The 72,089-nt window shown below is 44.3% G+C and overlaps 1 protein-coding gene across 1 annotated transcript; it reads right to left on the reverse strand.

The window, feature by feature from the left end:
• Positions 1-29,326: 29,326 nt before the first annotated feature.
• LOC129833094 (protein shisa-9B-like) lies at positions 29,327-55,087 on the reverse strand. Its single transcript, XM_055897387.1, has 4 exons — positions 54,091-55,087; positions 51,853-51,968; positions 36,076-36,234; positions 29,327-29,863 (listed from the first exon to the last, which is right to left on the reverse strand). Exons 1-4 carry the CDS (start codon positions 54,609-54,611, stop codon positions 29,445-29,447), a joined length of 1,215 nt encoding a protein of 404 aa, XP_055753362.1. The 5' UTR covers positions 54,612-55,087; the 3' UTR covers positions 29,327-29,444.
• Between the last annotated feature and the right edge of the window lie 17,002 nt (positions 55,088-72,089).

Here is a 72,089-nt window from a genome sequence, read left to right on the forward strand (position 1 = left end):
GGACGCCAGGGAGAGAGTGGCCACTTGGGACCCAGCCAAAGACCAACCCATCCCATAGCTCATCTCTGTCTCTCAGTGTCACTCTATGTCTCTTAGTGTCTCTCTGTGTCACTCATACAAACACAGAGTCCTCCACTAGAGAAACACAGAGTCCTCCACTAGAGAAACACAGAGTCCTCCACTAGAGAAACACAGAGTCCTCCACTAGAGAAACGCAGAGTCTTCCACTAGAGAAACGCAGAGTCCTCCACTAGAGAAGCACAGAGTCCTCCACTAGAGAAACACAGAGTCCTCCACTAGAGAAACACAGAGTCCTCCACTAGAGAAACCCAGACTCCTCCACTAGAGAAACCCAGACTCCTCCACTAGAGAAACACAGACTCCTCCACTAGAGAAACACAGACTCCTCCACTAGAGAAACACAGACTCCTCCACTAGAGAAACACAGAGTCCTCCACTAGAGAAACACAGACTCCTCTCAATCCGTTGTCTCATTTACATTTTCGTCTCACTAGAGCTTTATCAATTCCACCTCTTCATGTGACACAGGGATAATGGGTCTCTGGTGCAGGCTGTGGCCAGGTACGCCTCTATAACTACCCAGGCAGAAAGATAGGAGCTAGCGATGCTATCTGTGGACAACATTAAAAACAAAAGGGTGTTTTAAAGACGCCCAGTGGGAAGTGACATGAACTTGACATGAAGTGGGCTCATCTGATGCAGCCTACAGTCTCCTGTGGATTCTCAAGACAGGCCTGTGAGACAGTGAAAAATGTTCATCGCTACTCTCCAGCCTGGAGTCTACAAATGTAATTCTACTACAGCAGCGATATCAGCCCAGATGCACTCGTTTTTTTGGTCGTTCATCAATCAAATGCCAAGCAGAAAAAATCATCCAGAGACAGTACACTTGAGAAATCTGGCGCTTAGCAACATACAGGACTTGACTGCAAATACCATAATATTTGTGATTTATTCAAAAATGCATTAATGATGCTTCTTCTGAATATGCCATTCTGTCAGTGATATGATTTATCATACACAGTGGGGGCATGGTCATTTACTAAAGTATGACAGAATTAGGTTATTGAGCTGAGTTAATTTCCAGAGGGAACCACCCCCAGTGGGAAAAAAACATGATTTGCCAATTAACAATAATCTCTCCTGTCCTTTTCAGGGACATTACAATAACTGCAATAGCTTTTTAAAGCTAGACGTTTAAATGAAGGCACAAAGCATGTCCATAATCATGAATAAACTCTGTGGAAATTTCAGAAAGTTAGTTGTTATATGCTCATTAGTTTCTCCAGTGTAGTGTTTATGTACAGCTACTGTCTATTTGATAAAGACCACACTAGGTTAACCTTGTCACGCCCTGGCCATAGAGAGGCTTTTATTCTCTATGTTGGTTAGGCCATGGTGTGACTAGGGTGGGCATTCTAGTTTCTTTATTTCTATGTTTTCTATTTCTATGTTTTGGCCGGGTATAGTTCTCAATCAGGGACAGCTGTCTATCGTTGTATCTGATTGGGAATCATACTTAGGCAGCCTGTTTTTCCCACCTTAGTTGTGGGTAGTTGTCTGTGTTAGTGGCCTGTATAGCACTAGTCAGCTTCACGTTCATTTCTGTTGTTGCTTGTTTTTGTTGGTGACATTCATAATAAAAAGTAATGTACACTCACCACGCTGCACCTTGGTCCGGTCATTTCCACCCTGACGACGATCGTGAAAAACCTGTACATACAGTACTTTATGATAAATCACACTAATATCATCAGTTCATAATTTCAATGAAACAGACAAACGAGGATATTACAATAATCAGAATAAGCACTATTTGCTTTGACATCAACCGAATACAGAATATAAGGGAAATTATGAAAATGAATTATTGAACTATCAAGTGCATAATCTGCTAAATTGTAATTACTCGATTTATTGCCTACCTCATGCCTTTTGCACACATTGTATATAGATTCTCTTTTTTTTCCTACCATGTTATTGACTTGTTTATTGTTTACTCCATGTGTAACTCTGTGTTGTTGTCTGTTCACACTGCTATGCTTTATCTTGGCCAGGTCGCAGTTGCAAATGAGAACTTGTTCTCAACTAGCCTACCTGGTTAAATAAAGGTGAAATAAAAAAATTAAATAAAAAATAAAGTGGGCCGTCATTGAAAATAAGAATTTATTCTTAACCGACTTGCCTAGTTAAATAAAGGTTAAATTTAAATATTTAACCCAATTTAAAAAAAATAATAAACGTCTGTATTTAATGCAGAACAGGATGGCTAACAAAGTACATTATTTCCCGGCTGTCAGTAGCGCTAATGATGTGCCATTCAAACCCCTGCAACACAGTGAGGATGCTCTGACAAGTGGAAAATCAGAAAGATGACAAGTCATCTATAAAAATACTTACACTGAAGATAATTAGTCATCTCTGCATATAACCATGAGTGGAATACCAAGTAGCTAGGCCGATAGCAAAATATATTTGAACATCAACTTTATGTGTATATTTTTGTAGTTTGGGGTCATCTTGAAATGGGGGGCCATTTTAATCAGGCAAAGGGAAACTGCTGAAAAAAATATGGTTTGGATTTTGAATGGAGAGCTAATGTATTTTGCTGACACATCTGCCTGGCTCCATCACAGAACTTATGATCTGCAGGTCCCAGCTGTATGCCAGCACAGAGTTCATGCTTTAGTGTGTTAGTGTGAAATTGTTGTGTGTTTGTGTGTGCGTGTGTGCGTGCATGCTCGCATATGTAAATGTGTGTGTATGTGTTTCTTTAAGAGAGAGTAAAACCAAATTGTGTATGTTTTACATGGTTGGGAAATGTGAGGGGGACTTGTGCTTTCATAGCTCCAGTCTTGTCTTGTACATCTCAGTTTTTCAATTGCCTTCTAGTGCTGTAGCAGGGCCCAGAGGGCAGGAAGGTGGATTTGACCTTATCAATGTTCTGAAGAACAACATACAGTACCAGTCAAAGGTTTGGACACACCTACTCATTCAAAGGTTTTTCTTTATTTTTACTATTTTCTACATTGTAGAATAATAGTGAAATCATCAAAACTAAGAAATAACACATTTGGAATCATGCAGTAACCAAAAAAGTGTTAAACAAATCACCATATATTTTATATTTGAGATTCTTCAAAGTAGCCACCCTTCGCCTTGATGACAGCTTTGCACACTCTTGGCATTCTCTCAACCAGCTTCACCTGGAATGCTTTTCCAACAGTCTTCAAGGAGTCCCCACATGTGCTGAGCACTTTTTTTACTGCTTTTCTTTCACTTTGCAGTCCAACTAATCCCAAACCATCTCAATTGGGTTGAAGTCAGGTGATTTGAAGCCAGCTCATCTGATGCAGCATTCCATCACTCTCCATTGACATTTTCGTAAAGTGCAGTCACAAAAAAAACATGAAGTGCTATGATGAAACTGGCTCTCACGAAGATAGCCACAGGAAAGGAAGACTCAGAGTTACCTCTGCTTCAGAGGATAAGTTCATTAGACTAAACTGCACCTCAGATTGCAGCACAAATATATGCTTCACAGAGTTCAAGTAACGGACACATCCCAACATCAACTGTTCAGAGGAGACTGCTTGAATCAGGCCTTCATGGTCGAATTGCTGCAAAGAAACCACTACTATAGGACACCAATAAGAAGAAGAGACTTGCATGGCCAAGAAACACAAGCAATGGACATTAGACTGGTGGAAATCTGTCCTTTGGTCTGATGAGTCCAAATTTGAGATTTTTGGTTCCAAACCGCCATGCCTTTGTGAGACGTAGAGTAGGTGAATGGATAATCTCCTCATGTGTGATGGTTCCCACTGTGACGCATGGAGGAGGAGGTGTGATGGTGTGGGGCTGCTTTGCTGGTGACAGTCTGTGATTTCTTTAGAATTGAAGGCACACTTAACCAGCATGGCTACCACAGCGTGAAGTAAAAGCAGCCAACAATTGCTCAGCATATGTTGGGACTCCTTCAAGACTGTTGGAAAAGCATTCCAGGTGAAGCTGGTTAAGAGAATTCCAAGAGTGTGCAAAGCTGTCATCATGGCGAAGGGTGGCTACTTTGAAGAATCTCAAATATAAAACATACTCTGATTTGTTTAACACTTTTTTGGTTACTACGTGATTCCATATGTGTTGTTTCATAGTTTTGATGTCTTCACTATTATTCTACAATGTAGAAAATAGTAAAAATAAAGAAAAATCCTGGAATGATTGGCTGTGTCCAAACTTTTGACTGGTACTGTACAAAGCGAAAAACTTAGCTTTAATGTTACAAGCTGTATAGCTGAATTTCCCATTCACTTGAAGGGAAAGATTTGTAATACCTCCATATATGATGTACCCATACATGTGTTATTCATATAGTGAGCTTCATTTTCTCTCAGTTAATTGAAAATGCTGTGCTAATTATTGAATGGTATTCCTCAAGAACATCTGACTACTGCAGAGACTACTGATCAAATAGCCAAGGACATTTTGGTTATTTGTACAGCATGTTAGGCAACAGCAAAGAGCATTACAGATTGAAAGGCTTTTGTGAAAGTTAATTTAGGAGCCTTGACCAGTGAAATAGCTGTTTCTCTTCCTTTTTCTGCAACAGTAATTTCTGAGCCTCACTTTGTTCTGTACCTGGACAGAAAGTGCTTATTTCAGGCAGAAAGCCTATTATGTTCTTCGTATCCAACATCCTGATACGGTCTCCTACTGTCAGTGATGGCTTTATCCCGTTCCCCCAAAAGCACATTACCATATGTATATGTTCAATGGAAAATAGAGAGAGTCATTCTATTTGCACAGTCTACCTTGCCGGCATCATTGCTATTGTCCAATCTTTAACTGAGCAAAAAAAATACAAAAATCATGGATCTTGAATTATGTCGTTTTACCACTTTTTTGGGGGAACTTTAACTATTTCTTCTTTCTGGATGTTAGTAAAACCTGTGACTTTCCTAAATAATGTTGCAGCACTCGTTGCATGTCTTTGGGTAGAGTGGAAGATTTATATTAGATCTGACGAATGAGATGCTGAAGTGACCAGCCCTTGTCAATACTGTTTACATGTCTGGACATGCATTCCTCTAATAAAACTGAACATATTCTCTCTGTTTTGTATTTTTTTGAAGTTGTATTGTGCTATCTATTGTTCTGTGACAATATGACCATGGACCAAATCTCCATGGTGACTACCCTTAAATTCACCTGCAGTTGATTCAGTAAAGCAAGGGCTTCGTGTTGTACTATCCCTGATGTGCAGTTTAACTCCCTTTCACTGACCTGCTGTCCCGTGTCTGAGACGACTGGTGAAATGCTGAGTGGTCTGATTGAAGGTCCAGAGAGACCCGCCTGCCCAGATGGAATGAGCTAGCCTGTAATGAATAGGGTGTGGGGAGAAAGGTTACTGTCTCCTGTGAGGTTCTGAATTATGCACTACAACCCAATACTATATATGATTGTGATTGAATACTCAATGTGATTGAATATTAGCAACTGTTGGCCTGGGCGCCTGGGTGTCTGTGTGTGTGTGCTGGAAGTAACAGTTAGCCCCAGATAAGTGTGCTGGAAAGCTGTGGGTAGCCTTGAGCGAGAACAGTGGGCTTTGTATGCAGGTGCGAATAGCTCAGACAATGTTGCAGAGCTGTCTGACCTCAGTCTCTGGGGTGAGGGAGCGTAATCTACACAGCAACAGCGCCGGGACACCAAAGAGCGCAAAGAGGCTAGGACTAGCCTGAGCGCCGGCGATAGGCTGGGTGAGTCTAAACCACGCCCAGTCTCTACTCTGACAGGCCGGCTCGGAAGTGGGAACTATCTCTGTCATGAGTATATTATAATATCTTTGTCAGGAACAAGTCAGTTCCTTGTTCCACCCTGCGGGGTGGTGCAGTGAACCCGTATATACGAAAGCAGCATTTGCCATTTATTACTTAGTTAATAAAAAATACATAGCATACAATTAGTGACTCATTGTCATACTTGTCCTTATACCAGATTGAATTGACGCAACCCTAACACTCCCTTGGGGGGGGGGGGGGGGGGGGGGGGTCAATTAATAATAAGGACTTTGAAAGAATATTCTGACTCCCAGCCTTGCCACGTCTTAACATTTTGTTCACATGTTGTCACCCCATTAGGTAGCAGTAATTTTGGATTTCACAGGGTCTTGCACTGTTATGCATTGGATAACCCCCACCCCCCCATGTTTGTGCTTGCTTTGGCACATAACTAATTCTAATTTGACTGTATTACACTGTCTTTTAGTGGGCAAAGACAAAGTATATTTATATTACAGTGTTAGAAGGGTCAGGTTCGATACCGGGCTGTGTTGCAGCCGGCCGCGACCAGGAGACCCATGAGGCGGCGAACAATTTGCCCGAAATGCCAGAATAATAGTAGAGAGAATGATTTTTTCGGCTTTTATTTCTTTCATCACATTCCTAGTGGGTCAGAAGTTTACATACACTCAATTAGTATTTGGTAGCATAGCCTTTAAATTGTGTAACTTGGGTCAAACGTTTTGGGTAGCCTTCCACAAGTTTCCCACAATAAGCTGGGTGAATATTTGCCCATTCCTCCTGACAGAGCTGATGTAACCGAGTCAGGTTTGTCGGCCTTCTTGCTCGCACACACTTTTTCAGTTCTGTCCACAAATTTTCTATAGGATTGAGGTCAGGGCTATGTGATGGCCACTCCAATACCTTGACTTTGTTGTCCTTAAGCCATTTTCCCTAATGTACATACACATTTTGCCACAACTTTGGAAGTATGCTTTGGGTCATTGTCCATTTGGAAGACCCATTTGCGAGCAAGCTTTAACTTCCTGACTGATGTCTTGAGATGTTGCTTCAATATATCCACATAATATTCCTTCCTCATGATGCCATCTATTTTGTGAAGTGCACCAGTCCCTCCTGCAGCAAAGCACCCCACAACATGATGCTGACACCTCCGTGCTTCATGGTTAGGATGGTATTCTTCGGCTTGCAAGCCTCCCCCTTTTTCCTCCAAACATAACGATGGTCATTATGGCCAAACAGTTTTATTTTTGTTTCATCAGACCAGAGGACTTTTATCCAAAAAGTACGATCTTTGTCCTCATGTGCAGTTGCAAACTGTAGTCTGGCTTTTGTATGGCGGCTTTGGAGCAGTGGCTTCTTCCTTGCTAAGCAGCCTTTCAGGTTATGTCGGTATAGGACTCGTTTTACTGTGGATGTAGATGCTTTGTACCTGTTTCCTCCAGCATCTTCACAAGGTCCTTTGCTGTTGTTCTAGGATTGATTTGCACTTTTCGCACCAAAGTACGTTCATCTCTAGGAGACAGAATGCGTCTCCTTCCTGAGCAGTATGACGGCTGCGTGGTCCAATGGTGTTTATACTTGCGTACTATTGTTTGTACAGATGAACGTGGTACCTTCAGGCATTTGGAAATTGCTCCAAAGGATGAACCAGACTTTTATACAATTTATTTTCTGAGTTTATGGCTGATTTCTTTTGATTTTCCCATGATGTCAAGCAAAGAGACACTGAGTTTGAAGGTAGGCCTTGGAATACATCCACAGGTACACCTCCAATTGACTCAAATCATGTCAATTAGCCTATCAGAGTCTTCTAAAGCCATGACATCATTTTCTGGAATTTTCCAAGCTGTTTAAATGCACAGTCAGCTTAGTGTATGTAAACTTCTGGAATTGTGATACAGTGACTTATAAGTGAAATAATCTGTCTGTAAAAAATTGTTGGAAACATTAATTGTGTTATGCACGAAGTAGATGTCCTAACCGACTTGCCAAAACTATAGTTTGTTAACAAGAAATTTGTGGAGTGGTTGAAAAATGAGTTTTAATGACTCCAACCTAAATGTATGTAAACTTCCGTTTTCAACTGTATGTATATATACTGTATATAAAATAACATATGATGGAAAAGTGATGGAAATGTTTCACATTTTACCAGACACTCTTATCCAGAGCGACATACAGTAGCAATTCAGGGTTAAGTGCCTTGCTCAAGAGCACATGGGCAGGATTTTCACCTAATCGGCTTGGGGATTCGAACCAGCAACCTTTCAGTTACTGGCCCAACTCTTAACCACTAGGCTACCTGCTGTGTGCCTTCACCTTAAGCAATTCTAGCCAATAAAATAAAATATACATGATGACACGTCACACTCAAACACATACACACACAGCTGCACCTGGGCGATAAATGGATATTTGAAGGGCTTTGACCTTTGACCTGACCCTACATAACAACACACTTCACTGCACCTATCCAGTGTATGTGACACTAAAACATATGTTTTTTATTTTTTTTGTATAAAGTGCTGGTTATTTGTGAAATGTGTTTCTGCATGGCTGGGTAGTCAGTGGGCCTGAAAAATGAACAGTGTTCACACTGATGATAGCGCCATTATGGGAACTCCTTGGAGAGGGACAACAAACTCAGGTCTTCCTTGCTGGCTGCAGCTATCTATTACACTCCATCTAAATGGCTCTCTGGGGGAAGAGGATGATGAAGAGTACTAGAGGGGGAAGCAAATATTAAAATACAAAATATAAGACTGTGGGTAGACCTACAAGGCAACGGAACTTGGGATGCCTCAATGAGAGCATTGTCGGGATGGTCTCATCTCAAGTCCATACAGGAATACCTGAAATGACTGTGATAAAATGTCTGTTATGTCTGTTATTATAATGTCCTATTCAATCATACCGCTCTCTCCACCACCAATCTTTAATGAGAACATGGAGCTTATATTCCCCAAAAGTTCTTCAGTCGATGATGAAACTATTTTTCCTAGTAATGGGGGTGAATCCTGAATCCAGAATGTCCAGTCAACAAGTTTCCAAAATAAATGGGAGCCTAGCAAAACATGGCTAAAGGGCTGAGAGCACATTTTTTATTCATTTAACCCAGAAGTAGCAGCTTGTCCTCCCACCCTGCCATCTGTGTGCTGGCCACCGGCCCGCTCCTCCAGGCAGACAGCAGGACCAGGTCGACCAGGCAGGACCACAACACTACACTGTGTTCCTTCTCACAGAAACACTAGCTTTACATTGACGTGAGAGATGAGTGTCATACTGTTCTCTTGATGTCACTGTACAAACAGGCACTCTATGGTGGTGGTGAATTCCCTATGGGTCCTAACTGAGGATGAGGAAACTGTTGCTCCAAGCATTTTTTCAAAATAGATATATATTTTTAATTGAATATTAAAACATACAATCTAATTGCTCAACATTTACATTACATTTAGTCATCTAGCAGACACTCCCATCCAGAGCGACCCACCTCCCAGCTGCCCACTGCACTGAGGCTAGGTAACACGGTCACCACTGATAAATCCATGATAATCGAAAATTTCAATAAGCATTTCTCAACGGCTGGCCATGCCTTCCTCCTGGCTACTCCAACCCTTGCCAACAGCTCCGCCTCCCCCGCAGCTACTCGTCCAAGCCTCCCCAGCTTCTCCTTCACCCAAATCCAGACAGCAGATGTTCTGAAAGAGCTGCAAAACCTGGACCCGTACAAATCAGCTGGGCTAGACAATCTGGACCTTCTCTTTCTAAAACTATCCGCCGCCATTGTTGCAACCCCTATTACCAGCCTGTTCAACCTCTCTTTCGTATCGTCCGAGATCCCTAAAGGTTGGGAAGCTGCCACGGTCATCCCCCTCTTCAAAGAGGGTGACACCCTGACCCAAACTGTTACAGACCTATATCCATCCTGCCCTGCCTATCTAAAGTCTTCGAAAGCCAAGTTAATAAACAGATCACTGACCATTTCGAATCCCACCGTACCTTCTTCGCTGTGCAATCCGGCTTCCGAGCCGGTCACGGGTGCACCTCAGCCACGCTCAAGGTACTAAACGACATCATAACCGCCATCGATAAAAGACAGTACTCTGCAGCCGTATTCATCGACCTGGCCAAGGCTTTCGACTCTGTCAATCACCACATTCTTATCGGCAGACTCAATAGCCTTGGTTTTTCTAATGACTGCCTCGCCTGGTTCACCAACTACTTTGCAGACAGAATTCAGTGTGTCAAATCGGAGGGCCTGTTGTCCGGACCTCTGGCAGTTTCTATGGGGGTGCCACAGGGTTTAATTCGACTCTTTTCTCTGTATATATCAATGATGTCACTCTTGCTGCGAGCGATTCCCTGATCCACCTCTACGCAGACGACACCATTCTGTATACTTCTGGCACTTCCATGGACACTGTGCTAACTAACCTCCAAACGAGCTTCAATGCCATACAACACTCCTTCCGTGACCTCCAACTGCTCTTAAACGCTAGTAAAACCAAATGCATGCTTTTCAACCGTTCGCTCCCCGCACCCGCCCGCCCGACTAGCATCACCACCCTGGACGGTTCCGACCTAGAATATGTGGACAACTATAGATACGTAGGTGTCTGGCTAGACTGTAAACTCTCCTTCCAGACTCATATTAAACATCTCCAATCCAAAATCAAATCTAGAATCGACTTTCTATTTCGCAACAAAGCCTCCTTCACTCACGCCGCCTATCTTACCCTAGTACAACTGACTCTCCTACCCATCCTCGACTTTGGCGATGTCATCTACAAAATAGCTTCCAACACTCTACTCAGCAAACTGGATGCAGTCTATCACAGTGCCATCCATTTTGTTACCAAATCACTTTATACCACCCACCACTGCGACCTGTATGCTCTAGTCGGCTGGCCCTCGCTACATATTCATCGCCAGACCCACTGGCTCCAGGTCATCTATAAGTCTATGCTAGGTTAAGCTCCGCCTTATCTCAGCTCACTGGTCACGATAACAACACCCACCCGTAGCACACGTTCCAGCAGGTATATCTCATTGATCATCCCCAAAGCCAACACCTCATTTTGCCACCTTTCCTTCCAGTTCTCTGCTGCCTGTGACTGGAACGAATTGCAAAAATCGCTGAAGTTGGAGACTTTTATTTCCCTCACCAACTTTAAACATCAACTATCTGAGCAGCTAACCAATCGCTGCAGCTGTACATAGTCCATCTGTAAATAGCCCACCCAATCTACCTACCTGATCCCCATACTGTTTTTATTTTAATTTACTTTTCTGCTCTTTTGCACACCACTATCTCTACTTGCACATCATCTGCTCATTTATCACTCCAGTGTTAATCTGCTAAATTTTAATTATTCGCACACACTGTATATAGACTTTACTTTTTCTACTGTGTCATTGACTTGTTTATTGTGTTATTGGCTTGTTTATTGTTTACTCCATGTGTAACTCTGTGTTGTTGTCTGTGTCACCCTGCTTTGCTTTATCTTGGCCATGTCGCAGTTGCAAATGAGAACTTGTTCTCAACTAGCCTACCTGGTTAAATAAAGGTGAAATAAATAAAAAAAATAAAAAAATGTAAAGGAGCAACCTGGGTCTAGCGCCCCGCCCAAGGGCACATCGACAGATCTCCGACCATGTTAAATCGGGAACCCGAACCAGCAACCTGTTTTTTTACACGCCATATATCTTTCAACTATGATGTGATGTTTAACATACAATTTTAATCTATCTAATCGAATAGAATCCACAGATTGTGAGTTGAAGATAAATACTTTTACTAAGAGTATTAGTATATTAGTAATTGACTGACCAGGTCTCTCCAGATCTGCCAACAATGCTATTTCTAGGGTCAATTTTAGATTAATGTTATGCTTTTTCAGCCATTCCTGAACCTGAGACCAGAAACAGGCTACCTGAGGGCAATACCAGAACAAATGGTCTATTGATTCTGTATCCTCACAACAACATCTGCAGAACTGCGATGATTGTTCAATATTGTTTTGGTGGCAAGAATTCTGGACAATAATTTTTGCTGAAATGCACGAAGTCTTGAATCTTGTGTCATTTTATATATCAGCTCCAACACCCTGTGCCATGGAATCGGTACATCAAAAATCTCTTACCAGCTATTTTGCACAGCTGCACAGGTGTCAACCTCCTGGTCCTTAAATGAAACTGGTATACTTTCCTATTTATGCTATTTCTGTTCCTCTGACAATTTTCTATATTGGGCAGACAGACCAGTTTTCTACCTCCTCCCGCTGCCACCTGCCTCCTCCATTTTTGTGGTAATGCTGTAATCAATTGGTTGTAATATTGGATTGAGTAGACCTTCCCATGCAATTCCAAAAGCACCATAAAGGACAAAACCTTACCATTCCAATTCACAATATAATTTAAAAAGAAAATGCCCTTTTATTTGACATAAATACTGGTCTTTTATCAACCACCACATTTGAGTTCAACCATAATATTTGTTGTAATATATTTTCTGGGGGATGAAATTGCAATTGTAACCAGCTCTGCAATGCTTGTTTGAAAAAGACTGAAAATTAACTGAAAATGAGACATGGAAATCTGCACAAATGAAAAAATGACATTTTTAACAAGGGATGGTCTTTTCTTAGTAATCTGCTTGAGAACCATTTTGGGTTCAAGTAAAACTTTTTTATTCATGAAGCTTTTAGAGAGAGGTTTAGTGCTTTGATATTTAATAATCTCAGTCAAACCAGTTCATATTCATTAAATAGATAGCCACGCTTTATCTTGTCTGGTTTGGCATCCCAGATAAAGCAAAAGGTTTCTAGTTCTATTGGAATTCATTGTGGAGAGCTCATTTATATCTTTTGTGATATGAATAGAAAGTATGTCTACTTCACCGTCAGCCCATTTTATAGGTAAACTGCAGGGTAAAGTAAAAGATATATACGTCACATGGTACACTTATCATATTTTATGTTTTAGTCGAGAGACATTGCATGGATCTAGAGTGCCGACTTAATATAAAACTTGAGTCATTGGCATACATGTACGTGTACTTTGTTTTTAAGCCTTGGATTTGTAATCCTCTAATGTTGTTATTTGATCAAATTTTAATAGCTAGCATTTCGATGGCCATTACGAATAGATATGGTGACAGCGGATACCTTTGTTTAACTCCTCTTGACAGTTCAAAACTCTCTGAGAAGTAGCCGCTATTTACTATTTTACACCTGGGGTTGCTATACATTACTTTTTGCCATTGAATAAGAGACTCATCAAAATGGATTTTTATAAAAAATCCAGTCACTGTATCAAAGGCCTTTTCAAAATCCGCTATGAATAACAGGCCTGGCTTCTTAGATGTTTTGTGTTGTTCTATTCTGTCTGTTTCCTAGTTGTGTTGTAAAGTTTTGACTAACTTAAGAGCAATCAGATCAGAACCAGAATATCAGTTGAATCCAGTGTGTATCGTAACTTCCATTCTTTTGGACAGACTTTCTGTTACTAACTATAACTTTCAAAACATTCCCAACTAAATGTACAAGAGTATAGTTACTCATCTAATGTGTGGCTGAGACATCTTACAAAATGAGAGGGAAAAAATCTTTTCAATAATATATGCGTGGGCCTCCCCAGTGGCGCAGTGGTCTAAGGCACTGCATCGCAGTGCTGGCTGTGCCACCAGAGATTCTGGGTTTGAGCCCAGGCTCTGTCGCAGCCGGCCGTGATCGGGAGGCGCCAAATTGGCCCCGCGTCGTCTGGGTTAGGGAGGGTTTGGCCGGCAGGGATATCCTTGTCTCATCGTGCACTTGCAACTCCTGTGGCGGGCTGGGCGCAGTGCACGCTGACCAGGTCGCTAGGTGTACGGTGTTTCCTCCGACACATTGGTGCGGCTGGCTTCCGGGTTGGATGTGTCAAGAAGCAGTGTGGCTTGGTTGTGTTGTGTTTCGGAAGACGCATGGCCCTCGACCTTCGCCTCTCCCTAGTCCGTATGGGGGTTGCAGCGATGAGACAAGACTGTAACTACTACCAATTGGGGAGAGAAAAGGGGTAAAACAAGTTTAAAAAATATATACTGTATATATAATAATGCATGCGTACTGACATTTCATGAAGGTGCACTTGTATAACGTAAGGTCAGCAAATCCAAGCCCTGATGATCTTCGGTAGGAAACCAATTCCATTGATCCTGAGGTTCAAACTCCACCCACCCTGGAACATTAATGGGTGAGCTCAATCAAGTGCACCTACACATACAATAAGCATTTTGAAGTCACTCAGGTTTAAATTAAAGCACCTGCTGTCAGAGCATTTAGCTTGTGAACACATTGTCCAATGTTAACATAGCAGATATAACTACAACCGCTGCCTCATGCTGACAGATAGACGGCTCACACTCTGATGTTCACTAAGTCCAAAACACCGTTCATTCTCAATGTACATGATTGGACAGAACTAGCTTGCCAGGGGGATCACGCTCTCCATCTGAAAGCAACTCTCCATATAACCTGACCTGCACTCTCCCTCAAAATACCTGTTTGTTCCTCTCAGATACAGTACATCTTCCATTTTACTTCATTAGTCTGGATTTAGCTCTAATTGTGCAACTGCAGAAAATATTGGTTTAAAAATAGACGAATGAAAAGCTGGCTTTCGGAAGGCAGGAAACTGCCAATTTTAGTCAATTTCAGGAAATCCACTTCCACGCAGCTTTTTTCTGTAAATCATCGTGATCCACAGATGAAATTGCTTGTCATTTCAGGGACTAGGATGTTCCAATCAAATGAAATCTCCAAAGGCCCTGTGTGTGAGTGAGACAATAGAAATTATATAATTTCAAAATTGCTCCCCAGTAGAGTTCTTCACGGGTTCGGGTCTGATATTGAAATGTTTCTATTGGGTCCGGATCGGATCTGAATCGAATTATCCTCGGGTCTGTTCGGGTCCTGGTCCAACTTTTTGGACCCGAGAAGTCCTCTACTTCACAGCCCCTCAATGTAAACCGCACAGTACATCCCCCAAGGAGGTGTCACACATTAGTCTGCATCTTTACTCTGCTGCTATTCAACAATATCATATCTCAGTCATCTACATTATAGCACACATCAAATCAAATTGTATTTTTCACATGCGCCGAATACAACAGGTGTAGATCTTACAGTGAAATGTTTACTTACAAGTCCCTAACCAACAATGCAGTTTTAAGAAAATACATTAAAAAAGTGGGAGATAAGAATAACAAATAATTACAGAACAGCAGTAAATAACAATAGCGGGGCTATATAAAGGGGGTACCAGTACAGAGTCAATGTGCGGGGGCACCAGTGTCGAGGTAATTGAGGTAATATGTACATGTATGTAGAGTTATTAAAGTGACTATGCATAGATTATAACAGAGAGTAGCAGCATCTTAGAAGAGGGGGGGGGGGGGGGGGGGCAATGCATATAGTCTGGGTAGCCATTTGATTAGATGTTCAGGAGTCTTATGGCTTGGGGCTAGAAGCTGTTTAGAAGCCTCTTGGACCAAGACTTGGCGCTCTGGTACCGCTTGCCGTGTGGTAGCAGAGAGAACACTCTATGACTAAGGTGGCTGGAGTCTTTGACCATTTTTAGGGCCTTCCTCTGACAACGCCTGGTATGGAGGTCCTGGATGGCAGGAAGCTTGGCCCCTGTGATGTACTGGGCCGTACGCACTACCCTCTGTAGGGCCTTGCGGTCAGAGGCTGAGCAGTTGCCATGCCAAATCTTTTCAGTCTCCTGAGGGGCAATAGGCTTTGTTGTGCCCTCTTCACTACTGTCTTGGTGTGCTTGGACTATTGTAGTTTGTTGGTGATGTGGATGCCAAGGTACTTGAAACTCTCAACCTGCTCCACTACAGCCCCGTCGATGAAAATGGGGGCTTGCTCGGTCCTCCTTTTCCTGTAGTCCACAATTATATCCTTTGTCTTGATCACGTTGAGAGAGAAGTTGTTGTCCTTGCACCACGCGGCCAGGTCTCTGACCTCCTCCCTGTAGGCTGTCTCATCGTTGTCGGTGATCAGGCCTACCACTGTTGTGTCATCAGCAAACTTAATGATGGTCTTGGAGTTGTGCCTGGCCGTGCAGTCATGAGTGAACAGGGAGTACAGGAGTGGACTGAGCACGCACCACTGAGGGGCCCCCGTGTGGAGGTTCAGCGTGGCGGATGTGTTGTTACCTACCCTTACCACCTGGGGGCGGCCCGTCAGGAAGTCCAGGATCCAGTTGCAGAGGGAGGCGTTTAGTCCCAGGTTCCTTAGCTTAGTGTTGAGCTTTGAGGGCACTATGGTGTTGAACGCTGAGCTGTAGTCAATGAATAGCATTCTCACATATGTGTTCCTTTTGTCCAGGTGTGAAAGTGCAGTGTGGAGTGCAATAGAGATTGCATCATCTGTGGATCTGTTGGGGCGGTATGCAAATTGGAGTGGGTCTAGGGTTTCTGGGACAATGATGTTGATGTGAGCCATGACCAGCCTTTCAAAGTATTTTTTATGGCTATAGACGTGAGTGCTACGAGTTGGGCAGGTTACCTTAGTGTTCTTGGGCACAGGGACTATGGTGGTCTGCTTGAAACATGTTGGTATTATAGACTCAGACAGGGAGATATTGAAGATGTCAGTGAAGACACTTGCCAGTTGGTCAGCGCATGCTCGGAGTACACGTCCTGGTAATCTGTCTGGGGTGAATGGCCTTGTGAATGTTGGCCTTTTAAAGGTCTTACTCACATTCTCTGTGGAGAGCGTGATCACACAGTTGTCCGGAACAGCTGATGCTCTCATGTATGTTTCCGTGTTGCTTGCCTCAAAGCGAGCACAGAAGTTATTTAGCTCGTCTGGTAGGCTCATGTCACTGGGCAGCTCTCAGCTGTTCTTCCCTTTGTAGTCTGTAATAGTTTGCAAGTCCTGCCATGTCCGACAAGTGTCGGAACCGGTGTAGTAGTCCTGTATTGACGCTTTGCCTGTTTGATGGTTCGTCGGAGGGCATAGCGGGATTTCTTATAAGCTTCCGGGCGTGAGTCCCACTCCTTGAAAGCGGCAGCTCTACCCTTTAGCTCAGTGTGAATGTTGCCTGTAAACCATGGCTTCTGGTTGGGGTATGTATGTACAGTCACTGTGGGGACAACGTCATTGATGCACTTATTGATGAAGCCAATGACTGATGTAGTGTACTCCACAATGCCATCAGAATAATAACATATTCCTGTCTGTGCAAGCAAAACAGTCCTGTAGTTTAGCATCTGCTTCATCTGACCACTTTTTTATAGACCGAGTCACACTGGTGCTTCCTGCTTTAATTTTCGCTTGTAAGCAGGAATCAGGACGATAGAATTATGGTCAGAATTGCCAAATGGAGAGCGAGGGAGAGCTTTGTTCGCATATCTGTGTGTGGAGTAAAGGTAGTCTAGAGTGTTTTTCCCTCTGGTTGCACATTTAACATGCTGACAGAAATTATGTAAAACTGACTTTAGTTTCCCTGCATTAAAGTCCCCAGCCACTAGGAGAGCCGCCTCTGGTTGAGCATTTTCCTGTTTGCTTATGGCGGTATACAGCTCCTTGAGTGTGGTTTTCGTGCCAGCATCAGTCTGTGGTGGTATATAGACAGCTACGAAAACTACAGATAAAAACTCTCTAGGTAGATAGTGTGGTCTACAACTTATCATGAGATACTCTAACCTCTGGCGAGCAAAACCTTGAGACTTCCTTCGATATCGTGCACCAGCTGTTGTTTACAAATATACATAGGCCCCCGCCCCGTGTCTTACCAGAGGCTGTTGTTCTATCCTGCCGATATAGTGTATAACCCGCCAGCTGTATGTTATTAATGTCGTCGTTCAGCCACGACTCGGTGAAACATAAGATATTACAGTTTTTAATGTCCTGTTGATAAGATATACGTGCTTTCAGTTTGTCCCATTTCTTTTCCAGCTATTGAACATTAGCTAACAGTACGGATGGCACAGGGAGATTAGGCACTCGCCTGATCCTCACAAGGCACCCCGATCTCTTTCCGCCAAATCTCATTTTTTTTCTCCAGTGAATGACGGGGATGAGGGCCTGTTCGTGTGTTTGGAGCGTATCCTTCCCGTCTGACTCATTAAAGAAAAATTATTTGTCCAATTCAAGGTAAGTAATCGCTGTTCTGATGTCCAGAAGCTCTTTTCGGTCATAAGAGACGGTAGCAGTAACTTTATGTACAAAATAAGTTACAAACAACGCAAAAAAACGAACAAAATAGCACGGTTGGTTAAGAACCAATAAAACGGCAGACATCCTCTCCGGCTCCATCTTTGTAAGAGCAAACAGGGACTTGACTTTGAAGTCTGTAGTCTTAAAACGACTCATGATGGAGAATGAGTTGCAGTGTAGCATCCACTTGGAATTTCCCTCTGCGGGTTGGCCAAGTTCTATTTGTACTTTTTGCCATACAAAGGAAATTATGTTAAATGTTGGAAAGTGGAGTAAATTGCTTTTCTTTGACAGCCTCCTGGGAGTGCAAACCTTAGACCGTTAGCTGTTATGAATTACATTGGCCTATTTAAATGAACTTTCTGTTGAATCCATCAGAACTTAGGTGCTTTTGATTGAACAGTTTTCTGTCCAAAATAGTGATTGGCCCACTTCCTCTCACTGAAAGGTTGTACTTTTATTAGACTGGACGTTCGGATATGGAATGCTGCTTAGGCCTACATACAGTACATTCAAGCACACACACACACACACACACGTTTGTGCTGGGTCGCTATATGATTTCAAGAATAGTTTTTCTTGGAAACACATGCCTTTCATCTATGTTCTGTCCCTCTCTCTCTCTCTCTCTGCAGTCAAATGAAACACATGTCAGTCTTTCTTCCACTTCTGACGTGAGATGTCAGGAAGGTTAGCCTGCAACTGCAGAACCTGAGATCAATGAACAAACAAGCATAAAGATGCACTTCCTTTCTTTTTCCAGAACGACATATTTTTATTCTTTGGAGTTGAATACTTTACCAAGATCAATAGTAAGATGTCTGTGCTGTGGTTGTTTTTGGAATGTTATATAGCAAACGATATTTTAAACTCTATGAAGTTTAATCCAAAGTTCAACATCTAGTTTTGATTTACATTTGGTTGAGTTGTCAACTAATGTGAATTCAACGTGAACAGTGGCAGTTGGAACCAGACAAAACAAATGGAACATGAAAAATGGATCGATGATGGCTAGAAGACCGGTGACGTCGACCGCCGAACACCGCCCGAACAAGGAGAGGAACCGACTTCGGCAGAAGTCGTGACAGTACCCCCCTCCCTTGACACACGGCTCCAGCAGCGCGCCGACACTGACCTCGGGGACAACCCAGAGGACGAGGCGCAGGGCGTTCCGGACGGAGGCGGTGGAAATCCCGCAGCATAGAATGGTCCAACACGTCCTCCTCCGGAACCCAGCATCTCTCCTCCGGACCGTACCCCTCCCAGTCCACGAGGTATTGAAGGCCCCTCGCCTGACGTCTCGAATCCAGGATGGATCGAACGGAGTACGCCGGGGCCCCCTCGATGTCCAGAGGGGGCGGAGGAACCTCCCGCACCTCAGCTTCCCGGAGCAGACCAGCCACCAGCGGCCTGAGGAAAGACACATGGAACGAGGGGTTAATGCGGTAATCAGGAAGAAGCTGTAACCTACAACATACCTCATTCACTCTCCTCAGGACTTTAAATGGTCTCACAAACCATGGATCCAGCTTCAAACAAGGCAGGCGGAGGGGCAGTTTCTGGGTCGAGAGCCAGACCCGGTCCCCCGGTGCGAACACCGGGGCCTCACTGCGGTGGCGGTCTGCGCCCACTTTCTGGCGCAGCTTGGCGCGCTGAAGATGAACATGGGCGGCCTCCCATGTCTCCTCCTCTGATGCCAAGGAGCCAGAACCGGCTGATACCCTAACACACACTGAAAGGGAGAGAGGTTAGTGGAGGAGTGGCGGAGCGAGTTCTGGGCAATCTCTGCCCAAGGCACGAACGCTGCCCACTCCCCTGGCCGGTCCTGGCAATAAGACCTCAGAAACCTACCCACATCCTGGTTAACTCTTTCCACCTGCCCGTTACTCTCAGGGTGAAAACCTGAGGTAAGGCTGACCGAGACCCCCAGACATTCCACAAACGCCCTCCAGACCCTCGAAGTGAACTGGGGGCCCCGATCAGACACTATATCCTCAGGCACCCCATAGTGCCGGAAGACGTGAGTAAACAGGGCCTCCGCAGTCTGTAGGGCCGTAGGGAGACCGGGCAAAGGGAGGAGACGTTTTTCTAAGACGACTTAGAAAAACGATCCACAATGACTAGGATCGTGGTGTTTCCCTGTGAAGGTGGAAGATTGGTTATGAAATCCACTGACAGGTGCAACCACGGCCTTGTGGAACGGGTAAGAGCAGGTGTCTAGGAGCCTTACACTGGGCGCACACCGAACAGGAGGAAACATAAACCCTCACATCCTGAGCCAAGGTGGGCCACCAGTACTTCCCACTAAGACATCGCACTGTCTGACCAATCCTAGGATGACCAGAGGAGGGTGACGTGTGAGCCCAATAGATCAACCGGTCGCGGACAGCAGACAGAACGTACAGACGCCCAGCTGGACAGTGAGGGGGAGTGGGCTCTGCACGTAACGCCCGCTCAATGTCCTCGTCCAGCTCCCACACTACCGGCGCCACCAAACAAGAGGCGGGGAATATGGGAGTGAGATCCATGGACCTCTCCTCTATGTCATACTGCCGGGACAGTGCATCTGCCTTAACAATCTGGGACAAGGAGAAAACAAAATGGGTGAAAAACATGGCCCACCTTGCCTGGCGAGGGTTCAGTCTCCTCGCTGACCGGATGTACTCCAGATTCCGGTGGTCAGTCCAGATGAGAAAAGGGTGTTTAGCCCCCTCAAGCCAATGTCTCCACGCCTTCAAAGCCTTGACTACAGCCAACAGCTCCCGGTCCCCCACGTCATAGTTTTGCTCCACCGGGCTGAGTTTCTTTGAGAAGAAGGCACAGGGGTGGAGCTTCGGTGGCGTACCCGAGCGCTGAGAGAGCACCGCTCCTATCCAAGCCTCGGACGCGTCCACCTCCACTATGAACGCCAAAGAGAGATCCGGATGGGCCAGCACGTGAGCCGAGGTAAACAGAGCCCTTAGTTGCCCAAAAGCCCTGTCCACCTCCACTGACCACTGCAGATGTACAGGACCTCCCTTCAGCAGTGAGGTAATGGGAGCAGCCACCCTACCAAAACCCCGGATAAATCTCCGGCAGTAATTGGCAAACCCTAAAAATCGCTGCACCTCCTTTACCGTGGTGGGAGTCGGCCAATTACGCACGGCTGAAATGCGGTCACTCTCCATCTCCACCCCTGATGACGAAATGCGATACCCTAGGAAGGAGACGGCTTGCTGAAAGAACAGGCATTTCTCAGCCTTGACGTACAGGTCATGCTTTAACAGTCGTCCAAGTACCTTGCGCACCAAAGACACATGCTCGGCGCGTGTAGCGGAGTATACCAGAATGTCATCGATATACACCACTACACCCTGCCCGTGCAGGTCCCTGAAAATCTCGTCGACAAAGGATTGGAAGACTGATGGAGCATTCATCAACCCGTACGGCATGACGAGGTACTCATAATGCCCTGAGGTTGTACTAAACGCCGTCTTCCACTCGTCTCCCTCTTGGATACGCACCAGGTGGTATGCGCTCCTGAGATCCAGTTTTGTGAAGAAGCGCACCCCGTGCATTGACTCAATCGCCGTGGCGATAAGAGGTAGCGGGTATCTGTACCTCACCGTAATTTGATTGAGACCTCGATAATCAATGCACGGGCGCAAACCTCCATCCTTCTTCTTCACAAATAATAAACTCGAGGAGACGGGTGAAGTGGATGACTGAATGTACCCCTGACGCGGGGATTCAAAGACATATGTCTCCATAGCCACCGTCTCCGCTTGCGACAGGGGATACATGTGACTCCTGGGAAGTGCAGCGTCTACCAGGAGATTTATCACACAATCCCCCCGTCGATGGGGTAATTGAGTCGCCTTCTTCTTACAGAAGGCGAGAGCCAAATCTGCATATTCTGGAGGGATGTGCACGCTGGAGACCTGGTCTGGACTTTCCACCGTGGTAGCACCAACGGAAACCCCTACACACCTCCCTGAGCACTCTCGTGACCACCCCGTGAGAGCCCTCTGTTGCCATGAAATAGAGGGGTTATGATGAGCTAACCAGGGAAGGCCCAATACCACGGGAAGTGCAGGAGAGTCAATGAGAAAGAGACTGATTCTCTCCTCGTGACTCCCCTGCGTCACCATGGCCAGGGAGATTTAGCCCGGATTTAGCCCGGACACCAATGGTCGACTATCCAGAGCGTGAACTAGGACAGGTCTAGCCACAGGGATAATGGGGATCATAAGACTACGAGCGAGCGCTCTGTCAATAAAATTCCCAGCTGTGTCTGAATCGCCGAGCGCCTTATGCTGGGAATGCGGGGAAATATCAGGAAAACAAACAGGTACAAACAGTTGGACAACAGAGAACTCTGGATGAGAGTGGTGCAGACTCACCTGGGGTGACGCCAGAGTGCCCTGCCTGCTGCCTTGACTCCCAGAGGGACCAACGCGGCACCGACCGGCAGTGTGTCCTCTGCGGCCACAGATGGTGCACGAACTGGAACCCTCTCCGATCTTCCTACACACCCTCCCTTTCAGCTCCATAGGTTCAGGAGAGGGGGTGCAAGGGGATGGAACCACCAGACCCTGATCTGAACGTCCGCGGGTAGCCAGCAGGTTGTCCAGCAGGATGGACAAGTCCACCAGCTGATCCAACGTGAGGGTGGTCTCTCTGCAGGCCAACTCCCGACGGACGTCCTCGCGCAGACTGCAACGATAGTGGTCGATCAGGGCCCTGTCGTTTCATCCCGCGCCGGCAGCCAGAGTCCTAAACTCTAGGGTAATCTCCTGGGCGCTCCTCGTCTCCTGCCTCAGCTGGAAGAGGCGCTTACCCGCCGCTCTATCCTCGGCGGGTGGTCGAAGACCGCCCGGAGACGGCGGGTGAACTCATTGAAGTTCTCCAATGCCGCTTCTCCTTCTCCCCACATGGCGTTGCCCCACTCCAGAGCTCTCCCTGTGAGGCACGAGATGAGGGCGGACACCCTCTCCCTTCCTGAGGGAGCTGGGTAAACGGTGCCCAGGTATAGGTCCAGCTGTAACAGGAAACCCTGGCACTGTGCCGCCGTCCCATCGTACTCCCCGGGAAGGGCTAGACGCATCCCACTTGGACCAGTTGCAGAAGGAGTGAGTAGTGGAGGTTCGGGTTGCGTTGTTGAAAGCGCTGGTGGACCTTCCCGTCTCTCCCAACGGTCCAGGGTCTGGATAACTTGATCCATGATGGCGCCGAGATGGTGGATTATGTTTGATTGCTCCTGGATGCGCTCCTCGATCCCTATACCAGGGGCACCTGCTCCTGCTGACTCCATAGTCGGTCGGGAATTCTGTCATGCGGTGTGTAACTGGTGGCATGGAAGTCAAACGCAGGAGCGCAGAACTTGGTAAATAGCCGGAGCCGTTTAATGTACATAACTACCGGGATACAAAAATAACAAAACACATGGGCAACAAAACCCGCATTGCGCCAGTCACATAAAGCACACATACTTACAATAAACAATTCCCGACAAGGACATGGGGGAAACAGAGGGAACATATACAACATGTAATTAGGGAATTGAAACCAGGTGAGTGCGACAACCAGACAAAACAAATGGAACATGAAAAATGAATCGGCGATGGCTAGAAGACCGGTGACGTCGACCGCCGAACAACGCCCGAACAAAGAGAGGAACCGACTTCGGTAGAAGTCGTGACAGTTATTGTCATTAAAGAGGGTTCGTTTAAAAATGATAACAGGCTGTCACACTGTTGATATACAATGTCTTACTGGGTTTCTAGGTTAATACTCAAGTGTTCTGCAAAATGAAACGAAAATAGCATGGCTTTAGGACAAAAATATCCTTTACATATTGAAAACCATATTTGAGGATAGAGAGTCATCCAGTTCTGTTTCATTTGCTTAGCTTTTGAGCGAGGTCGGTTCGTTGAATGTAGTTCATTCACCTAATAAGAATCAATGACACAGCCTCATTACCCTTTATTACCCTTAACACCTCTCAGCGAATTACACCTGACCTTAGAGTGACGTTTGTCAGCAGCAGACATTTAAACTAAAAGGGATGACAAACAAATGTGCCAAACTCAAAAATTGAGCATAGATGTATGGACATGAGTCATGAATGCCAAAGTAGTTCTGTGAACAGTGAAGTTTCATTGCGACATGATTAATCAGATGAGCAGTCTGTATTAGTCTGAGTCGGGTCTCTGTTGGCAGCATCTGTGGTCTTGCTGAGACCAGATAATGCTTCTTGAGCAGATGTCCTTGTTTCATAAGCACAGATAGCAAAACAAGGTATTCCAGATGGTCTCGGAACACAACCACTCATAGCATTAGAATGGCTGTGCAACCACTTGCTAGTCTCAGCGAGCCTCTTCCAACATATGGGTGTTAAAGGGATATTCCAGCCAAATTATGAAATTTCATATTTGTTTCCTTACTTTGAAAGCAGTCTACGGACAAAGAGGGACTGCAAACGAATCCACGCTATGGGTTTGTTTACCTAGCCACTGCCACCAACTGCTAATAGTTACTGGGAGTCCTGTCCTGCACAATTGTATCCCATTAAAGATAAGACATGGAAAGATGTTCATTGACTAATTTGACTAATTGCTGTCCAGGTGCCGACTACTCAAGTCTGAAGTTCTCTTACGCTAGTCAGTCACACTCGGATCCAGCCATTTAAACAACTACATGGTGATATCCACAGGCTCATTGTCTGCTGGGAGCCACAGGAACGATTCCAGTTCTATATTTATCCAAGCTGAAGCAGGAGATTAGCTTGTACTGACCACTTCACATGAGCGTGACATAGGCACTTCAACAGCTGCCATCTCCATCTGTAATAAAACCGCAGTCAGCACATCAATATTGGCTAATCTCCTATACGACTGGCTGGAAGGTGGAGAATTTAAGAGGCTCCGACAGTTTTAGCCAAAATGGTAATGACTCAGTTTTGAAAATCATCAAACGTCTCAAAATCTCAAAAAAATCTAAACTTTACTCAAACGTATTGTAAAAAGTCTAATTTAATCTGATTAGCTAGATAAATTGGGCTAAAATCGGTAGAAGAAAAAAAATTATCTGCATCTTAACTTACCCCACTCAATGGCCAAATTTCAGATTGAAAAGAATGAAGCTAAGTGTCCCAATAGTACCTCTAAAGTACATGTAAAGACCTTCTGTTTGAGCAAACATGTAATGTGGCGCTGACACCGTAGCCTTGCTGCTGATGGATGGTGTCGAAGGAGAACAATCTCCATAGAAAGGTCAGCAGAGTTGTGTGTTAATAAAAACGTCCAGGGACAGATTGGACTTTAATGAAGAGCCATCTCAACATGAAGAGAAAGCTCATCTATCTCCTGCTGATAGATGAGCTAACAGGGCTGCTGAATGATCACGCTAGACAACCAGGTTAACGCTCACTACAGGGAACAAGGCGTGGCGTAGGACGACTGGGGTTTTATTAGCTATGTTGAATGCATGGGAACACAATCAGTCTACACTGAATGGCTGCAAGTGGACGCTGTTCAAAGGAATTTCTGCAAGTTTACGATGATCTATGCAGTATGTTCACTAGAAACGTTAACTGGATGAATGATTGGGTTCTAACCTGGGTCTCCTTTGCGTCGTGTGACACTTGTGTTAGCCCTCTAAGCTAAAGCCTAATCATAGTAAGATCAAAAGAACTGCAACATTCAAATAATGCAACCATGGATATACTGTACCTCACCACAAAAATCTTGAGAAGAAACAGATTTATTGTAAATATGATTTTAGATGTGTACAATACAATGGAGTTTCCACTTCCCAACTTGCACATACATATATGACAAGTAATATTTCATTTTGTTAGAATACAAAATCAGTTGTGCTTCACGAATAACATGATCCACTGACAAAGAGCACCATCGTCTTCCCACTCCTAAAGGTTGGAACTAAGACCACTAGCTGCATCATGAATGCAATTCAGCCTCAGCCAGGGGCACAATTTAGTTCAATGACGATTAGGTAAATAATGTTTTTATTTAGATTTAGAAATGAGCAAAGTTTGGACGTAAATAGTTAAATCATTTCATAGGACATGATTTAGAATCAATGGCCATTGTGTTATTTCTTTACATTATGCTATTATGTAGCATGATGACCAGTCAGCTGGAATGTTAATCTACATGTTATGTATATGTTTTATGCTATTATATCAGTGGAAGCTATTTTAGTGCGGGAGTTATACTTCACTACTACACATAGAAGTGTTACTGTAGGTTCCCTCCATGACTGAAACAGTATAATAGGTGCACTCTATCTACAATCAATGGAGCTGTGGACTTTTGCACATGTTCTAACACTGAGAAACCAGATACATTTTCTGGTGATTATAGTTTAAAAAAATGAACTCTTGTTGGATATGATATTGTATATCATGCTATACGGTATAATATTATGCATCAATCTGTTCATAGACCAGTCAGTATTTGGACAATTAAATCAGGTGCACATTTCATTTGGACACAAGGCACAGACTTATTCTATGGCCCTACAAAAACATCACCTTAACTATGTACTGTACAGCCATAATAAATATGTCTCTATATTTATGACCTAAAGAATCAGCCCTTTTGCAGTCAATGCAAATTTGCAGTACTTTTCCTTACCATTTTCATTGTTGGACATTGTTTTGTACAGACAAATGTAATACACGAATATGCATCCATTTTTTTGCATCACATCATTGGTATTCTGAAGTCTTCTGTCTTATTGGTGCAAATGTTGAACTGATATGCATTGTATATATGCAAAAAACTGCATATATGACTAGTCTAGTCTAGAAAATTCTACATACAAGTGACTTGTGTGATGAAACAACAATACAACGTGTTGCAGTTTGTGTGACTGTGAGTTGCGTCATGCAATAGCAAAATGAAGATTTGAACATATTTATTATGAGAAATGTGAGATGGTGCCTTGGTTGTTAGCATATTGCGGCAATCTACAGTATTGGTGCATTACGTTTCAATGACAACGTGATAACACACTCAAAACATATAGTTGTGTGCCTGACTATACAATACATATCTGGTTCAAATGTGGTTTAAAATACAAGCACTTATTGTATAGTAGGCCTTAGCAAATCAGTATTGATGATTGTTCCCTTAGTCTATTCCGAAAATGTCGAATTGTGTTTTTTCATACTGTACCAACCACAAAATAAAAATACTTTTTGTCCACCTCTAATGCTTTCCAAAGTTCTAAAAGTAGGAAATGTGACTCACGGCTATTCTTACCAGATTTCATGTGGTGAGTTAGAGAATGAATGACAAGCTGCTGGCTTTCACTCCTCCAGCCATTAGAGCCACTTTGTCACTGGTAGACAGACAAATGGACAGCGGAAAGCCATGGAAAGTTGAGAGGCATGATTAAGACATACAGACAATGTGTGGGCTGCTCTTGAATCAGTGGGCAGTGACAAACGCAACACATGGCAAATTGCATCAGAAGCCCTTTATTTAAAACGCTTTTTTTGGTAAGTGTGGCATGCTAATGCACTGTGCCGCTCGTGTGGGCTCCCAAGAATGGAGTGTTGGGGGAAAAATGTACTAATGTACTACATTTAGCCCAATGGAAAAGACAGGCACATCTTGACCTGTGTGTTTGTACATAGGTTCTCTCAGATGTTTTAGTAGGCTACTCCAGATATTCAAAATTAACACATTTTATTTTCATGTGTATATCTTATAAAGTTGATGAAACTATAGATTTTATTTTTTTTAAATAATAATAAAAAGGAGAAAATAGGAGAGAAAAAAAAGTTTTTAACAATAATTAGTACATAACGTATTGCAATTTCTCTTTTACAGATTTACAGATAGTTAAAGTTTGATTTGTGCATGCAATGACATCAACTCATGGTGATTTCAGAGGACCTTCTCTGTCTTAATCCAGGGCTTGATCTCATACTAAATGAAATCCATCCACTCTATTTACCCAGGCTGTACCTTTTATGGCTGTTTCAGGAACATCCACTACCCTTTAACATCTCTCTGGGTAGCCATAAAGGAGCCCTCAGTAGTTTTCTACTGCCACAACAGTCTGAGCTGGGGGCTCTAGGCCATGTAAAGATTTGGTAGTATTGATGGAGGTGGGTGAGAAACAGGCACCCCTGCACAAAATGAATCCCATGCTAATCAATTTGGGAATTATCATAAACATATGGGCAATATATTCACAAATGTTTTGGCAGTGACGTTACATGTATGGAAAGGACACAATTCCTTCTGTGTTTTCTCTATCATTGTTCTAAGGTACCAAGGTTAACACACACACACACACACAATGCAATGTCGAATGGAAACCGAAATAAAGAATGTGAAATGACAGTTGTGGACCTGTTTGCAAGATGAAGACATTTAAGTAAATTCCACACCTTAGACAATGGTTTATAAGACGAGCTCTTTGATTTGAACAGTTTTCTCAGAGAAAGGCACAGCCCTAACACCAGAGAGAGCAGAGTAGGGTGTGTATAACGCTGTGGCTACAGAACTGGTTTGGTGCCGTCTCATCCACCTCATGCTCTGTAGTTTCTGAAGGAGAATATACAGTACATATCTGAAATTGTCACTGTTTCCCTATAGATGTATTCATGATCCCGAGGTTCCGAGCATGAGCATTACCAACAAGTTCCCCCACAGTATATACAGTACACAACATCTGAGGAAATGTCAATCAATGTTGAGGAGAACAATGTATCCCTTTACTCACGGCTGCTCTGCTCCACTGCGATCTAGATCTAAACCTACTGGCTTATCCGAGGCGGATTCAATGGAAACTACATGAGATGATACACATTTTCAGGCCCTTTGAGATCTCAGTTAATACTGACAATAGGAAAAGTCTATTGCCACTGGGCTTTTGTACAGTTCCAGTCTCTTCCACCACTGCATGGCTCCAGGCTCATCCTGGCTAACCTGTCCATCAGAGGTCAATCATTGCTATGCTCTGCTCGTTGATGTTATTAGTCTGACTTGCAGTATATGATTCGTTTGTATTAGTTGCAATATAATCATCAATACAGTGATGACCGAAACCTTGGAGGTTGGAGTATGTTGTTGTGGTCACTCTCCCCACACATGCCTGTCACATGCACAGTCCGCCACACGCATTAGTTGACACATAGCACCCCTAGAGAGGGGCACTCAATCCAGGACCGCTGTTCTACTTCAGCCTGTACAGCAACCTTCTGACCATATCTCTCTCTCTCTCTCTCTCTCTCTCTCTCTCTCTCTCTCTCTCTCTCTCTCTCTCTCTCTCTCTCTCTCTCTCTCTCTCTCTCTCTCTCTCTCTCTCTCTCTCTCTCTCTCTCTCTCTCTCTCTCTCTCTCTCTCTCGCAGCTGGGGTTATAGTAGTTATGGTGGTGGAGTGGGCTCTCAGATCAGACAGTCACTTCTGTCTTGCTGTTGCTGACAAAGTAGGGCTGTGGAGGCATGTAGTGCTGGCTGCGCGAGGTGCTGTGCATCTCGTTCACCTGCTCTATGGTGCAGTGTTTCTTAGTGCCGTGGCTCTGCCGGCGGCCCACCGTCTCTGAGCCGTCCCAGTTCTTCTGCATGCCCGGGTTGGCGATGGTGTTGGAGCCATAGGCCAGGGTATGGGAGCTGCTGCTGTGGCTGCTGTGGCCCTTGGTGCTCTTGGACTTGTGTCCGTTCTGCTTTAGGGAAGGCTGTAAGGGAGGGCTGTAGGGGTTGCTGGGCTCCTGCTCTATGCGGTGCATCGGGTGCATAGGGAGACTGCCCTTGGCTGCCATCTCTACCATGTGCCGCCGGTTGGTGTAGAAGTTGTCATTAACCTTCTCCGCTGGAAACAGACGTACACACATACACAAGAGCAAAAAAACATAAATGAAAAAATATTGGAATGACAGCCATTTTGTTAATGTCATGCACAGACAATAGCAAATGTTCAGGTCTTTGCTTTGGTGAGATTTATTTAGATTAGTTGAGATATTGAAGTATTTGAGGATTTTGGACTGTTTCCAAATCTATATTTATGTACATGCCATAATAATCCTAAACTGGGGTAGATTACATATTGTCATGTGGGGTGAGGAACAGTTGAGAAAATGGTAGCTAAAGGTTTTTTAAAGGATACCGAGGTGAATAATACATTTTGCCTGAGCCGTGTTGAATGTTGTTCATATGTCCTGTATATCATCATGCCATTTGAGTATAAATGTAAATGATTTTCCCAACAATGCCATTATCATCTGGAAACATGCAGGCTTTAGCTAATAGTAAACAACCCCCTCCAGACTGGTTGGGGAGTTTGCTCTTTTCTAAGCTGGCTGTGTGCACAGTTGTATTGTAATATGCAAATGAATATGTCCCTGAGCATTCTGGAATGTTTACTTGATTTCTATAGTATATTTTATGCTATGTGTTCACTATATCCTTTAACTATCGGACATCATTTGCCCATAAAAGCCACTGACATTGTTACATGGTGTCATTTGACATGTCCAATCTGGCGCAGACCTGTTCTGAAAACATTATCTCCTCACTAATTGTGGAGCAACGCCATACTCTACAGCGTTAGTCATTTCCCTGTGTGACATTTCAGACTTTCTAATTAAATGTCCTGCCGGTGACCTTTAATCTGTTATGATACCCTGGTGGGCGGAGGGAGAGGCAGACGGCCTCAGCCTCAATGTTCTGGATCGGACACCGCTATATTAGAGTGAGACTCTAGCAGTGAGACTCTAGCAGTGAGACTCTAGCAGTGAGACTCTAGCAGTGAGACTCTAGCAGTGAGACTCTAGCAGTGAGACTCTAGCAGTGAGACTCTAGCAGTGAGACTCTAGCAGTGAGACTCTAGCAGTGAGACTCTAGCAGTGAGACTCTAGCAGTGCAGAGCTCCCTCTGAACAAAGTGCTTTCATAGCGTACACATCAATGGCCCACAGCTTAATACACATCAGAGAATCAGAGAGGAGGGAGAGAACCACATTGGTTCATATAGACTCAACCCAAACAGTTAAATAAGTGTCTCCACTGGCACTCATCCCTCTGTTCTCCCCCCTATCCCCTAGTCACCGGACAGCTCTCATTAGATACACTACCGTTCAAAAGTTTGGGGTCACTTAGAAATGTCCTTGTTTTTGAAAGAAAAGCACATTTTCTGTCCATTAAAATAACATCAAATAGATCAGAAATACAGTGTACATTGCTAATGTTGTAAATGACTATTGTAGCTGGAAACGGCAGATTTTTTATGGAATATCTACATAGGCCCATTATCAGCAACCATCACTCCTGTGTTCCAATGGCACGTTGTGTTAGCTAATCCAAGTTTATAATTTTAAAAGGCGAATTGATCATCAGGAAACCCTTTTGCAATTAGGATTAAAGAAGCAATAAAACTGGCCTTATTTAGACTAGTTGAGTATCTGGAGCATCAGCATTTGTGGGTTCGATCATAGGCTCAAAATGGCCAGAAACAAAGAACTTTCTTCTGAAACTCGTCAGTCTATTCTTGTTCTAAGAAATGAAGGCTATTCCATGCGAGAAATTGCCAAGAAACTGAAGATCTCGTACAACGCTGTGTACTACTCCCTTCACAGAACAGCGCACACTGGCCCTAACCAGAATAGAAAGAGGAGTGGGAGGCCCCGGTGCACAACTGAGCAAGAGGACAAGTACATTCGAGTGTCTAGTTTGAGAAACAGACGCCTTACAAGTTCTCAACTGGTAGCTTCATTAAATAGTACCCGCAAAACACCAGTTTCAACGTCAACAGTGAAAAGGTGACTCCGGGATGCTGGCCTTCCTAGGAAGAGTTCCTCTGTGCAGTGTCTATGTTCTTTTGCCCATCTTAATCTTTTATTTTCAGCCAGTCTGAGATATGGCTTTTTCTTTGCTACTCTGCCTAGAAGGCCAGCATCTCGGAGTCGCCTCTTCACTGTTGACGTTGAGACTGGTGTTTTGCGGGTACTATTTAATGATGCTGCCATTTTGAGCCTGTAATCGAACTCACAGATATACTCAACTAGTCTAAAGAAGGCCAGTTGTATTGCTTATTTAATCAGGACAACAGTTTTCAGCTGTGCTAACATAATAGCAAAAGGGTTTCCTAATGACCAATTATGTGCTTTTCTTTCAAGACAAAGGACATTTCTAAGCGACCCCAAACTTTTGAACGGTAGTGTACGTTTCACCACAGTCTTTATATCCCCTAATGATCCGTCTGCAGCTTGACGCCTCTTCACTAGATTAGCAGCAGTCAGAGAAGTTTCATCTGATTGTCTATGATGTCACAGAGAGAATCTGGTGAATGTTCCACATGCCTGCCGCCACATCATCCTCTGTGGGATTGTGCCTCTGCAACTCTGACAGCTGCCATCTCATCCAGCCCCATTTATGGTGAGGGGCTTTGACGTTCCTTTAGTTGAATCGGGCAGAATCCATAAAGAGACCCCTGTTTAATTAGGGTGATAAACACTATCAAATATGTCTCCATCACTTCTTTTAATTCCCCATCAGAAGCAGAGCTGGTTTCTGATGCCTGTCTCTCTGGTTTATTAATCAGAGCGTTTATCTGCTCTGCTAGCTCACTCGCCTGTTTCTCTTATTGGTCTATGGAGAAAACAACTGACTGTTTGAGCATCAATCAGTGTAAAAGAAAAAACTCAGAGATAAAGTCAACATGCTTAGTCATTGCTTTCCTGTGAGCCTAATTAATCATTCCCTTTTTCAAAATTTCAGAGGAATTAGTTCAGCAACATGGCATTTTGCTTCAAATGGAGAGGCAAAGATAACAGGGAAAGTCTCTGACATAACTACATGACGAGGAAATCAACAATATCCCCTGGCACATGACAGCCATACATAAATTAGAATCACAATCTAATTCACTGTCTATGGCATACACACAATACTGAACTTGCAGAGATCTTCATGTAGACTGGTATCCTAAATGAATGCATCAAAGAGAAGGCTGCTTGCAGAATTGTCATGTTCAACTCAATTATAATTACAGCTTTTTGGAGAATGGCATGAGAAATAATTAGCCTAGTGTTTACAGCCAGAAGAGCGTCAGGCAGATCCAAAATGTCTTCAGACACCTCCCTGATGGGGCTCCCGCTCTTTTATAAGTTAGCCAGTTCAGATTGTAAATGTCTGTGAGAAATCCAATTCTGTGACCTTACAAAATCACTGGGGGGACAGCAAGAGAGAATAATTGATTGCTAGATTTTGGTTGATCATTTCCCAAACCTTGGATTTAGCACTCAGGGAATTTAGAGGTGAGGTTGCTGTAAACCAGGCGTTTCCCTAGTGCAGGGGGTGGGTCAAGCTGTGATGTTTCATTTATTATACTTGCCCTCTCAAAATGTTATAAAAAAATCGATTTTCCAATATAATGTTGAAGGATAACTGAAGAGACATGGTTTCATGATCCTAATATCAGTTCTGTGGTCAATAAGATCTGACTCTCAATGTAGATCTTCACTAGTTGATTTTGGTACTGTAACAGTGACTGTCCAACATTTCACAGGGTTCTTCATATATGATGTGCAGCAGCAAAACTATAGGTGATATAGAAAATGTTATTTACGGTTATCATTGGCGCCTAAGAGCAACAAAGGCAAAACAATGGATAGCCTTGAGACATGAAATTTGAAAGACAAATCAATGACATTTATTTTCCTAAAAGCTAGGCTATTTTCCTCCCTTTCTGAAAGGCTAAATTCTACATCTGTTATCCTGTCTAATTGAAATAAACTGTTTACACAGTGTAAATATTTTTGTTGAGAGCCTCTCTTTCTTTGAGGTTTTTCTTTAAACGGAAAGTGTCACATAAACATTGTGTCTCTCAGTAAGTAACCATACAGCATGCTAGGATGGAGACAGAGACCAGGCTAACTGATAATTACAGCAGGCAGCAGAACATATCTACACTAGCTGCTTGGTGTTTTTGCTCATCATTCGAGATCTCCATTGTGTTAATTAGCCCACATTTAATCATGTCATTTGAGTGTGATTACATGGAAGTTCGACACTTCAGAGGCGTATGCTCAATTGCGATCTCGGCTGATATTCTAATCATCACGTCCTCTTTTATGAGAAGAGATGCCTTCAATTTAACAGATGGCCAAATAAATACTCTACCATTCCCATCCATTTCAGTGGAATGGTTTCCCTTTCTCACATGCTATAGGTATGCATGGCATGTGCAGTACAAGTTAAAAGTTTGGACACACCTATTCATTCAAGGTTTTTCTTTATTTTTACTATTTTCTACATTGTAGAATAATAGTGAAGACATCAAAACTATGAAATAACATACATGGAATCATGTAGTAACCAAAAAATAAGAATGGCGCCGGAGAGGATGACTATCGTTTGATTGGCTCTGAACCAACCGTGCTATTTTGTTTGTTTTTAAGCATTTCACTGTAAGGTCTACACCTGTTGTATTCGGCGCATGTGACAAATAAAATTAATTTGATTTCATTTGAAAAGTGTCAAACAAATCAAAATAGATTGTAGATTTTAGATTCTTCAAAGTAACCACCCTTTGCCTTGATGACAGCTTTGCACACTCTTGGCATTCTCTCAACCATCTTCATGAGGAATGCTTTTCCAACCGTCTTGAAGAAGTTCCCACATATGCTGAGCACTTGCTCTCTGCTTTTCCTTCACTCTGCGGTCCAAGTCATCCCAAACCGTATAAATTGGGTTGAGATCGGGTGATTGTGGAGGCCAGGTCATCTGATGCAGCACTCCATCACTCTCCTTGGTCAATAGCCCTTACACAGCCTGGAGGTCTGTTTTGGGTCATTGTCCTGTTGAAAAGCGCAAACTAGATGGGATGGCGTATTGCTGAAGAATTATGTGGTAGCCATGCTGGTTGTGTGCCTTGAATTTTAAATAAATCACAGACAGTATCACCAGTAAAGCACCCGACACCATCACACCTCCTCCTCCATGCTTCACGGTGGGAACCACACAGGTGGAGATCATCACCTACTCTGCGTCTCACAAAGCCATGGCGGTTGGAACCAAAAATCTCACATTTGGACTCATCAGACCAAAGGACAGATTTCCACTTGTCTAATGTCCATTGCTCGTGTTTCTTGGCCCAAGCAAGTCTCTTCTTCTTATTGGTGTCCTTTAGTAGTGGTTTCTTTGCAGCAATTCGACCATGAAGGCCTGATTCACGCAGTCTCCTCTGAACAGTTGATGTTGAGACGTGTCTGTTACTTGAACTCTGTGAAGCATTTATTTGGGCTGCAATCTGAGGTTCAGTTAAGTCTAATGAACTTATGCTCTGCAGCAGAGGTAACTCTGGGTCTTCCTTTCCTGTGGCGGTCCTCATGAGAGCCAGTTTCATCATACCGCTTGATGGTTTTTGCGACTGCACTTGAAGAAACTTTCAAAGTTCTTGAAATTTTCCGGATTGACTTAACTTCATGTCTTAAAAAGTAATGATGGACTGTCATTTCTCTTTGCTTACTTGAGCTGTTCTTGCCATAATATGGTATTTTACCAAATAGGGCTATCATCTGTATACCACCCCTACCTTGTCACAACACAACTGATTGGCTCAAACGCATTAAGAAGGAAAGAAATTCCACAAATGAACTTTTAACAAGGCAAACCTGTTAATTGAAATGCATTCCAGGTGACTACCTCATGAAGCTGGTTTGAGAGAATGTCAAGAATGTGAAAAGCTGTCATCAAGGCAAATGGTGGCTACTTTGATGAATCTCAAATATAAAATATAAAATGTGTTACTTCCTAGTTTTGATAATATAGAAAATAGTACAAATAAAGAAAAATCCTTAAATCAGTAGGTGTCTCCAAACTTTTGACTGGTACTTATATTGTACTGTGAAATATATGTATTTCGTTAGATTTGAAATTATGATTAAATTATATATTACCCCTTTTGATTAGTTGATGAAATCTGATTAGCTATTTTGATTATGAAGTTAATCAGAGAAGCTGCTCAGCGCTTATTCCTGTATCCCCATATCCGCAGATCTTAGAATGAGCAATAAGGGTCTCTTACCGACAGCCTTGAGGGAGGCGTACTTATTGAGCTCTTTCCCAGGTTGCTGTTGCTCATAAGGGCTAGTGATCTGTCCCATGGAAGGGTAAGGGTGGGGAGGAGACCCTAAGCCTGGCATTAGTGATGATCCTGGACCCACACTGTTCATCTGGTTAGCCTCTGTAGGGAGAGAAAGAGAAAGATGGCAGAGAGAGAGGTGTCAGTCTGGCAGAAAAAAGTAAAACATGTCATTAAATATTGATGTTCCATCTGAGTGATTGAGATTATGGGTCCATATAAATGCTACAATGTATTTGCAAGTTAGCAAGTTCGATTGTGCACTATTGTATTGTTTTACCACTTAAGTGAGGCAATATTTTTTACCTTTTACTGCAGTAGGCTAAAACCAGGGTCACACAGTGTTTCTTGGTAGTCTTAAACATATCTACTTTGAAACCTCACTCACATGGCAAAAAGAAATAAAAGACCTGTACCATGTCAGATATAGTTGAAATGTACTACATTTTTAGTTTCCATCCCAATATTACACTTTACATACATCACGTAAGACCATTTGACATAGAAACACCGGATTTTCGGTGACTTATTAAAAAAAAAAAGTTTATAGATTTTGAAATTATGAAAAATATGAATAACATTCTATCCACGAGGCCACTATGTAATTTGGCTGCATGAAAGGGCTATCAGCAGTATTTTTGAAATCAGTGTTTCTTCCTTCCTGTCAGTGGTGAGATGTAAGAGCTGGTGTCACCCAGGAAAGCTGTGGAAGTCGAGACCTGATAGAACTCAAGTAGGCAGCTTACACTATCTCATTGACCTGCCAACACAATTGTTATAGTCTCTTCATGTTAGCCCCGGGATACAAATCATTAACCGTCCATCGCTCCGAGCTAGATGGCTCCTCTAGCCAGCTCACTGTGCTAATCCTCTTCCAATCGAATCTCTTTGGTTTCCTCCAAACAAGCCTCAGCCAAAACCAACAGCAGCGTAGCTCAGCCCCCAGCTGATATGTCTCTCAATAGGCCTGATAGAAATCAATTTGACGGATGGATAAGAATGGACAGAGGTAATTGTTTCAGATCTTTGGTAACATTGCACCCCGTGCTGGTTGGCCCTCCCTGGGGACTCAGCTGGAGAGAGAGAGTGTGATGACTGCTCTTTATAAGATGGTACTAATCCAGCATCCAGCATGCAGACATCTGCTTAATTGAGGAGTGCATGGAACCATGGCAAATTGACTGGCCGCCTGCCTGCTGGCATGGCAGAGCAACCAGATGTTGTGGGCATCATTTTCAACTGGCCCCGCAGGACCCAAAGGAGGTCAGGAGACAGCAGACTGCACCCACGCCCAGGTGTCAGTTTGGGGGACGGTGAATGCCACCTTAATAACTCCAGCCATACTACAGTAGCTATCTACAGTAGAATATCAATAACATAAAGTTAACTAATAGCTCAATATTGATAATGTGTGTAATAGCAGAGTTCCATAAAATGCACTCCGCCAGTTTGGCTGTAGCAGTTACTGATTGGTCAAGGTAATACTGTACATCCATTCAGCCCATGTTGTTGTTGTATCTGTATTCATGTTGCACATGTAAACCTAACTCTCTTCCATTACTGATGTCCACAGCCCAATGTGAGGACCAATACTAGGACCTTGAGAAAGTAGAGTCATTGTAGTAGACATTGTAAGTGCCCATAAACTGCTGCTTGGGCATGTTGAGAACAATAATGAGTTTTCAAAGTACAAGCAATCTGTTGAGCAGCAGATTGAAACTATGGCACGAAATGCTGTTAGTGACAATAGCTTCCTATGTATGACCACATATTCAACAAGTAAAATATAACTGCTTGAAGGTCTGCATTCATTTGAAGGCGACTACAAATTATAAATATCATCTGTTAGAAAAATGGAAAATAACGATCTGACTTCTTATTCTACATTAGATCTACATTAGTAGATCTACATTAGTTCTACATTAGATATTCATTCAAGACTACAATCTTTTTGATTTTCACAGCACCATCAATAAGTAACTGCGTAATATAAAAGCAATATTAAGTAACTGTTTATTATTATTATGATTGATCAATAGACAAAGGTCATTCAGATATTATTTATAGTGAACAGGTCTTTATTAAAAAGAGTACATGAAAAGGTGTTACCTTGAATGTACCTTTTTGAGACTGAGATAAATGAAGAACTATAAACGTCTGCTTTAGAAAATAGAGATGAGAACCTCCAGTTCATTACTCATCTCACAGATGTGAACGTTCAGTAGTAGAAGACCTGGCAACATTTACTCCAGTGTGAATGCTTTTTGAATATATAACTGTTGTGTTCTTACTACGACACAAACAGTAATAAATGATACTTGAAACAGAGATAACGTTGACACGACTTTCTCGTTCAAACTCAAGTTCAAGCACAGTGTGTTCATGCGCAGGCGCAGTACTCAATTAGTATCAATGCTCTAGGTTCCACAATAACAACATCCAGTAGTGCCTATGATAAAAGCTGTATAATAGTATCACATTATATCGTACTTAACAATAACTATGGCCAGAATTCAATCATATCTACAGTGTGACCACCCTCTTTTGCGTCCCCAATCATGATGATCAAAACAGGCTGTCAACTTGTATGTTACACATAATAACTGGCCGTGATTAATGGCATATTTGCGGAGGCACACTGAGGCCAATTAACAACTTAACGACTCTTTTGCAAGTCGACAGGTCAACATGTTCTGAGAGCAGATTTCTCTGGCAAGTTTACACTTCAGTAGATTGCCAAAGGGAGGATAAAAGGGGAAAGGACATACAATCCCCATTACTTATGCCCCAAATCTTACCAAGCAGCTTGCATAATAGGACTCACATCTTGTGTTAACTGTATGCTACTGTACACATACATCTCTCTGCTGCGCTGATGGTATGAGGGGAGAATACAGCCATGACGATCACTGAGTAGTCAACATCAATGTTTGTAATGTTTGTGATGATAAAATACAGGTTAAGTCAAATAAAATGTCTTATCTGTAAGATCTGTTGCATTATAATACCTCATTTTATTGTTGCCATCCAACATCTAATCAGGCACACACACCACAGTGTGAAGAGCAAAGAGCCTCTTTTGCTCGGTCTCATGTTAGTTAGTTGATAAGGAGGTCAGTGGACGTGGAACCCTGTTTGTCAGTGCTGCAACTAGTACACAATATTCCATTCTAATTAGCTCCACAACTAATATACCAAATGCATTTGCACATTTAGCTGAACACTATCATCTGCTTTGGACAGTGGACAATGAGCCGTGAAAGAAATGGATCAAATCAAATCAGATCTAGGCTAAAATGGTTCTGTCTGGAAAAAGACTGATGCCAAGTGGACTGAAATAGATGTTCTGATTTGAAACCGGGTCTTGGTAGCAATGACCATTCGTCAGGGAAGAGATGTCAGCTATCGCTGAAATGTCACCAGAGCTTTTGTTCTCCTCGTCTTCCCGGCTGGCAGGCGATTTGATTGGATTCTAGTCTATTTTTCCCAGACAGTTACTTAATGAATATGCCAGCTTTAGTTACGCTTCCTGGCTCATGACTCAGCAGCAGCCACTGGAAGGTTTCTCTTCTCCAGATGATGAACACAATCATCGCTGGATCTACAGGTCCGAACGGCTGAAGGCAGCAGCGATGTAAGCAAAGATGTCTAGTCTGACTAGTCTGACAGCCGGGCCAAGAGTGCTGTAGCCAACAGCAGGTGCATTAATCCATTTTGGTTGGAGAGGAAAGAAAAATATGTTTCATGATAAGAAAAGTTGCCTGATCTTTCAGAAGTTCAGAACCAAAATGTAGGAATGGACGGCATGAAATCAGCGTATCCCCAGAAAAAAACAGCATGAACTGCAAAACAATTGCTGTTCAAAATCAACTTTTGTTTTCATAAAAATTAATTATGAAGTTGATTCTCTATGTTTATTTCATGCTTATCCACAGGGGAATAAATATGAAGAATGGGAAAAGTTCATAGAAACTACCCTAGCAACTTGCCCACCTAAAGGTTCCATTAAGGCTACTGACTATGATAATCAGAAACTTTGGAAATTCTTATGAAATACTACACTGCCTCCTGGAAACATATTCCTCCTGCTGCACAGTGGTCCCAATAGATACGCTCCAACAGGAGACGGTTCAGGAACAACAGGGGAGGAGAGCATTTAACAGAAGTCTGGAGGGACCCCAGCATGAATGAATGATGATTGTTGAAACGTTCCAGTGTTTTCTGTGGAAAAAGACGAGGGTTTAAAGAGGAAGAGACCATTGCACAGAACTACAATATACTTTAAAGAGAGGAGAAAATGCTTTCGAATGAAGAATAGGGAAGGTGTTTAATTTCCTTAGCGAGTCCAATTAATATGAAAGAGGATAGTGTAGCAGGAGTTAAAAAGCGGGAGGAGGGCAGTGGGAGAATAAGGTCAGGGACAGGAGGCGTGAACCAAACATGAAACAACTGTCAGCACCACTTCAAAAGGACTACTGTACTCTCTTCTGCCACTGAAAAATAAAAGATGGTACAAGTTTAACATTCTAACTTTTTTAACAAGTATCAACTTTTAGAGTCCACTATGCCATGGCGCAGCCTCTCCATGATAATAAAAAATATAATAATAGTGAAATAGGCTAATTAGAACCTAATTTCCCACCGGTCAAATAGATGTTTCCATGCTGTGCTAATTACTTTGTAAAGGGCCATGAAATGATCCGTGTTGTCTCATTAAAAGACATACAGGCAAGCTTTACAACTCTTTCACTACACCTGCTAATAGCTCTGTGACTAGGTGAAAACAATGAGTGGTTTTCAAGAATCATTGTTCTCTGAAATTACCTAACCTCTGGAAATCTGAAGTACAAGCTGTTTCTTTGGCATTGAGCTGCTAATTTAAGGAGTAATACATCCGTCCCTCCATTGTCTGTGTACAATGGATAAAATCCCATTTCATCTGCCAGACATTTGTCCTCTTAACACACCGTTTCTTCTAAATTACTGGAGTCCCACTTCAATTCACTTTCCATCTGTCTGCCACTGGTTAAAAGTGGTCCATTTGTGAAAACTTTTGTAAGGTTAAAGACTCAAAGGTTGTTGCAGGAGTAAGTGAATCAACACTACAGACACAGATACCTTCCAAGAACTCATAAAAAATGCAAGAGTGTATTTTGGGAGCTGGATGCCCCAAAGGGATGGATGGTACAATGGGAAGGGCACTCTCATTCACTGGTTATTTCCAATTGGGGAGTGAAAGTCTGCAGAAGGATTAGTCCTAAGACCTCCAATAACATGTACTGTATAATTTATTAGCAATACTTCATAATATTTGATGCACGCTTGTAGTTTCATCAGATGTTTTGGCATTGCTTTGTTGCATTGAAATATTTCAGATTCAATAAGCATGTACAGAAAATAACCTAATATATGCATACTTCCAATATACCTACTGCAAGGAATGTGATTTCAATACTTTGCACAGTTTGTCCGTATTTGATGTTGATTTTCACAAACTAATTTGTCTAGAATAGTCAGTGTGACATTTAACACTGAGCCTCTCGCAGAAAGCTACTTCTGCTAGACGGATTTACAGGGTATTAGACAGTGCGCAAGAAGAAAGTCAGTCAGTCACTCTTATTTGCCCTGATGGAAGGAGTCTATATTCCATGTAAACGTGTGTCCAGCCCCTGGCTTTTCTTCTTTATACTCATAAAGGTTGGACAAGCTGAGAGATTAATAGTCAGGCCTTGAAGATTGATGAGAAAAACCTTTGACTCACCGGGTAAATCATGACTTGACAGGTAATTTTATAGGTTGAATTTCCTCAGTTGTAATTTACATAAAATAGGCATATGCAGGGGGGGGAACATAACCGATCTGGGTGCAGATGATGGCATAAAAACAGTATCTGAATTCCTACAGACTGAGGAAAGCCATTGTCTGTGTAATCCAATCTGACAGGTAGAGCTCACTGTGAGATGAAAGCAGCAGAAGAATCAATAACGCCTCCTCTCTTCTCCTCTCTCAGAGCATTGTTCACTCCTTCTCTGTGCTCTACCTGCTTCCATTACCTTAAATTCATACGCATTCATCAGCTCACCTCTGAAATGTATCCTGCGCTTCCAGACTCTGAGTGTTATTGAGGGCGACACTTCACTTTGTAAATGTTGATGTTTATTGGCTCGATTGGCAAACTAGGTGAACAGGTTTCTCTCCAGAGGCAAGTTTGACGACGCCAACTAAGTAATGGAAACTCCAACTTACAATGACCTGTCTCCATAGTTCATACATTAACCAGTTGGCAACACCCACATGAGCAACAGTTCATACTCCCATTATTTATCTGCTGAGGGAGAACAGGCTCTGCTGCGCTCACAAAAAGCCTGCATGAAATTAACATTTAATGAACTCATATGCTATGTAAATCTAATGTATAAGCTTTGTCTTTTTGTATTACTGAATGAAATTGACGTTCCCCTATGCTAAGAGTATATTGGATGGACAACACAGTTATTTTGTCAAACTTATTCATTACAGTGACACCATTGTATGTGCTTTACGAATGGATAATTCAGTAAACAGTTAGGTAAAAATACAAGCACAGAATAACGATTTGCAAAAGGTACATTAAATATAGATAAAACATATTCAATATTTTGTGCATTAAGATGTGTGTGCTGTGGTCTGGGTGAACTACTTAATACCATGCATGATGGTGGGTTTGTGTGCACTATTTGTGATAATGGTACTCTCCATGCCACCAGTTGGGTCAAAGGGGTCCGTGCATGGAAGTGTGCGTTTCATTCGTCTATAGTACAGACACAAACGTGACTTCTACAAAATCAATAATATGCCCACAGCAATGCAAAAGCTAATCACTATCTGCTCATCCAAGTGCTTGCATATTGCCATGTGCTACTTATGGTACATGAAATCATTCCGTTTAGACAAGAGAGAACGTCATTTGTCTTCCATTAGTGGGAGTAAACCCTCATCTCACTTTTCAACCTTGTTGTATCAAGCTTCTCTTCTCAGCCTGCGAGCTTGACAAGGTGTTATCATTCATGTCAGCTACCAACAAAGATATAGAACTACAGTATTAGTATGCAGCGCCAGTACTTTTAAAGGTTTGGCCCTTAGGCGGAAGCTTAACTAAAGTGTCTCAAAATGATCACAGCATTCTTTTGTCTAGTACCATTCAACAAGGCAGATATAAAAAGGAAGAGGAGATACAAAATGCCCTGTTAAAAAAAAGGCATGTAACTGGAAATAAAGGTGATTATGTGTAACCGTTTTCCATTCATCATTGTAGGTAGTAGTAACCCATTTAAATACAGTTTCCTGTGACACTGTCTTGTGGGAAAGGGCCTGCCAGACCGTCCGTCCGTGTGTGTTGGCAGCAAGGGAACTTTCTTCTCTTCGGCTGGATGCCTAGAGAGAAAAGAGGCCAAGTGGCCACAGGTGCCCCTTGCTCACACAGGCAGGCCTGGAGGAGAGGGATAGGACCGTGCGTGTGGCCAAGATGGCCCCAGCAGCACACAGGACAGAAGTGGAGTGTAGCCTAGCCTAGCCGCCAGCCAGCCACCCACCCAGAGGAGAGGCAACTAGAGGAGTGGGAACTAGAACAAAGCCCTGTCTGTCTGAGAGGATTGTGTCATCTGTGACGGCTGACACGTGTGAGAACTCCCTCTGGACCATTTCACTCAGTGCCAACCAGGCACCCACAACCCCTGCCATAGAGGCAGTATCCATCCTAGGGAGGCAGCCCTGGCATGGGTACACTTGACAGTGCCAGACATGGCTAGGGGACGAGGAGGGGAACAGGCGCAGGACTGTGCCCTATAGACACACCACTCTACCCCCTGCCCAGAAGTGAGTCAACGAGACAGAAGCAAAACGCCAGGGAGAAAATAACCATTTTAGTGGAGCTGTTGTGCAGTCAAAACAACAGCAGTCCTCAACACATATGGGAAGGAAGCACAAAGCGTTGTCTCCCGACAATGTATTCTCAAGGCTATAATCTCAGGGATATAGCAGACTATATTCTGTATACAGGGTACAGGATTTAGTCATTTGTTTCTGAAGGCTTTTTCTGTTGATTGGGAGAAAGGACACTTTGTATGCTAACAGGCTTTGTTGTTCTATTGTAATATCTGTCCATTGTAGCTAGTTGATCTAATGTTACAAATCCATCTGTGCTGCCCTGTTTTCTTGAATCTCACATACTACTGCAGCCGAACAAGTGGATTAATTTGCTGAACTCTTACCAACCAACTGAAGAGGGCTCAGTCACATAGCTAGTGCTGCTGTTCCTGCCGGTGCAATTATTTACCTCTCATCTCCAGTTGACAAAATTAGATCCTTGTGTCTTTGTTTATCTCGTAACAATATAGTCTGTGTGTGTGTGTGTGTGTGTGTGTGTGTGTGTGTGTGTGTGTGTGTGTGTGTGTGTGTGTGTGTGTGTGTGTGTGTGTGTGTGTGTGTGTGTGTGTGTGTGTGTGTGTGTGTGTGTGTGTGTGTGTGCGTGTGTGTGCGCGTGTGTATATGAAAGCCACACCTTGGTGTCCTCAAATACATCAAAACGACAGTGACGGTGATAGATTTTCCTGTGGGCGCAAACAGGGCACAGCCCATTTTGTTGCAACCAGATGCAAACCTGGCATGAAAATGTAAATAACATGGGAGGTATGTTGTTGTACAACTGAGGCATTATCTACAAAGAGAGAACTACCAGACCCAGTAGAGATTTAATGCTAGTGTACTACAATGACTGAACGTTGACTGGGTATTACTATGCTGCTCCTGAACTCAAAGTGCTGCTCCTGAACTCAAAGTGCTGCTCCTGAACTCAAAGTGCTGCTCCTGAACTCAAGGTGCTGCTCCTGAACTCAAAGTGCTGCTCCTGAACTCAAGGTGCTGCTCCTGAACTCAAGGTGCTGCTCCTGAACTCAAAGTGCTGCTCCTGAACTCAAAGTGCTGCTCCTGAACTCAAAGTGCTGCTCCTGAACTCAAAGTGCTGCTCCTGAACTCAAAGTGCTGCTCCTGAACTCAAAGTGCTGCTCCTGAACTCAAAGTGCTGCTCCTGAACTCAAAGTGCTGCTCCTGAACTCAAAGTGCTGCTCCTGAACTCAAGGTGCAGCTCCTGAACTCAAGGTGCAGCTCCTGAACTCAAGGTGCAGCTCCTGAACTCAAAGTGCTGCTCCTGAACTCAAAGTGCTGCTCCTGAACTCAAAGTGCTGCTCCTGAACTCAAAGTGCTGCTCCTGAACTCAAGGTGCTGCTCCTGAACTCAAGGTGCAGCTCCTGAACTCAAGGTGCAGCTCCTGAACTCAAGGTGCAGCTCCTGAACTCATGGTCTCCTGGACTAATAAAGTCTGGTGGTTTTGAGGTTGTAAGATGCATGGTTGTGATTGTTTGGGTTTCTATTCTGACAATGACCATTTCTTTCCCAAGCGTCCATTTGTTACAAGAAACGTCTGGTCGTCTGTTGACATGAACTACCTCTGACTTTGCTGACCTAGTAATAATTACAAAAGAGTAATGGAAGAACAGTAATTTTCACAAACACTATGACAAGCATTGTATGGTCAAAACAGCAATATATTTTTCAGAGGGATGTGTTTCCTATGGTATTGTAGATCGTGGATAGTGTGATGCCAAGAATGCACTAATAATGCTCATGATCTAACATGGGCTGTGCTTCATCTACATTTTAAATCTGTTTATAAATGTAGATATTCATCATTTAGCTGGGAGTAAACTTAAACACTTACCACTTAAGAGGGGCTTGCCACCACTAGCCAACAAAGAAAAGATGACCAAAGAACCCTCTTTAAAGAGTAAGTGAAGAAAGCCCCCTTTGAAGCTGTGACCATTCTCAGTGGACATTAATATTAATATTACATTACATCAGATGTGTTAGAACCCCCAACAGGCCCTCTGTGTAATTTCCCAATCACCAGCCAGCATGGAGGCAGAGTATCCTGAATAGTGTGAGGATGTTCAGAACATGTCTAAGGTATCTGCAGTAACCCCCATGTTATTGAACTACTCAAAAATGCCATTAGGCCTAAAATAAATCCTTGTCATTGGTCATACATGAGGGCATTGGGTTTTGGTGTCTGGTCGGCAGTCTGGTATATGATAAACCTACAGCCTACTTTTCAAATACATTGTTGAACATGGTGTGTTGTTTTAATGTACTGTACAGGGAGGGATTCATGTTCATCTTTTTCGGGTTACATTTTGCTGTAGGTTTAAATGTAGCTTACTAATAGCTGTACTATGACCCATCAGTGAGGCAGCCATAGGCCACAGCGCTGAAGCTCCCATCCCATCGCTAGCTGCTCCTGAGCCCCTGATTTCCACCTACCTGTCAACATGTCGGCTGGCTGGTAATGAACGGATCATTATTCCAGGAGGGGGCACGGAAGAAAAAAAGGGGTCTCTGTTTAAAGAATGATTAATTATTCGCCTGTCATGGCAGCACCAAGAACGCCTGAATTCATTAAAGTGAATAATAATAATTTCAGCTGTAGGAGAAAACTCATCTCGTAGGCATACCTTGAGGTACAGTAGCCTTGATGTTCAGGGTACCATATGCCTGTGACAACCAGGCAGCCGTTTCCTGAAAGATACTACCTTGTCCACACATTTCCGTACTCTACTTTGGTGGGCTTCGATATGAAGAGGAGAAAGTGGAAGCATTAACCAAAGAAAATGCTTATTCTACAGTTGATGTGTTGAAAACAAAAAACTAAGCTGCCTATTAGGAATGTTCATTCATTATTAGTATTTCCCTCAAAGCATGATTATTATGATATTTAAGGGTGCCTCAAATGTCTTTATGTATAGTTTTCCTCAGGGGAATTTCCCTAGATTAGTCTTTTTTTATCAGTTCAGTCTGAAGATGAAAGGGGCAGAACGAAATCAGTGTCAGCACAATTTTGTGAGATTGCCATGGATACAGGCATGCACAATCCTATAGGAGTTGACAGTGTAACAGCAAACTGCAAGTGTATAATCAGGTCCTTTTGCCACTGTGGGGAAATTAATTCAGTCAGATATAATGTATTCTGCCTCTTAAATTAGTGTAATTCAACAACAATCACTTTTTTCTGCTCCTATCTATTTTATCTACAACAGCAAAAATCCATGGACAGGCCACTTGGTCATCATACCTTTGTTTCCATGGAGATGTCATGCATATTGGCACCATATGTATTAGTTCCATCATGTGACATAATGGAATCAGAATGGAAACCATCTGAGCCATATACAGTGCCTTCAGAAAGCGTTCACACCCCTTGACTTTTTCCAAATTTTGTTGTGTTACAGCCTGAATTTATAATTGATAAAATGTATATTTTATTTGATATATTAATTACACTTTGTATAGTATATCAATACACCCAGTCACTACAAAGATACAGGTGTCCTTCCTAACTCAGTTGACGAAGAGGAAAGAAACCGCTCAGGGATTTCACTATGAAATGTACTTTATGTCCTGAATACAAAGCATTATGCTTAGGGCAAATCCAACACATCACTGAGTACCACTCTTCATATTTTCAAGCATGGTGGAGGCTGCATTATGTTATGAGTATGCTTGTAATCGGTAAAGACAGGGGAGTTTTTTTGGATAAAAATAAATAAATGGAATAGAACTAAGCACAGACAAAGTCCTAGAGGAAAACCTGGTTCAGTCTGCTTTCCAAAAGACACTGGGAGACAAATTCACCTTTGAGCAGGACAATAACCTAAAACACAATGCCAAATATACACTGGAGTTACTTACCAATATGACATTGAATGTTCCTGAGTGGCCTAGTTACAGTTTTGACCTAAATCGGCTTGAAAATCTATGGCATGACTTGAAGATTGCTGTCTAGCCATGTTCAACAACCAACTCGACAGAGCTTGTAGAATTTTAAAAAGAATAATGTGCAAATATTGTACAATCCTGGTGTGCAAAGCTCTTAGAGATTTACCCAGAAAGACTGACAGCTGTAATCGCTGCCAAAGGTCATTCTAACATGTATTGTCTCAGGGGTGTGAATACCTATGTAAATTAGACATTTCTGTATTTCATTTTAAATACATTTGCAAAAATGTCTAAAAACATGTTTTCAGTTTGTCATTATGGGTTATTGTATGTAGATGGGTAAGAAAAAATATATTTAATCCATTTTGAATTTAGGCTGTAACACAACAAAATGTGGAATATATCAAGGGCCATGAATACTTTCTGAAGGCACTGTATAGCATGCATGATCTGAAGCACTGGAAACCACGGACTCTTCTTGTATAAAAGAGGGGACTTTGTATTGTGAATGTCAAAGCCCTTCAAAAAAAATGCATAGCCATGGTCTAATCATAACACAGTTCTTTCATAATCAATTAAAGGTCTGACGAGGGTTAATGAACATTTCAAAATTGGTCTTTGAAACAAAGGCCTCATTACTTGAATGTACTTGAAGTCTACGGCCATAACAATGGGAGAAAGCTTTCCCACTGGGCACAGACATCAGTGCGACGTCTAATTTTGATTTACATTTGGTTGATTTATCGACTAACTTGAATTCAACGTGAAATAAACCAAAAATGTCATCCTGTCATTTGATTTAGGTTAAAAGTTAAGTGAAAAAAATACTAAATTCCCTTACGTTGATGACTTTTTGCAAATCCAATCAGTTTTCCACGTTGATTCAATGTCATCACATTTGAGTTTTGGGGTTGAAGTGACTTGGAAACAACGTTGAATCAACCTGTTTTTGCTAAGTTGGTTGCTTAAAATCATATTGTACAATTACAAAAAAGCACAATATGCAGATAAAAACATATTATTTTTAATAGATACCTTGATATTGACACAAGTAAGCCTTTCACCATGCTAATGAGTCTCTTTCAATTGAATCCTCAATACAGCAAGTGTTCAGTGTAATATAACATCAGATTGAAAACCCAGGAGGAGATGTTACTCAAACACATTAACCTAATTACTTGTGCTGCCACCTCTTCAGAGCGCTACTCTCTCACAAGACACAGTTCACACACAGACAGTCCTCTTTGGCAGTCAATGTATGCCATGGGGTGTCATACATGGACATCAGCCTCAGTAGATTAGATACCCTGCATAATTCACATTCAGTGGAATAGCCTGTCTAAGTGAGAGCTTCTGCTAGCGTAGTGTGCTTGCTTTACATGTGTGATAATGAGATTCATTCACCAGAATAACACTCTTCAGGCGCCTCAGCCCAAAGGGTTTCATTCCCTTCCCATTCTATTGATGCTGTATTAGGCAAATTTGAAAATCAATTTGAATTAAACTATTTCCCTTGTTCTGATTGTGTCTTTTCTTTTTTTTACACCACTATAGCAACCCTGATTATGATCTCTAGTCTCGTGGCTGAGGTTTCTTACTATTCTTGCTGAGGTACCATGCTACCATAAAAAGCCCTGTCAATTTCCTGACTTGATGTCTGTCTACTAAGCTGTACCCAGTGGGTTACCTAATTCCAAACAATCACACACTGTGTTGCTGACTGAGAGTATGTGCCTGCCAGTCAGTCTCAGCACTTGCGGCCTTAAGCACTTTAATGGCATTTCAGACCGGAGAACCTCAGTAATGTAAAGGTTGTTTTAGTCCCAGTGCTCTATGGAATGGCCCTGCTCCCAGCACAGTTACACACCCCACTCTCTGGGTTATTACCCCTCAGCCTGCATGGAGATGGGGTCAGCTCTTTAGCAGCACAACACCAGGGTGTCTCCCCTCACACACCTCCCTGCGCCTCTCCACATCTTCAACAGGGAGCTCACTGGGTGAAGCTGTTCACACTGATACAATAACCCGTCACATCTTCTCATGAAACAGCAAGACACTGCTCTGCCTGTGAGACTTTTTACAAGAGAACAGTCAGTGTGGGAATGAGTGTGAATAGCTGCTCAAAGAAACCTGTGCTGTCATCCCACTTTATTGAATAAGGGTTCCAGTTAGCCTAACTAAACAACACTACCTCTATTACAATACAGCACACACCTTAATAGTGACAAACTGCTCCTTCTGATTCTATAATGCCCACATTATACCAAACCAATAAAAAACAGTGTGTTGAATTCTAGTGGAATCACACACTGCTTTCACCCAATCCCTGGCCTTCTAAGGACACCTGAAAAGCTATGTCACACTAAATTACACATCCCTTTTGTGAGCCGACACAGTGGAGATTGAAGAGGTCCTTGTTGCTTCAACTTGATGTGACGGACTAAGAGAGATAGTGTTGTGCTTGGAGGAAGTGGGAGGGCCACTGACAAAGGAAGAGATTACCCAGAACCCACCTCTCCACTCATCTACACTCTCCAATCCACAGTGCTATTGTGTGAAAACGTATGGATCCTTCCCAATACTGTGAGGAGAGACAATGCCAATGTATGTCCATGCAGCCCACCTGATTGCAGAACTGGGTCTCCAATCCCTTTGGTAATTCCTACCCAAGGGATGGGACAAAAATGGCAGCTCTTCACGCGAATACAAGCTACAAGCTTCAATTATCGGTGGAAGCTACACTCAGCTACACTCAAGAATCAAAGTGGAGGCTCTTGACCCGGAGCTGCCTGATCTACTTCAGTTTTTGACAAAAAAACAAAAAAACACTGTTGCCATTTGCTTATGCCGTCAACATAAATCTAGTATTCCCATTATCATTCTCTCCAAGTTGAATTTGTCTTTCACACACAAACAAACAGCTTGTTTTTCATGTCAAACATTGACACTCCTTTTCAGCAGGAAAAATGCACTACCATAAGTAAACATGTCATTTTACTTCTCTCCAACAACAGACAGCATGCATTACAATCACTTCCAAACAAGCAAATGGGGAAAAGTCTGTCCATTGCCATTAGTGACTAAAGCCTAGCCTGTGTGATTGCAACCGGCAATCTGAGACATGCAATGCATAATAAAATAATACATCCTGCATCATTCATGAGTGTGAGTGAGGGAGTGAGTGAGCGAGTGAGTGAATGAGTGAGTGAATTCTTGCTGGTCTGTGTAGATGTGTGCCTGCCTGATTGAGAGAGACTAAAAAGAGAGGGATGAGAAAGAAAGAGCCAGTTGTAAGAGATGGAGAGCAGCGAAAGCCTTATACTACTATTAGTCAGCGGCGGTTGATGATGATAATTATCCCAGTGTGTTAAATGATTACTGAGGCTGTGAGTAATTGCTTCAGCAGCTCACAGGACTCTCCAAAATGGACTTCTTTCACAACTCTCTTATCTGGAGCAGCTAAATCAGGCGAGCCAGGAAGGCAAAGGGTGGTGGTGAATAAGCCTTTTGAATTTCACAGCTGCCTCACTACAACCACAAAGACCAATCGGAGACTGTTGGGCACTTCAATAGGACTCCAGCATAGAATTGATGAAAGTGAAAATGTCAATGTTCTCTTGCGTGATAAGGTTTACTGTTAGTGGCTGTTTTGAAACATTGTGTGTATGTGTGTACAGAGGTAAAGATTGTGCATGATTCGTCTGATCACAGCAGTCAGACCCTCAGTCTTCTGCAGATGGCATCCTGTTTATACCATCTCTGTATCTCAATCATGACCATACCCAATGCATTGCAGAGCTCCACATAATAGACTATGCATCTTACCATTGGTTGTACTTTCCAATGTGTATCAAACTATTGTTGTAGTGGCTATTCTCTATGAAATGAGACATTGGATGGAAGAGGCCTACTTACGGAGACTGTTAGCAGGTATCCTGTTGGCTTGCATGTTGTCATAGTGCTGTCCATGCACTCCAATGTCTTCTGAGTGTTCTCCTGGCCCGGGCTGGCGCATCACCTGGGCTAGAGCCCTGACAAAAAACACAAACACCTCAATCAGCTGGTTCCCTCAATAATAATGGCTATGAAATCGAGCAAATTTACAGTAGCTCAAACGCTGTAAACCTCGATATTTATCTGACATTTATCGGAAATCCTTACAGGTCTTAATGTTTGAATAATGTAGATTAAATCAAATCAATTACTCTCATGCTTGTAGATGAACTACCAATGACCAATTAGCATATGCTCAAAGGGTTTTCATTGATATGCACAGTACCATTTATGCTATATTGGGTTAGTGGGATCACCTTCCTTTGTGCATTGATAATTTAGTTGAGAATTATGACAAATCACAATAGGGATCACAAGGCATGTTGAGACAAAGGCAGCCCACTGAGCACAGACGTCAGTTCAACGTCTAGTTTTGATTTACTTTTGGTTGAGTTGTCAACTAACATAAGTTCAACGTGAAATTAAAGTCATCACATTGAATCTTTTTGTTGAAATGACATGGAAACAACATTGAATCAACCAGTTTTTGGGGGAAGTGAACCTTAAGTTCGCTTCCCCCCCCAAAAAGAACAACGAATCTAATTAAAATGATGAAATCTAGGGCAGTGAGATAATTAAAAACAATTGCAGGTGTAATGGAGTAAAAAAGTGGCTTTTAATGGCACCATGTTGGTAGATGACATCAAGGGAGATGAGAGCATGGCTCATCACACACTACTATCTCCAGCACATCTGGTTTTACTAGGACATAGTGAGCATGGCTCATCAAACACTACTATCTCCAGCACATCTGTTTTTTTCTAGGACATAGTGAGCATGGCTCATCACACACTACTACCTCCAGCACATCTGGTTTTACTAGGACATAGTGAGCATGGCTCATCACACACTACTACCTCCAGCACATCTGGTTTTACTAGGACATAGTGAGTATGGCTCATCACACACTACTATCTCCAGCACATCTGGTTTTACTAGGACATAGTGAGCATGGCTCATCACACACTACTACCTCTAGCACATCTGGTTTTACTAGGACATAGTGAGCATGGCTCATCACACACTACTACCTCCAGCACATCTGGTTTTACTAGGACATAGTGAGTATGGCTCATCACACACTACTACCTCCAGCACATCTGGTTTTACTAGGACATAGTGAGCATGGCTCATCACACACTACTACCTCCAGCACATCTGGTTTTACTAGGACATAGTGAGTATGGCTCATCACACACTACTACCTCCAGCACATCTGGTTTTACTAGGACATAGTGAGCATGGCTCATCACACACTACTACCTCCAGCACATCTGGTTTTACCAGGACATAGTGAGCATGGCTCATCACACACTACTACCTCCAGCACATCTGGTTTTACCAGGACATAGTGAGCATGGCTCATCACACACTACTATCTCCAGCACATCTGGTTTTACTAGGACATAGTGAGCATGGCTCATCACACACTACTATCTCCAGCACATCTGGTTTTACTAGGACATAGTGAGCATGGCTCATCACACACTACTATCTCCAGCACATCTGGTTTTACTAGGACATAGTGAGCATGGCTCAAGACATCAACGCAATTGGACAGGTATTCACAGTCACTCACAAATAAAATATAGTAGGCTGGATAGGTATTGCCTATGATTGCCAATCAAATTGTGGTCAGAAGAACTGACTGAGCATGTATATTTATTCTATATTTTAACACTTCCCACTAGGCAAAAACTGATTGGATCATGAATCAATGTTGTTTCCATGTGTATGTGACCAATACAATTTGATTTGATTTGATTTCAACCAACAAATCTATGTGATGTGGGAAAAACGACTGGATTTGAAAAAGGTCATCAAGGTAAGGAAACTTCGTATTTATTTCACCCAACTTTTAACCCGAAATGTTTTGTTGATTTTTGTTGTTGATTTCAACCAAATGTAAATCGAAACTAGAAATTGAACTGACGTCTGTGTCCAGTGGGTTATCACCTATTTTAACAAAACAGCATCTTTAATGCATCAAAATATTTCAAGGAAACTTCTGACACCCAAATACAAGTTAAATTCCTGCATTCATTTAGGCTATCCAAAGTTGTTACTGCATTGCGCACAGGGACTGCTGCTGTTGTTTACCTTGACATGTTTTCTCTGTGTGGACGGTGCGCCTTTTCAAGTCCAAGTTTTGTGAAAATCCCAACGAGGGCCATTATGGCAACAACTCCACATATTATATACACAATTAAGTTTGTCTTGTCCTTTGTGGGGTCGTGAGTGGGGTCTTTTTTCTTAGGCGGGGGTCTGCCTGTCATCATCCACGGCGGGGTGTCATAGTTTTTGCAGGTTGTCTGGTCCAGCCGCGAGCTTGTAAACTCACAGCAGAATCTGAAGCCACAGGTCCCGCAGCAGTACAGGTAACTGCCCGTCTGGCACACAAACGGCGGATCCCACTGGCCCATCACATCGTAATAACCCCGGCATCTGTCCTCTGTATGCGGACTCTCCGAAACACTATTCTCTCTGTTCAATTTTGACTCGTTGGTACCCGTTGGTACCATAATAAAGCCGTCCAGCTTCTGCCCTGGCTCCCCCTCCGCGTCGCATACAAGAACTTTCACCAAAAAGTAGCCAAGCAACAACCCCGCGCTTCTCATCATGTGCGTCCCTTTGTTACTTTTCTTCTCCACTGTAGACGAAGGAAAGGCGATGACCAGGTATCATTACAAGCTTGTACGCATAATCCAAGAACATGAAACACAGCCATCCGCGATGATTATCATGATTACGCAACGCAACTTCTGCGCGTAATTGTCCGTCAGCGCACGGTGATGTTGTATGGCAATTTGTGTAAATGTTATATCTGTTCCAATTGCGTATAACAAACAAACTGATGAGCTCTTTACACTGATGCGACAACAACTATTTTACAGTTGCTACATGTATCTTGAATAGGTTTAAATCATTTCTCTGCGCTGCGCCACAGACATCCTCCGTTGACAGTCGGAGCCCTTGTTGGTAGTTCACTCCAGGCAGTGGGAATATTACCGAACCGATTACCGACAGAGTGGGAGAGTGGGGAAGAAAGAGGAGGTGGAGACACTTGTGGTAGGTGGGAGAGAGACAGGCAGAAAGAGAGAGATCTGGTGTATGCAATCTGTTGTTTTTATACAGAACAACATACTCATGCTCAGATTTCATTTTTTTCCCCATAGTAGCCTACTGCAGGCTACAGAAAAAGATATACTGTATTCAGACAATACAAAACTGTCTGAATTGTTTTTTCTTTATATGCCTATAAAGTCGCAGGGTGCATTGAAATGATAGAGTTGCAACGTTGCTGTTGTCTGTCAAGTCAAATGTGATTTCATGCATGTTGTATTTGACTGCTATTTGTGGCCAATATATTGCACCTTATTTGTATCATTATGTATTGTTCAATAGGCCGCAGCTATGAAAAGAGCCTATAGCCCAAGCAAACAAGGTGTGATTAGTATTGGATGTGACCGTTGTCATTGCAGTGCTGTAACTGTATTGTCATTTGAGGTGCTAAAATATGCATAATCAATACAATTCGTCTGACTAATGCATTTGATTTGTATACCTGTACATTTTGTAATTTTGAATGCATATCCCTTGATTGCACCACACACAAAAGGGTGTGGTACATATCATTATTTCTGTAAGACTTTTACTGTGGGTGTTGAAACCTCTAATGCTCTAGCGCTTGATTATTGAAGACAACTCCCTAGTCAAAAAATCCTATAGGATTCCAATAGAAAAATGTAGAACCTATCCTATAGGATTTGATTCCTATAGAATAGGATTTGATTCCTATAGAATCCTATAGGGGTCCATTTGGAGTGGTTCCAATAGTTGTTATTTTATTGGAATCCAATAGGAGTTGTTGACTAGGGAGATGTCCTCAACATTAAAGTGCTTCAGAGGTCTCAACACTCACAGTAAAAGTCCTAAATAAATAATTGCATGATCACGCTATTTTGTGTGTGGTACAATCAGGGGAGACAGTACATTCAGCATTTCAAAATCCAGTGGTGTACTTAAGTAAAAATACTTTAAATACTTTCGTTGTTTTTGCTGGTATCTGTACGTTACTTTACTATTTATATTTTGGACAACTTTTACTTTGACTTCACTTCATTCCTAAAGAAAATAATGCACTTTTTACTTCATACATTTTCCCTGACACGCAAAAGTATTTGTTACATTTTGCACGCTTAGCAGGACAGGAAAATGGTCAAATTCACGGACTTATTAAGAGAACTGCCTCTGATCTGGCGAACTCACTAAACACAAGCTTAATTTGTAAATGATGTCTGAGTGTTGGAGTGTGCCCCTGGCTAACCGTAAATTGAAAAAAAAATACTAGAAAATGGTGCTGTCTGGTTTGCTTAACTCTTGTGTTGCCTTAAGGGTAAAAAATGACCCACCACTATGTTTAACAGCAGCGAAAACCCCCAAATGTCACGCCCTGACCGTAGAGAGCTTTTTATGTCTCTATTTTGGTTTGGTCAGGGTGTGATTTGGGTGGGCATTCTATGTTCCTTTTTCTATGATTTCTATTTTTGTGTGTTTGGCCGGGTGTGGTTCTCAATCAGAGGCAGCTGTCTCTGATTGAGAACCATACTTAGGTAGCTTTTCCCCACCGATGCTTTGTGGGTAGTTGTTTTCTGTTTTGTGTTTCTGCACCTGACAGGACTGTTTCGTTTTCATTCATTCTCTTTGTTATTTTGTTAAGTGTTCAGTTTAAATAAAAATAACATGAACACTTACCACGCTGCGCTTTGGTCCAACTACTCTTCAACAGACGACCGTTACACCTAAAGGATATTTTTTAACTGGAAATTTGATGACTTTTCCTAGAGTGACCCCAACATGAGAAAAAGTGAAACATTGCCTTTGTTCATATTTCCATGAAAGCTGTACACCACCAGGATACAAAGATTGTCTTAGGGTAATTTTTGACCCAGCAGTTATAAAATAATTTACACGCCACAAAAACCACATACACACACACACACACCCATACACACACACACACAATGAGAAATTGAGAGAATGTGTGCTACTGATTGAACTCAGACAAAACTAAAACGTTCTTGTGCATGTGCAGCATCTCCCCTCCACGACCCCTCCATGACCCCACACATGACTCAAGTTCACAGACAAAATAAAAACAATTTCAGACAAAATAAAAACACTTTCAGACAAAATAACAATTTCTTCAAAGTGTTGTTAACTAATGGGGAATGCAGTCAGACGCTATAAAGGTGCTGCAGATGACAGTCCACCCAGTTCTCTCTTTGCTGAAGCCATGAGTGCACGTTTCAGTGCCCAACAGGTCGTAGATCAGATTTTTTCAGTTGTCCAGGAGGAACAAGAGAACAATTATTTAGAAGAGAAGGAGGAGGTATCTGAAGGGGAAGAATACAACCCAGAGGACGATGCATCATCTTCAGATGAAGAAGAAATCCCCCAAGCTGAAAGAGACATTTTGTCAAAGAACAGCAAAATAATATGGTCCTTGTCACCATATGACAAACAGGGCAGGATGGCAGCACAAAATGTCATAAGGATGACCCCAGGGCCCACAAGACATGCAGTTGCCCATGCCCAGCACATCGCCTCAACATTCTACATGTTCATCACACCAGCCATCGAAAAAATCATCCTGGAGATGACAAATTTGGAGGGTTTCCGTAAATATGGAGACAACTGGAAAAGGATGGATGAGATTAACCTGCGTGCCTACACGATTTTCCGTGCCACGATGCCACTGAAAGTCTTTCACACTTTCTCAAGAATGCTACAATTTGACAACCATGAGTCAAGACCTGCAAGACATGTGAGAGACAAACTGGCGGCCATAAGAGAGGTCTGGGAGAAGTGAGTGGACCGTCTGCCATACTTCTACAACCCTGGGCCTGAAGTAACAGTGAATGAGCAACTGGTTCCATTCAGAGGTACATTTTTATTTTCATATCTGTAATGTAAGTAATTTTCACTGTTAATTTTATTATGTATTGCTGTAATATCATTGATTTATGTGATTGTTTTCTGTGACACTGATACTAATTACTGATAGTGTGTCACGATCGTGTACTGGAGAGAATGAGGACCAAGGCGCAGCTGGATATGAATACATCTTCTCTTTTTTTATTTAAAAGACGAAGATGAACACGACACGAAACACTTTAACAAAACTATACAAAACAACAAAACGACCGTGAAGCTACAAACGTTGTGCACATACAAACAGGCTACAAACGTTCTTACATAGACAATTACCCACAACCAATGAGAGCCTATGGCTACCCTAAATAAGGCTCCCAATCAGAGACAACCGAAATCAGCTGTCTCTAATTGGGAACTCATTCAGGTAACCATAGACTCTCCTAGAATACTAACCACCATAGACAATACTAAACATCTACACTCAACACAAAACCATACACTACACCCATTAACCCCTTTACCAAATAAACACCCAAAACAACAAAACATAAACATTCCCCATGTCACACCCTGACCTAACTAAAATAATAAAGAAAACAAAGAATAATAAGGCCAGGGCGTGACATAATCCCCCCCTTGAGGCGCGAACTCCGGGCGCACCATACACAGTCTAGGGGAGGGTCTGGGTGGGCTCCCCTCCACGGTGGCGGCTCCGGCTCTGGTCGTAGTCCCCTCGTCACCACAGTACCTAACCACCTCCTAGGCTTTCTCCAAACGACCCCCTTCCACATTAACCCCATTGCATTCAGGGGCAGTTCCGGACTAAGGGGCAGTACCAGGGTAAGAGGCAGTACCAGGGTCAGGGGCAGTACTAGGGTCAGGGACAGTACCAGGGTCAGGGGCAGTACCAGGGTAAGGGGCAGCACCAGGGTAAGGGGCAGCACCAGGGTAAGGGGCAGCTCCGGACTGAGTAATGGCAGCTCCGGACTGAGGGACTGCAGCTCCGGACTGAGGGACTGCAGCTCCGGACTGAGGGACGGCCCATGGCTGGCTGACAGATCTGGCTGCTCATGGCTGGCTGACGGATCTGGCTGCTCATGGCTGGCTGACGGATCTGGCTGCTCATGGCTGGCTGACGGATCTGGCTGCTCATGGCTGGCTGACGGATCTGGCTGCTCATGGCTGGCTGACGGATCTGGCTGCTCATGGCTGGCTGACGGATCTGGCTGCTCATGGCTGGCTGACGGATCTGGCTGCTCATGGCTAGCTGACGGATCTGGCTGCTCATGGCTAGCTGACGGATCTGGCTGCTCATGGCTAGCTGACGGATCTGGCTGCTCATGGCTAGCTGACGGATCTGGCTGCTCATGGCTAACTGACGGATCTGGCTGCTCATGGCTAGCTGACGGATCTGGCTGCTCATGGCTAGCTGACGGATCTGGCTGCTCATGGCTAGCTGACGGATCTGGCTGCTCATGGCTGGCTGACTGATCTGGCTGCTCCTGTCTGGTTGGCGGCTCTGGCAGATCCTGTCTGGTTGGCGGCTCTGGCAGATCCTGTCTGGCGGACGGCTCAGTGGGCTCATGGCAGACGGGCGGCTTTGCAGGCTCATGGCAGACGGGCGGCTTTGCAGGCTCATTGCAGACGGATGGCTCAGATGGCGCTGGGGAGACGGATGGCTCAGATGGCGCTTGGCAGACAGGCAGTTCAGTCATTGCAGTGCAGACGGCAGACTCCTGCCGGCTGAGGCGCACTGTAGGCCTGGTGCGTGGTGCCGGGACTGGTGGCACCGGGCTGGGGACACGCATCTCAGGGCTAGTGCGGGGAGCAGCAACAGGACGCACAGGACTCTGGGGACACACAGGAGGCTTGGTGCGTGGTTTAGACACTGGTGGTAAAGGGCTGGAGACACGCACCATATAGCTAGTGCGTGGAGGAGGCACTGGTGGTACTGGGTTGGGGCGGGGAGGTGGCGCCGGAAATACCGGACCGTGCAGGCGTACTGGCTCCCTTGAACGCTGAGCCTGCCCAACCTTACCTGGTTCTATGCTCCCCGTCGCCTGACCAGTGCGGGGAGGTGGAATAACCCGCACCGGCCTATGTAGGCGAACCGGGGACACCATGCGTAAGGCTGGTGCCATGTACGCCGGCCCGAGGAGACGCACTGGTGACCAGATGCGTTGGGCCGGCTTCATGACATATGGCTCAACGCTCAGTCTAGCCCGGCCGATACGTGGAGCTGCAATGTACCGAACCGGGCTATGCACGCGTACAGGAGACACCGTGCGCTCTACTGCGTAACACGGTGTCTGCCCGTACTCTCGCTCTCCACGGTAAGTACAGGGAGTAGGCGCAGGTTTCCTACCTGACTTCGCCACACTCCCTTTAAGGCCCCCCCCAAGAAATTTTTGGGTTGTACTCACGGGCTTCCAGCCTTGTCTCCGTGCTGCCTCCTCATATCGCCTCCTCTCGGCTTTCGCTGCCTCCAGCTCTTCACGAGGGAGGCGATATTCTCCAGGTTGATCCCACGGCCCCTTACCATCCAGTATCTCCTCCCATGTCCAGAAATCCTTTATGGGTAGGTCCTGTTGCCTTGTTTTCCGCTGCTTGGTCCGATGGTGGGTAATTCTGTCACGATCGTGTACTGGAGAGAATGAGGACCAAGGCGCAGCTGGATATGAATACATCTTCTCTTTTTTTATTTAAAAGACGAAGATGAACACGACACGAAACACTTTAACAAAACTATACAAAACAACAAAACGACCGTGAAGCTACAAACGTTGTGCACATACAAACAGGCTACAAACGTTCTTACATAGACAATTACCCACAACCAATGAGAGCCTATGGCTACCCTAAATAAGGCTCCCAATCAGAGACAACCGAAATCAGCTGTCTCTAATTGGGAACTCATTCAGGTAACCATAGACTCTCCTAGAATACTAACCACCATAGACAATACTAAACATCTACACTCAACACAAAACCATACACTACACCCATTAACCCCTTTACCAAATAAACACCCAAAACAACAAAACATAAACATTCCCCATGTCACACCCTGACCTAACTAAAATAATAAAGAAAACAAAGAATAATAAGGCCAGGGCGTGACATAGTGATCTCTTTTGTCAAAAGGTCGCTTTCCTTTCCGGCAGTATATGCTCAGCAAGCCAGCTGTCACGATCGTGTACTGGAGAGAATGAGGACCAAGGCGCAGCTGGATAAGAATACATCTTCTCTTTTAATGAAACGAACGAAGATGAACATGGAACGAAAAAACACTATTACAAACAAACAAAACAACAAAACGACCGTGAAGCTACAAACGTTGTGCATAGACAGACAGGCTACAAACGTTCTGACATAGACAATTACCCACAATTAATGAGAGCCTATGGCTACCCTAAATAAGGCTCCCAATCAGAGACAACCGACATCAGCTGTCTCTAATTGGGAACTCATTCAGGTAACCATAGACTCTTCTAGATCACTCACCAACATAGACAACGCTAGACATCTACACTCAACACAAAACCATATATATTACACCCCATAACCCCTTAACCAAATAAACACCCAAAACCAACAAAACATAAACATTACCCATGTCACACCCTGACCTAACTACAATAATAAAGAAAACCAATAATACTAAGGCCAGGGTGTGACATAACCCCCCCCTTGAGGCGCGAACTCCGGGCGCACCATACACAGTCTAGGGGAGAGTCTGGGTGGGCTTCCTTCCACGGTGGCGGCTCCGGCTCTGGTCGCGGTCCCCTCGTCACCACAGTACCTAACCACCTCCTAGGCTTTCTCCAAACGACCCCCCTCCACATTAACCCCATTGCATTAAGGGGCAGTTCCGGACTAAAGGACAGTACCAGGGTAAGGGACAGTACCAGGATAAGGGGCAGTACCAGGATAAGGGGCAGTACCAGGATAAGGGGCAGCACCAGGATAAGGGGCAGCACCAGGGTAAGGGGCAGCTCCAGGGTAAGGGGCAGCTCCGGACTGAGGAATGGCAGCTCCGGACTGAGGGACTGCAGCTCCGGACTGAGGGACTGCAGCTCCGGACTGAGGGACGGCCCATGGCTGGCTGACAGATCTGGCTGCTCATGGCTGGCTGACGGATCTGGCTGCTCATGGCTGGCTGACGGATCTGGCTGCTCATGGCTGGCTGACGGATCTGGCTGCTCATGGCTGGCTGACGGATCTGGCTGCTCATGGCTGGCTGACGGATCTGGCTGCTCATGGCTAGCTGACGGATCTGGCTGCTCATGGCTAGCTGACGGATCTGGCTGCTCATGGCTGGCTGACGGATCTGGCTGCTCATGGCTGGCTGACGGATCTGGCTGCTCATGGCTGGCTGACGGATCTGGCTGCTCATGGCTGGCTGACGGATCTGGCTGCTCATGGCTAGCTGACGGATCTGGCTGCTCATGGCTAGCTGACGGATCTGGCTGCTCATGGCTAGCTGACGGATCTGGCTGCTCATGGCTAGCTGACGGATCTGGCTGCTCATGGCTAGCTGACGGATCTGGCTGCTCATGGCTAGCTGACGGATCTGGCTGCTCATGGCTAGCTGACGGATCTGGCTGCTCATGGCTAGCTGACGGATCTGGCTGCTCATGGCTAGCTGACGGATCTGGCTGCTCATGGCTAGCTGACGGATCTGGCTGCTCATGGCTAGCTGACGGATCTGGCTGCTCATGGCTAGCTGACGGATCTGGCTGCTCATGGCTAGCTGACGGATCTGGCTGCTCATGGCTAGCTGACGGATCTGGCTGCTCATGGCTGGCTGACTGATCTGGCTGCTCATGGCTGGCTGACTGATCTGGCTGCTCCTGTCTGGTTGGCGGCTCTGGCAGATCCTGTCTGGTTGGCGGCTCTGGCAGATCCTGTCTGGTTGGCGGCTCTGGCAGATCCTGTCTGGTTGGCGGCTCTGGCAGATCCTGTCTGACGGACGGCTCTAGCGGCTCCTGTCTGGCTGGCGGCTCTAGCGGCTCCTGTCTGGCGGACGGCTCAGTGGGCTCATGGCAGACGGGCGGCTTTGCAGGCTCATGGCAGACGGGCGGCTTTGCAGCCTCATGGCAGACGGGCGGCTTTGCAGGCTCATGGCAGACGGATGGCTCAGATGGCGCTGGGGAGACGGATGGCTCAGATGGCGCTGGGGAGACGGATGGCTCAGATGGCGCTTGGGAGACGGATGGCTCAGATGGCGCTTGGCAGACGGGCAGTTCAGTCATTGCAGTGCAGACGGCAGACTCCTGCCGGCTGAGGCGCACTGTAGGCCTGGTGCGTGGTGCCGGGACTGGTGGCACCGGGCTGGAGACACGCATCTCAGGGCTAGTGCGGGGAGCAGCAACAGGACGCACAGGACTCTGGGGACACACAGGAGGCTTGGTGCGTGGTTTAGACACTGGTGGTAAAGGGCTGGAGACACGCACCATATAGCTAGTGCGTGGAGGAGGCACTGGTGGTACTGGATTGGGGCGGGGAGGTGGCGCCGGAAATACCGGACCGTGCAGGCGTACTGGCTCCCTTGAACGCCGAGCCTGCCCAACCTTACCTGGTTCTATGCTCCCCGTCGCCTGACCAGTGCGGGGAGGTGGAATAACCCGCACCGGCCTATGTAGGCGAACCGGGGACACCATGCGTAAGGCTGGTGCCATGTACGCCGGCCCGAGGAGACGCACTGGTGACCAGATGCGTTGGGCCGGCTTCATGACATATGGCTCAACGCTCAGTCTAACCCGGCCGATACGTGGAGCTGCAATGTACCGAACCGGGCTATGCACGCGTACAGGAGACACCGTGCGCTCTACTGCGTAACACGGTGTCTGCCCGTACTCCCGCTCTCCACGGTAAGTACAGGGAGTAGGCGCAGGTTTCCTACCTGACTTCGCCACACTCCCTTTAAGGCCCCCCCCAAGAAATTTTTGGGTTGTACTCACGGGTCTCCAGCCTTGTCTCCGTGCTGCCTCCTCATATCGCCTCCTCTCGGCTTTCGCTGCCTCCAGCTCTTCACGAGGGAGGCGATATTCTCCAGGTTGATCCCACGGCCCCTTACCATCCAGTATCTCCTCCCATGTCCAGAAATCCTTTGGTGGTAGGTCCTGTTGCCGCCTTCCATGCCGCTTGGTCCTATGGTGGGTAATTCTGTCACGATCGTGTACTGGAGAGAATGAGGACCAAGGCGCAGCTGGATAAGAATACATCTTCTCTTTTAATGAAACGAACGAAGATGAACATGGAACGAAAAAACACTATTACAAACAAACAAAACAACAAAACGACCGTGAAGCTACAAACGTTGTGCATAGACAGACAGGCTACAAACGTTCTGACATAGACAATTACCCACAATTAATGAGAGCCTATGGCTACCCTAAATAAGGCTCCCAATCAGAGACAACCGACATCAGCTGTCTCTAATTGGGAACTCATTCAGGTAACCATAGACTCTTCTAGATCACTCACCAACATAGACAACGCTAGACATCTACACTCAACACAAAACCATATATATTACACCCCATAACCCCTTAACCAAATAAACACCCAAAACCAACAAAACATAAACATTACCCATGTCACACCCTGACCTAACTACAATAATAAAGAAAACCAATAATACTAAGGCCAGGGTGTGACACCAGCAAAGTATGGCATCAAGATATGGGTGGCCTGCTACGCTTGGAAGATGCAAGTCTACACAGGGAAGCCGACCAGTGGAGGCCCGGAGAAGAACCAGGGGATGAGGGTTGTGCTTGATGTGACAGATGAACTGAGGGGGCACAATGTCACATGTGACAATTTCTTCACCTCTTATGAACTCAGCCAACAGCTCCTAAAGAGGAAGATCACCATGGTTGGCAAAGTTAGAAAGAACAAGAGCTCCCCCCTGCACTCATCGCAACAAGGGGGTGAGAGGCCTTCTCATCAAAGTTTGCATTCACCCCCACCACCACTCTATTTTCTTACCTCCCAAAGAGGAACAAGAATGTGGTCCTCTTGAGCACACTGCACAAAACGGCTGAGATCAGTGATCGTGAGGACAGGAAGCCAGCCATCATCCTGGACTACAACCACAACATAGGAGGCAAGGACAACCTGGACAAGGTGATTGGAACTTTCAGCTGCAGGAGGATGACTGCCCGCTGGCCCCTGGTCATCTTCCAAAACATCATTGATGTGTCCTCTTACAATGCCTTCGTGATATGGACTAAGATCAAACCTACCTGGATGCCTGATAAGCGGAACAAGAGGAGGGTGTTCCTGGAGCAGCTGGGAATGGCACTTGTAATCCCACATATTCAAAGAAGGGAGCGCCGACCCCGCACAGCAGCCTCTGCAGCGCTTGTGAAAGCTGTTCAGGGGGCTGAATCTTGTCCTGATCCACCTGAGGCTGCAGCTGGGGCAGGCAAGAGGAGGAGATTATGCCGCCAAAGAAGGAATGTAAAACAAATACTATGTGCTGCACATGTGAGAAATACATCTGCAAAGCCCATGCACACACACTTGCATACTGTCCTACATGTGCTAATTAGAGTTGATCGATTTATGTTCTTCACATTTTTGGGGGGGATCAATTATCTTATTTTATTCTTATTTATTGTTGCTGTTTATACACCTTGTCGGTGGGGGCAATGGTTCAAAAAATGGGAGAAGACTCATATTTTGTAGTTGAATTCCGCATTGTACAGTATATAAGAACATATTACTATGTTGCCCAAAAAGTTTCCCTTCAATAAAATTCATTCAAAACTACTTTCTGCACATTTCTGCTACTTTCTTAGGCTATAGAAGTGCTATATTTTGCTAAAAAAAAATGTGTTTACACCTATGCAGTACCTTTAGCAATAATAATAATAATAAACCTGTACTTTAGTGAATTAAACAATTATGACAGGTGTGTTGTAATAACAATTAGTGGTGTCCACTGATTAAATGCACTTTCTGCATTGTGAAGAGGGAAAACCCAGATATTCACAAAGTTTGTGATGAATGACAGGTTGTTTCTTTATGTAAAATAGATTTGGGGTTTAAAATTCAATCAAGCTGCAGTATTTTAGGCGTTTAGTAAAGATTTCAATGTTTTTTTATCCTATAGGATTTCTATTAATTTTATTGATCGCAATTGTGTAGATATTTACATTATATTCTAAAGGATTTATCCTCAGAACTTGGCTATACACTATAGTTAACTTCACTGCTTAATATAAGGAGCACCCACCCTCCAAACCTTTTATAAAAGTACATACAGCATGAATGTAGACAGTAACACATGTAAACTACTATATAATAACATCATAATCAACGAATATTGAACTACCACCATTGCAACTTTAGATGGTGACCTTATAGTGGGGAACCGCGGTAATGTCCCCTCTACCCAGTAGCTGTCTCGTGCAGCCCCGTCCCCTATGGTCCAAGGGACATAACTTGAGTAAACATTTGCATCTGGTGCATCTGCATCACACATTCAAGTTATTGTGCCAACCAGTAACAACAATAGCTGTGAAACCTACTGAGATTGTCTGCAAGGTTCTTTACATTTGTCTCAGAATGGTGTACCTATGTGGGATTACAGCCAAACAGCACAGAACTTGATTAAAAATTTGATGTAATCTTAATGTGGCACAGGTCATCATATTTACATTGTTCACAATATCTGGATCAGGTGTGACAAGAGGTCACTAGATTGGAACTGGTAGTTACATCCAGGAGGGAGATAGGGAAGCTATGGAGGGAGCACCTTCTAGGGATGGAGGGAGGATGGGGGGGACAGTTCTGGGGGGAGGGAAGGATGCGGGAAGGGGTACAACCCTGGGAGGAAGGGAGAGAGGGAGGGACGGAGGGAGGCAGGTAGGGAGGAAGAGGGGGTGGTACAACCCTGGGAGGAAGGAGTTGGGTGGTCTCATTATCTTCAAGTTTTTCTTTTCCTCTACTTATCCCAACATAAAGAAGGTAAAGGGAACATTCTGTTTTTTCTATGCAAAGCTGACTATTATACATTAAATGACAGAAATGCTATTATCTTGTGTTACTGTACCTAAAAATGTAATTTCCTTCTAGTTTTTATTTGCATATAAGCACTGTATAGATACTGTGCATTCAGAATGTTGTGTTATTATAACATTGTATGTAGTATTGTATGTCATATTGTAATGTCTAAATCAAAGACAAGAAGTTGCCTGAACAAGAATCAAATCGAATAACTTAAGTTTACCTATAGGACTGCGAGAATCCTATAGGATCCAATAGGATCGCTTTTGATTTCCAATAAGAAAAAGTAGTCCAATAGGATTCCGATGGGATTCTGATAGTTACACTATCATTGTGTAACTGTCAGAATCTAGGACTTTTGGGCGTAACTATCATTACTAGGGCTTTGGGTGTATCATCCTCATAGCAGTTGAACACTAAAGGATATTTTAGGAAGGTTTCATTACTTTGTAATTGATTTGTAAACAACTGCTGTGGAGCTGTGACGTGACTTCCCAAGATAACAGTAGGCTTATATAGCACCTTATAATTCAGGTTGGATTGAAGGTTGTCATGGGAAATGGCCGGGTCAATGAGACACTTCAAGTGGTACTTGAGAGTCACTATGGGAGATCATTGAGTACATATATTGCCATAGAAACCAGGTGCATAATAAGATAACAATTATTATCTTCCACTCCCATTACCTTAGCAAGAGTTTTTCTCCAGGCTCTCTCCATTACTACATTTTTCTAGCGGGGAACCGTGAGGGCCTTCTAGGCCTTCAGGGGTCTAAGGATTTATAATTAAAAATATGTATTTTTTGTATTTCTATTTCATCTTTACAATAATTGTTATGATCTTCTGATTTCGTTTCTTCAGTTTGTGTTGGAAAGAGAAGGGTTAATACTGAAGAGAAAAAAATATCCAATCAGGATTTTCTTTGGTGGTCTTTCAGTAGAAAAATCTAGCTAGTTCAGCCAGCCATTGACTAGGCCTTCAGAAGCTGGAAAGAAGGCCTCTGCCATTCAACACTGACAGCGCAAGATAAAATAATCAGTGGCGCAAGCGGTAGATTTCCTGAGCTAGTAACTTTAGCAAGCTTGTGTTGTAGTAGTGTGACAATGTTAGTTTGCTTGTGTTGTAGTAGTGTGACAATGTGAGTTAGCTTGTGTTGTAGTAGTGTAACAGTGGTGATGGCGGCTGCAGCAGCTGTTATCAACTTCAAGGTGGATGCTGTTGCTAATTTGTTAGCATCACCCTTTTCAAGATTAACTTTCAAACTTCTTTCAAATGTAGTTTACAAATGATCATCATATGGTGAGTGGCGCTCGCTATCCCTTTGAAAGTAATGACTGAAATATTGTTGCATTTAAACGTTAGATCACAGTTTAGTGGAATGAACATTATAAAATATATTTGCAATGGGAAGTAACAGCTGATTTGTTCATTTCATTTTGGACTACTCGAGTGAATGGGCTGCTTATTCTTTGACAGTATTTGATGCTGTAACGGTCCTGACCAGTTTTATGTTGTTTTTGTATGTGTAATTGGTCAGGGCGTTAGTTTTGGGTGGGCAGTCTATGTTATCTGTTTCTATGTTGGTTTTGGTTGCCTGGTATGGCTCTTAATTAGAGGCAGGTGTTTTGCGTTCTCCTCTAATTAAGAGTCATATTTAGGTAGGGTGTTCTCACTGTTTGTTTGTGGGTGATTGTCTTCCGTGTCTGTATGTTATTTCGTACCACACGGGACTGTTTCGGTTTATGTAGTCTGTTTCCTATTTCGTGCGTTCTTCGTGTCTATGTAAGTTCTCATGTTTAGGTCAGTCTACGTCGTTTGTTATTTTGTATCATTTCAAGTGTAGTTCGTGTTCGTTTTTCGTCTTGTAAATAAATTCATTATGGATTCATCATACCTCGCTGCACATTGGTCTTCAGATCCCTCTCTCCTCTCCTCGTCTGAGGAGGAGGAAGATTTAGAGTTTCGCAACAGAATCACCCACCATACCAGAGCCAAGCAGCGGAGTCAACGGAGAAAGGGACAGGAAAAGAAGGAGCAATGGACATGGGACGATATATTGGACGGAAAGGGTTGCTACACATGGGAGGAGATCCTGGTTGGTAGGGATCGCCTCCCATGGGAACAGCTGGAGGCACTGAGGAGAGCAGAGGCTACCGGAGAGAGGAACCGGAGCCATGAGGGAACGCGTCTGGCACGGAAGCCCAAAAAGCCCGTAAGTAATTCCCAAAAATTTCTTGGGGGGGGGCTAGGAGGTAGTGGGCCTAGGGCAGGTAGGAGACCTGCGCCCACTTCCCAGGCTTACCGTGGAGAGCGGGAGTACGGGCAGGCGCCGTGTTACGCAGTAGAGCGCACAGTGTCTCCTGTACGAGTGCATAGCCCAGTGCGGGTTATTCCACCTCCCCGCACTGGTAGGGCTAGATTGAGTATTGAGCCAGGTGTCATGAGGCCGGCTCAACGCGTCTGGTCTCCAGTGCGTCTCCTCGGGCCGGCATACATGGCACCGGCCTTACGCATGGTTTCCCCGGTTCGCCTACATAGGCCGGTGCGGGTTATTCCACCTCCCCGCACTGGTCGGGCGACCGGGAGCATTCAACCAGGTAAGGTTGGGCGGGTTCAATGCTCAAGAGTGCCAGTACGCCTCCACGGTCCGGTATTTCCGGCGCCACCTCCCCGCCCCAGCCTAGTACCTACAGTGCCTACACTACGCACTAGGCTATCAGTGCGTCTCCTGAGCCCAGTTCCTCCTCCACGCACTCTCTCTGTAGTGCGTGTATCTAGCCCGGTGCCTCCAGTTCCGGCACCACGCACAAAGCCTCGTGTGCGTCTCCAGAGCCCTGAACACACTGTATATTCTCCCCCTACTAATCCTGATGTGCTTGTCCTCAGCCCGGTGTCACCAGTGCCGGTACCTCGCATCAGGTATAGAGTGGGCTTTGAGAATACAGTGTGCCCTGTCCCTGCTCCCCGCACTAGTAGGAAGGTGCTTATCCTTAGCACGGTGCCTCCAGTTCCGGCACCACGCACCAGGTCTACAGTGCGCCGTATCCGGCCAGAGCCATCCGTCTCCCCAGCGCCATCTGAGCCATCCGTCTCCCCAGCGCCATCTGAGCCATCCGTCTCCCCAGCGCCATCTGAGCCATCCGTCTCCCCAGCGCCATCTGAGCCATCCGTCTCCCCAGCGCCGTCTGAGCCCTCCGTCTGCCATGAGCCTGCAAAGCCGCCCGTCTGCCATGAGCCTGCAAAGCCGCCCGTCTGCCATGAGCCTACAGAGCCGTCCGCCAGACAGGAGCCGCTAGAGCCGTCCGCCAGACAGGAGCCGCTAGAGCCGTCCGCCAGACAGGAGCCGCTAGAGCCGTCCGCCAGACAGGATCTGCCAGAGCCGCCAACTAGACAGGATCTGCCAGAGCCGCCAACTAGACAGGATGTGCCAGAGCCGCCAACCAGACAGGATCTGCCAGAGCCGCCAACCAGACTGGATCTGCCAGAGCCGCCAGCGAGCCATGAGCAGCCAGAGCCGTCAGAGAGCCATGAGCAGCCAGAGCCGTCAGCCCGCCATGAGCGTCGAGAGCCGTCAGCCCGCCATGAGCGTCGAGAGCCGTCAGCCCGCCATGAGCGTCGAGAGCCGTCAGCCCGCCATGAGCGTCGAGAGCCGTCAGCCTGCCATGAGCGTCGAGAGCCGTCAGCCTGCCATGAGCGTCGAGAGCCGTCAGCCTGCCATGAGCGTCGAGAGCCGTCAGCCTGCCATGAGCGTCGAGAGCCGTCAGCCTGCCATGAGCGTCGAGAGCCGTCAGTCTGCCATGAGCGTCGAGAGCCGTCAGCCTGCATAGACCTGCCAGAGTCCCTCAGACAGGATCTGCCAGAGTTTATCAGCCGGGACCTGCCCCTTGTCCCGGTGTTGCCCCTTGTCCCGGTGTTGCCCCTTGTCCCGGTGCTGCCCCTTGTCCCGGTGCTGCCCCTTGTCCCGGTGCTGCCCCTTGTCCCGGTGCTGCCCCTTGTCCCGGTGCTGCCCTTTGTCCCGGTGCTGCCCCTTCTCCTGGTGCTGGCTGTTTATTTAGGGGATGTGAGTTTTAGGGTGGGCATTGGGAGGGGAAGACAAAAACGGGGAGTGACTATGGTGGTGTGGGGACAGCGTCCAGAGCCGGAGCCACCACCGTGGTCAACTGCCCACCCAGACCCTCCCCTGGACTTTGTGCTGGTGCGCCCGGAGTTCGCACCTTGAGGGGGGGGTTATGTAACGGTCCTGACCAGTTTTATGTTGTTTTTGTATGTGTAATTGGTCAGGGCGTTAGTTTTGGGTGGGCAGTCTATGTTATCTGTTTCTATGTTGGTTTTGGTTGCCTGGTATGGCTCTTAATTAGAGGCAGGTGTTTTGCGTTCTCCTCTAATTAAGAGTCATATTTAGGTAGGGTGTTCTCACTGTTTGTTTGTGGGTGATTGTCTTCCGTGTCTGTATGTTATTTTGTACCACACGGGACTGTTTCGGTTTATGTAGTCTGTTTCCTATTTCGTGCGTTCTTCGTGTCTATGTAAGTTCTCATGTTTAGGTCAGTCTACGTCGTTTGTTATTTTGTATCATTTCAAGTGTAGTTCGTGTTCGTTTTTCGTCTTGTTTAAATAAATATGTATTCAAACTTCGCTGCGCCTTGGCTCGATCACTACTCCACCTCTTCTTATGAAGAGAGAGAGGAACGTCGTAACAGATGCTGTGTGTGACTGCTGTTGCCTGTCTATCAGCCCGGTCTATGTGTTTGACCAAAACTCTCTCTCCTTCAGCGCCATGGAGTGCACAGGTTTTACGGTCGTTGTCCTTTCAGCACCATGAGCCTTTGAGGTGACATGGTTGTTGTTGCTATTGGTGTTAATGTGATTCACAGGTTGTTAAAACAGTGTGTTCTTTGTTTTGCTGGTCACACTATTTTATGCTTTGTGTCCATGCTGGTTCTGTCTCTGTGTGCGCGGCAGCCCGAGGCATAGCCAGGCCTGTTCGATTCATTCACAATGTCATCAAAAAGCATTGCTCTTTTTTCGCTAGAACTAGAAGGATCAGACTACAGAATATATAATGTGGGACGCATTCAGTGATGCTATGTTTTCTGTTATTTTCTTGATACAAGGTATTGGAAGATTTCTGGTTCCTCTAAAGG

The sequence above is a fragment of the Salvelinus fontinalis genome, chromosome 34 (assembly GCF_029448725.1).
Source record: "Salvelinus fontinalis isolate EN_2023a chromosome 34, ASM2944872v1, whole genome shotgun sequence".
Taxonomy (NCBI): Eukaryota; Metazoa; Chordata; class Actinopteri; order Salmoniformes; family Salmonidae; genus Salvelinus; species Salvelinus fontinalis.

Bases quoted from the DNA above. Each gene is read 5' to 3' on its own strand.
- LOC129833094 (XM_055897387.1), bottom strand. From the start codon at position 54,611: ATGATGAGAAGCGCGGGGTTGTTGCTTGGCTACTTTTTGGTGAAAGTT. The intron at 51,969-54,090 runs GTAAACAACAGC...GTTTTTTGTCAG, and splicing joins CACAGAGAAAACATGTCAAG to GGCTCTAGCCCAGGTGATGC. The intron at 36,235-51,852 runs GTAAGTAGGCCT...CTCTCCCTACAG, and splicing joins GATACCTGCTAACAGTCTCC to AGGCTAACCAGATGAACAGT.